Source organism: Neophocaena asiaeorientalis, unplaced genomic scaffold (genome assembly GCF_003031525.2).
Source record: "Neophocaena asiaeorientalis asiaeorientalis breed wild unplaced genomic scaffold, Neophocaena_asiaeorientalis_V1.1 scaffold126, whole genome shotgun sequence".
Lineage (NCBI taxonomy): Eukaryota > Metazoa > Chordata > Mammalia > Artiodactyla > Phocoenidae > Neophocaena > Neophocaena asiaeorientalis.
The window spans coordinates 74,221-146,309 of NW_020174565.1; the positions used below are offsets into that span (position 1 = coordinate 74,221).

Sequence of the window (72,089 nt, forward strand, 5' to 3'; positions counted from 1 at the left end):
ATTTTTTTTTTAACTCATAATGTTTTTCCTTGACTACATTGCTCCTCCAAGAAAGAATCCTGTATCACTGTATTAATTCTGGAACATTCTGCAATTACAACCTTACAATACTTCTTCACCAGTCAAAATCAGCTGATAGTTAGACAGATATATAGACGGACAGTTAGCAGACAGTTAATATTTGTAAAGCTGTACCCCAAATGGTGACCTCCTCCCAAATAGTATAATGATGTTGACAATTTGGTAATGACCCCTTCTCTAAAGTATTTCCCTATAAATACAATGAAACTATTACTAAGGATCTGTTTCCATTCCAGTATTAAGCACAATTTTGCAGCATGACCACCTTGGAATAATTTAATCTCTAAAAATAGCAAAGACAAGAAATCAAGTTAACATTGTTTTATTATATCCCAGATCTGTCAATATTGCGTTACACATTAAATTTTTGCTTATTTTAACCTGCCATGTTTCTCTAAAAGCAAAGTAACTTCTCTGAACAGCAAAATAAAAGCTCTGTTAAAAACGCTGCAAAAATCTCACTGCATTTTAGACAGATAGTTAGCTGCTTCCTTACAAAAATAAGAAAAAAATAATTTGTACATTTACATAAAAATTCAAGAACATTCACTGGAAGAAAAATTAAAGCTTCAAAAAGATATTTTCTTTCACACTAAAATAGCATAATTTTCACCTTACACATGTAAGGAAAGAAGAATACTATATGTTATAAATGTTTACATTAAAAATAAGAAGCCCTTAAAAGGAAAATTACTCTATAAAATGTCTAAGTCTAAAAAGCTAGATTTCAGGAGCAAATTAGAAAACAGAAAATGGAGCATCACATAGAAAATTCAGACACCTGTTTAATTGAAGACCTCTATCTCAGTGACCAGAGGGCCTCATTAGGAATCCAGTATTCCCCATGAATGCCGTGTTTGTCCTGCACAACCAGTTCAGGCCCGTCCTGAAAACGCTTTCAGACTCAGCAAGGAGTCAGCTCTCTTCTTGATTCCACACTCCAAATAAGCTGAGGCAGAGAAAGGGTTGGTGACACTTCACCAAACGCAAATGGCAGCTGCCACTGGCCTGCGAAAAAAGGAAAAGAAAGGGCCTGGCCTAGGACAAATTAAGAAGCAAACAATGTTGCTTCAGTGTGTACCACTCATGTCCCTTTTGTGGCCTCTCTTTTTGCCCTTGAAGGCCTGGGCTTTCATGTTCCTCTCTGACTGTGCAAATACCCCACTTGGGCTTGCCCTCTCCTGGAGTTCTCTGTGTCCCCACCTGACCACGTGATCTTTTTCTTTCATGAATTCAAACTTCTGAGTTCCTCTATTATTTAAAAAATCCTCGTAAGAAAGCAAACCCGGAAAAAGTAATTTATACTGAAGGGTGATTGACAGCCCGGAGTATTTGCCAGCTAAGTGTTATTGACAAGGTTGGGAGAGAGATTAAAAGAAAGGGGGCCTGATGGGAGGGCTGATTTCCTTGAATCACATCTATGTCTCTTTAAAACAGGGCAGTGATTAGGGAAATGACATTTTATAGTTTCCAGGCTTGGATTAGAACACAGTGTAAAGGTGACAGATTTGAGGACTTAGGACAGTCACGCCCCACTTTCGTAAGATTTACCCCACCCCAGCCCCCTTTAGCCTTTAAAATCTGACCCAGAGAACATGGTTGTTTGGCTCTAAATTTTTTTAAATGTCGATTGGTAGGAGAGACAATGAAAATGGTTGTAGAAGATTTATTTTTACCAGAATTAGGTTAAAAGAAGTTTTTAGTGTTATCTCCAAGAAAAACATTTCATCTCTGGAAACCTGTCACTGGAAGTCAAGGAGCCCTAGCTGTGATAGCCAGTCACCAGTTTGCTCCCAGTCTGTAGATGCAGAAGGAGACTGCAAAGCAAATCTACAGTTCCGCGTGATCCCTTCTTTCCTTTCCACTGAAACCAGAAAAGTTTAATTAACTGTATACAATTTTAAACAAATTACATAAATGTATACGAACTATTTCCTAACATGCTTAGTTATCATGCAGCACCTAAGAACCAAACATAAGTTCTCTATTTTTTAAATCCCGGATATTTATTATAGAACACACCACACCCCTGCCTCATTTAAAATTAAATGTTTTTCACTTTGTTTAAAATGTTGTTTTTCACTTTGTTTTAAATGTTGCATTGATTAATGATTTAACCATTAATGACTAGTGGTTATATATTTAACCATTAATGATTAATGGTTATATATTTGACCATTAATCAATAAACATTAATATGTATGCATGTGTATTATATATACATATATCCAGTTCAAACTGTATTCCTATCGAACATTGCTACTTCGTGGGCTAGCTCAACAAATTCTGCCTCCAAAGTAAAATAAAGAATTTTTTTTTGCAGGGTCGGGTATGGGGAGCAGGTCCCAATTCTTCATAGCTGCAAAATCTTAAAATTAATTTAGTCTTAATTATTTTTCTTTCAAACTTTTCTTCACCTAGTGGTACCTATTATTTGTTGTCTATTTTTTAAACTATCATTTGAAGTGAGTACATAATAATGTGCTATTAGGTTTATCATAAGATTAGATGTTAATTATTTTAAGTTTAAACGTCATTGCTTTGGGGAATTTTGCAAGGCCTTCCAGAGGCTGTAGCATGTGAACAAATTTGAGAAGCACAAAATTTAAGCAACACCTTGGAAGATATTAAATTGCACCTAAGGTTTAAGTTTCCCTATGTTCATTTGATTCATTATAGCATTGTGTAATATTTACCTGCTTTAATAAGGAATAATGTATTTCATTTGAAAATGGTAGTGAACAGAAATGAATGTTAATGCTCATTGCTACTGTAACTACGATGGGAGTCTGTTTCTTCAGACTGATTCGATGGCGTAACTACAGTCCATCTAAGGATAAGATATTCTAATTGCAAACGACTACTGTCGAGAGAAAATAAAGAGCCATATGTGCTAAACTTGCAAATGAAAATATGAAAGTATAATTCTCAAGAGAAGAAAAGCAACTTTTTCTCAGCATAATTCTCATTACTGGCAAGTTATCAAAGGTAGTTCTGAATCTCAGGAAAAAGACTTGTGATTACAATCTCAACAGAAGATCTTTACATTGAAATACTGGCAATAACTCTGTATGGTGAATATAGTTTTCTTTCTCGAGATTAAGGCAACTTAGATATATTCCTCATAACAGGACTTTTGTAAACCATAAAACACACTTTCAAAAGTATAAAAGCAACACTTTTTTTTTTTGGTCTACACTTTCCTGGTCTAGTTTTCACATTGTGGCTCTGTGTTTTTGAGACCTTATTAGGGCAATCTAGTATCTAGAACTGCTCTTCATAATCTAATTGCTACCCAGAAGAAAAACAAAATTCTAATAGCCTTCAGAGCAAATGACCAGGTGCTATTGATTTTTTAGAGCTAAAAAATCTGACATAATTTACCATAACGATTAATATTCTACTTTTATCTAAATCTGGAATAAGGATGGAATTTCTAGCCCAGAGAGCTGTTCTACTATAGTCAGTCAAATACAGCTTCTATTGTTGGACTGATATTTAGCCAATGTATTTATTGGAAAAACATATGCAAAGAAGAGGAGGTCCTTTATGGACCTTAATTCCAGTGCTATAGCATGAGATTTGCTGGTTGTCTGTTTACTCAGCAGTAAAAGAGGCAAAATCTGTTTTAACATTTTAAACTTCCTGAAAAGATAAGTAACAAACTGTTTTAAAGTAGAAATTGGTATGTAGCATAATTCAAAAATTTTAGAAAAATTCATATATATTCATATTCATAGATATCTAGATATCTAGATATGAATTAAATTTTACAATATCCCTTTCAGAAACCTCCAGAATGTCTGACAAAGATATGTCTAATTGTAGTACTGTAACGTTATTTCTTTGTGCATGTTTCTGCTAAGGCAGTAAATTTGGTCTCCAAATTATTTAAAAAGTCAAGGCCATCCTCTTCCTGTTCTTCACTGCAGCAACCTACAGAACCAGCTGGAGACCCTCTTCCTTCATAGTTATACGTAAGAACATAATCTTGAGATGGCATGTGGTCTTCATCCTGATTACATAGATGCAGTTTCTGTAAAGTTTAAAAAAAGGGATTGTATTATTGTTTTAAACACACTGAAAGATAAACATAAAATTTATTTTTTATTTACCTTTTATGTTTAATTTTTAACCAGTATGTCCTCTAATGGATTCCTACATACAAAAAATGCACATGGTTGGTCTACATCACAGTCATACTACAAAGTCAGTATATTTTACATTTCTAGTAATCCATACAAATCCAAAATTATGTATACACATTATATTTAAGTACATTTAAATTATTATTAAATTCTTACCCCTAAATTTTATATCTAGAGGTCAGGCTAGTCCACAAAATGGTGGCAATATGCATAGCGGTTAGGAATTTGAGCTTGGATAGTCAAGCAGTCCTGATTTGGAGTCATAGCTTGGCTTTACCAACTAGCTACATGACTTTGAGCAAGTTATAATACTGAACATCTTTAACTCTCAGTTTCCTCATTTCTAAAATAGGAATACAGACAATGCTATCTCACAGGATCATTATTAAATGATGAAATAATAATGCATGAAAAATACCCTTATTATGTCCAGCACATAGTACATGTTCAATAAACGAAAATCGCTATTATCTGCAGATATAATGTCAGTAAGATTACCACATTGTCTTCAGAATCAAGCTTCCGAGAGAGCCAAACCATGACAAAATAAAAAGATGCACCAAAAAGTTTCAGTGAAATTTAAAATAATCAAGATAACTCACACTGCAAAAACCTGGCCAGAATAGAGGCCAAGCATTCAGCCACATTTACCCTCGCTCTTTGTCACTGGCCTGTGTGCCAACTTGTCAAACTCGTGCACCTCTCCCCTTTCTCACCTGTGTACACATCCCCTCTCAAACCCAGCGCTTATTACCTTGGCTTACGTTAGCAAGTGTCTCTCTTCATGACCATTTTAGCCTCACGTCCCATTACCTGACATGCACATTGGAGAACACGCCTAAGAGTGTTTCTTAAGCTTCCCTCCTCCTCAGCCTGATCTTACATGGCTACTGACTGTCTAGAAACAGAAAAGGGATTAACATTTGAATTTGATGAAAAAAATAAATATGCTGTGGACCTATGATAACCTACAGCCATGTCACAGAATGTTGCCCATCTACAGTCCATCAAAGGCTTTAGGGTTTCTGGACCAGTGTTTGTATTACAACAGCACTGGTACTCTCTGATAAAAGAAGTGAAAACTTAGTACCAGAAAGAATACTTAATTCAGTGGTCCTCTACTCCGGCTGCACGTTTGAATCACCTGAGGAGCTTAAAAAAGAAAAAGAAAAAAAAGCTAAACCAATTAGAATCGGAATCTTTCAAGGTGAAGCACAGGCATTAGTATTTTTTAAAAGCTTCCCAGGGAATTTTGATGTGCTGCCAGGAATGAAAATCCCTTATTGAACCCCCCTATCTTTCACATCCTTGCTTTCCTCTGAATTAGAAACAGTTTATATATGCATGACGCCTTTTAAATGAAAAAATAGTTCATATGAACCATATTATTTAATATTCACTCCAGAATTCTGTACAGATGCTTTGTTTTCACAGAGAGATGCAGATTTGATTTGGGGATTTTTGTGATTGTGGAGAATGAGATTTTTTTCCCCCTATTCTTCTATACTAAAAGAGTTCATGAGATAAACACACACCTAAAAATGAAATGCAACTTTAGTGAGGGATAGTAGAATCCTCCAATTTTCATGAGATTTTAGAAATTAAGAGAAATGTGACACATGAAATAAAAACTTTTATATCAAATACTGTAACGAAATCAAAGAGCAGGGGCAAAAATAATCAGAGAGGGAGAGAGAAAGGACACATTGGAGAATCTGAAAAAGAAGTTTCTGAAAATATATATTAATCTCAATTTCCTAATGTCCTCCACTTGGACATTTAAATTGCAGGGTCAAAACACTCAAGAAAACTCACTTCACCAAGGCGGGGCTGAGTGAAATTGTACCACTCCGAGTGGTCCATCTCCACAGTGCCTCCTCTGCAGGAATCCAGGGTGCGATGATGCCCGGCCCCCTGGCACAATTCCAAGGTCTGGTTTCCTCCTTTTACCATTTCAATGGTTTCCTGCCTGCCATTTTTGACTTCTGATCCCATAGTACCACAAAAGCCTTGGCTAGAGTTGTTGACTGTATCGGTCGTAAAGCCATTGGCAGAACACTGAAATAAGATAAGACAGTTCATATAGGGAGTAAATGGGTTCCAAGTAAAGTCGCAAGAAGGCAAAGGAGACAGCTCGTTTACTCAACCTTTTATTCATTCATTCATTCAACAGACATTTATCATTTTCCAATTAGGTGCAAAGATAGAGACAAGGTCCCTCAGTGGCTCCAAGAAGCTCTTACTCCAATGAGGCAGAAAAATAGACAATTACTTTAAGAATGTGATTATGCTGATGTACAGGTGAACACAGAATGCTATAGGGACTCAGAGGAAGAGCATGAAAATTCAAACTCGGAGAGAGTAAGTGGCACAAACTGGGAAAACTCTGAGCTGAGGGATTCCTACTGAGAAATAGGAGGAAGAATGCATTATCTGTAAGAGGGTCTAGAGGCAAAGCCAAATGGGGTTCCTTGGGGGTTCCCAACTTCAGCCTGTCGAGAATGCCTACCACAGAAAGTTCGAAGAGAGAGAGGAAGCTAGAGAGGTTATAAAAGGCCAGAGGACATAAAGATCTATATGCCATGCTAAAATTTTTAGACTATCTTGAAGACTATGGGGACTAAAAGAACGGTTTTAATAACAGGCAAGGGACATATTTTAAAAAAATCATTTTAGGCAATAATGTGAAAGACAAATAAGAAGGAGACAAGTTTAGAGTCATGGATATCAGTCAGTGAAACATTATAGGTGAAAAACGATAAGGATCTAAGCCGAAGTCAAAGCAGCGATGATTAAAAGAAGAGGATGGACTCCATAGAGTGCTTACTGGTGGTTAGATGGATGAGGCAACACAAGGGAAGGGTCAGGAATTATTCCTATGTGTCCTGCTTGTGCAACTAGATAGATGGTACGATTCACTGAAACAGGGAGGAAGGATGCACTTGCGGGTGAGAGGAGGGTGAGCAATTCAATTTTGGACGTGGTAAACGAGAAACCTGTGGATTTCCAAAATGAGTATATGAATATGTGGTCTGGAGCTCAGGTGACAGATCTGAGCTGGAGTATAATTCTGGGAGTCACTTCCATGTCGTGGGGAGTTGAAGCCATGGGAATAAGTTATATCACCCAGAGAAAACTGCAGACCAAAAGAAAAAGAGGCTAAGAATAGAACAACAAGAAACATCATGCTTTAAAGGGTGGATAAAGGAATTAGAGCTGTGACAGAATTGATGTGGAATAGCCACTGAGATAATACAGAACCAAAAAGCCATGACTCTCTAGCCAAGAGAGGATTACGGTAAGGAGATCAATGGTGTAGAAAAAAATCCAAGTAGGGTAAGAACTGGTTCAAATGAAGTAGGCACCCATGAGAGTCAAGTAAAAAAGTGGCCAGTGGTGATCTGTGTCAAAAGAATTTCCACGGAGTGCGGAATGAACAGGAAGTAATGTCATAGAGAAATCGAGTAAAAAATATTTCTCTCAAAAAATTCGGTTTCAAAGAAAAAGAAATATGGAGGGATCTAAGGGAGGACAAAAGAGTCAAGGGAGTATTTTAAAATGGAAAAGACTTGATTAAACATTAACTTAATGCTGGAACTGAACACCAACCCTCCAGGCCACAGGTGAGATGTTCAGTTATAGCAATAACCTCTGCATGTCAGTTTGAATTCTAAACCATCACTTTCATGACAAGACCTCCACTATAATCAGGTGTGATTGTGTCATCTTCTTACCAATTTATTTTTTCTATCTAAAATGCAGAGTCTCTATCAAAACAAAGATTTTCAAGTTCAGATAATTTACTGAATCTGAAATATATCTATAAAAGTCAAACATATTATTTTACTGCCTTTGAAAAAAATACCAGAAAAGAGAACTGAAAAGTAGCCATTTGGTGGCACTGCTACCCTACATTTTTTGCTTAGGTTGCTGCTACAGTAAAATTCTATCACACACACACACAAATCCTGTTTGTCAAATCTCCTTGATGGGTATAATTTTGTCATTATAAATACATTCTGAGATCATATTTCTAAGCTAATAAAGGGAGAATTGAAAATAAACTAAAATCAAAGCTGAATCCACAGTACTGTTTCACATTCTCTAATTTCTGTTCCTTCCTCCAAGTTTATTCTCATAGGGCATCAACAACTCCTTCTCCATGTCAGTGATTTTCAAATTTACTTTTCCAGTCCTGATTTTTCACACAACTCCTAACCCCATGTGAATGCCTTTGACTTAAACTCAGATTCAAAACTAAAGTTACCACCTTTACTCATTGTATTAAAATGAGTTTACACATTCACCGTGAAATTTTGTTGCATTTTGTAAAAATATGCCTAAAATTATATGCTGGTATAAATTAACAATTTCAGGTCCTTTTGAGAAGTGTTCCTAATAGAGAACAGGTAAATAGGAGTATGTTATGGTGAAGTGGCCAATCAATGCCACCGACTCCAGCATCAAATGGCAAAGAAAAAAAATTAAGTACAGCTCAATCATTCCATTCTCAGATATAAAATAAGAGCTTACTATGAGTCAAGGACGATCATGGGGCTAAATCTATTTCCTGAATGGAGAGATAATTACAGGGTTCCACACATAGGCATGTCAAGCATAGAGGAGTCATGATTTTGCCTGATGGTGGGAAGGAAGTGAAAGAAATAGTCGATACGAAAGGCATCGTCACCTTGAGATACAGAAAAGGCCTGATATAAAGTCACTGTCCCGGGCTATAGCTTCTGTCACATTGACTCCACTTTTTATTTTATTACTTAAAAGAAAACAATTTTATTTATACATTTAAAATATTTCTTATCCATCCCTATTTTAATTTTCCAATAACCATTATCCTAGTAGAGTTATCTCATGCTTAAATTATCAAAAGATCCTAATCCTTTATCCTCCCCATTCCTAACGTCTTCCTGTTCTTGTTGGTCACCCTACTGATTCAGTATCACACTGCTCACGTTATGCCACTTTTGTGCAGAAAGCCTTGACTGGCTCTCCCTTACCAAGAGAATAAATCCAAAATCCTTAGTGTGCCACAAAAAAGTTTCATTCCCCCATCCCTCTCTTACTATATCTTCTCCCTCCAGAACCTAAGTGTCAAGCCTCTAGTCCAAAACATCATTTCTTCCATTTCAAATCAATTTATTTACTATTTGGTGAATAATCCCTAAACTTTGTCATCTCCTTTTTTATTCATCAGGCTGTTTTTCTCCATCTCTTCACTTTCAAACCCTTCGTGTTCTTTATGGTACAGAGTAATCTGTACCTCTTCCACCAGGCCTTTCTGGTTGATATCCAGACATCATGAATATACTTATGTATCATCAGTATCTTTGAACTCCACCAGTGTCCTATCATATTGGGGCTAATAGTTTACTGTCACATTCCTATTTATTTTTCAATTTCTCAAGAATGAATGAAATCTTTTCGAGGGAAGAACATGCCTTGTAATAGTTTTTTACATACTTCCCGCAGAACAAGAAGCATAGTGCCAAGCACCTCAGAGGTCCCAAGAAATATGTAAGAAAAGAAAGTGGCAGTATTGTTCCAATATGCCCCCCCAAACACACACTTTTTTGTAAACATATATCTTTTTGATATTTTTAGTTTATCTTGAGAACTTTCAGCAAGTCCTTCCTATTATAAATGGTCAAAGAGTTAGATAAACAAACAATATCTGAAAATATACATTGTAGAGAGCAGTCAAAAAGATTCTTCTTATAATAAATTCACAACATCAAGTGTTTTAAACCATAACACTAGAGAGTAGAAAAAAGATAACTAAAACAATACATCTGGTTTAATAAATGCCCTATAAAAATATTTGAATATTGACAGATCACATATTTATGTCTATAGAATCTGATCAAATGAAAAATAGAAATTAACTCCTAAATTCTGAAATAACTTCATGAGGATGAGTTAAAGAAATTGTGGGAACTACTCAGAGATAAATAGCCGTATAAAAAAAATAATAAAATAAAATTCAAAAATTCAAAAAAAAAATTACTTACCACTTTATCATCTCCAGGTGCTTCTGTGTTTGAGATGATTAAGTTTTGCTGTGCCAAATCTTCAGGAAAACTTTTTTCATTTCTGGCACTAACAAGTCCACATACTACAGTTAGCAATATAGCTGAGTTAAAAACAAAAACAGAAATGTTTAACATGCACACAACAAAATACTCATCTTTTATTTCTTATTACCTAAGGTGCACAGGACGAAAACAAGTCACTGAGCATGGTGTCCCACAAATTACCCTGGCCCTTCTAAATGAACAGGCCATGATTTAGCTTAGATTTTAACATTTAAAGTGATTATATGTATATTTTGATACACATATCTTCAAGAGTTTGGATTCCACCCATCATTTAAGTATTTTGAATCATGAATTTTTAAAAAATCAATGACTTTTTTTTTTTTTTTTTTTTTTGGAGCGGGCCTCTCACCACTGCAGCCTCTCCCGTTGCGGAGCACAGGCTCCGTGGGCCATGGCTCACGGGCCCAGCCGCTCCGCGGCACGTGGGATTCCCGCGGACTGGGGCACGAACCCGTGTCCCCTGCATCGGCAGGCGGACTCTCAAGCACTGCGCCACCAGGGAAGCCCCCATGACATTTTTTAAGACAAAGACTTTAAAGAGATTTACTGATTCCCAAAAGAATGGTTTGCCAATATGAAAAGATAACAAAGCAGACTTTTCTTCCCAGAATAGATTTATCTCCAAGTATCTTAATTAAACTTACTTTGTATTTTGCCTATTCAGAATTTTCATTCTGCCTCATAATTGTGGGAGGTTGAAATACATGATAATAAAGCTAACAGCAACAACAACTCTTTACAATGTTCTACAAGCCCCTATACCAAGGATTGCCAACCTACGGCCCCAAATCCAGCCCACCATGTTTTGTATGACTCATGAGCTGTGGTTTTTATATGTTTAAATGACTGGAAAAAATCAAAAGAATAATAGTTTATTACACGGGAAAATTATAAGAAATTCAAATTTTAGTGTCCATAAATAAAGTTCTAATGGAACACAGCCATGCCTGTGGTTTAAATGTTTTCTATGGCTGCTCTCTCGCTACAAGGGCAGATTTGATTGGTTACAAATGAAACCATATGGCCTGCAAAGTTTAAAATATATACTATCTTGCGGTTCACAGAAAAAGTGTACCAACCCTTACCAACTCTGTGTGGCCCCTTGTTACCTTTCTGGTTCCACTTCCTACATTCCTCTTCCCTCATCCTCTCTCTACTCTCAGGCCACACTGGTCTCCCTGCCTTCCTTGATTTCTCAAGCATTCCCTCACCTTAGGGCCTTTGAACTGACTTTCTCCTCTGACTGAAAGCTCTTCCTTAAGTATTCTTGGCTGCCTCTTTCACCTTTTCCAAAAACCATCAATGATAACCTTCTCAGTTAGGCTGGCCCAACCATCTACTGAAAATTACTATCACTAGCACCCATCGCCCGCACTCACCCACACACACTTTACAGCACCAGAGACCCTAATTATCTGGCTCTATTTTTTTCCTCCACAGCATTTAATTTATTTATTACTTTACTGTCACAAGGCAGACTTTGTTTTGGCTTGTTTGCTTTTGTCTGCTTTGTTCATTGATGAATCCCAAGCACCTAGACAGTTCTGGTATATAGTAGGTGTTCAATATATATTTATTTTTTTGAGTTGATAAAAGATAATAAACACTTATTAGAAATGTACCATGCACTGTTTTAAGCTCTTCACATGCGTTAACTCAATGAATCTCCGGTGCCACCCCATAAAATAACCTACTACAATTATCCCTTTTTACAGGTGAGGAAACTGAAGCACAGTGAAGTAACTTGCCCCAGGTCACATGTCTTACAAATAATAGAGCTAGGGTCCAAACCCAGACAGTCTGGTTCCAGAGTCTTACTCTTAACCACTAGTCCTATCACAGAATAAAGGAACAACAGCTAAAATAAGCTGAAGGATTGAATGGAAATGAAAAGAGAAGAAAAAATACGGCACCACTGGGAACTACATAACTGGTTAGGAGGAGGTTAATAGAATTTAATTAACCTGGTAGGATACACCCAAGAAGAGATATTGCTGTGATTTGAACACCTCCCATAAGTCTGTAGCTGAAATGAAAATGACATGACATGAAAGTGGCTTTTAGTGGACTTGCATATGGCAGAAGTTTTAGATTGTTTGATTTAGCCTTAAAAGGGGTAGTATGAGGACCAAGAAATAAAAGTTATACATTGACAGGTTTGGCAAAATCTAAGGCATTTTCAACAGTTCTGTCCAAGTATGAAATCTTTGATCTCAAAAAGGATTTTGCTTCTTCTCACAGAAAATATTCACTCAGAACTCAGAAAATAATACAAAAAGAATTTGTAAAGGGGACTCACACCTGACAGATAGCTGGACAAGATTTCTTTTTAAAGACCTTTTCCTGCACTCAGATATTTATTTTATATTTCAAAGTCAGGTAAGTAAAAGGACTTACAGAAAAGCAATGCTATACCCAGAAGTATCGCGAGGATCGCCCATTTGCCAAGTATCGCTCCTGCAGTCACGCGACATTGATCTGGATGAGTACAATCACAGAGGTTCACTCTCAAGGTTTTTGTTGCAGATTGACCTTCTCCATCTTTTACGGTAATGGAAATATCATATTCTTGAAATTTGGCATCTTTCCGATATGAAAGACGGGCAGCTGTATCTGAAAGAAAAGAATGATATTTTTAATGAACATTGATTCCTCCTCTAACATCTGTTCCACCACACCTATTTTTAAAGACACTATTCTCAAGGAACCACCTTCCATGTGAAAATGGATAAAAAAAGATGACGATCTTCAACCTTTTCAGGCACTAATATCACCAGATGTATGTTGCCCACTGTAACGTTTTAGAAGAGAGGCTTAAAGAAATAATTTGGCATTGGAGTGATCCAGCAGCCTTTCAGCAATATTTAGTATTCCCTTATTTCCTCCCTTATCTACAGGCTAATGATGCTAGATTGGCTCTTGACATACACTCCAAGCATTTCTCTAAAGTACCAGTTTATGGTACTCATAAAAAATTAACACCAATAGTTACACACAAGAGATGTCTTAAGTTCATATTTTCTTATCCATTTATCTTCTGGTACCTGTCCACCATCTTTATGTATAAGGTAATTTCTCAAAGGGCAACTGACCCTTGGTATTTAACACTTCCCTGTGGAAGTAATCTCAATACCAGAAAACTAATTAACATCACCCAGGCTAGGTATAAGGCTTACAAAAACACAGACATATCTATAGCCTAACAATACAAGTTTTTACGAACAGTGATATTTCCCCAATGAACTTGCTACCTTATTTCAATGACCTTATTATCAACTGACCAAAAGCTCCACACACTTTCAATGGCAATTGCAATCGTTTGGGTTTTTCAATAAGTGAAATGACAAAATACCATAATGCACCTCCTGGAAGTGATCTGTAATTTCTAAGCCTTTCTTAAATGCACTGTTAGAGCTGTTGAGAACTTCAAAGATTTCTGGCTACACCTCAGACACAAAGCTCCCCAGAGGAATGTGAATTACCACTAAGGTTTATTTGGAACTTTTCAGGATTATATTGTGGTTAAAGTAAAATCCTTCAAATCTCTCTCGTCCCTCAAGACCACAGGCTTATTCATTACCTCAAGACCAAGAGCCATATTCATGTCCATTCACTCGTACTAGTGCAGCAGCCGCTGACTTTCCCTGCTACTCAACTCTGCACTCTTCAAACTGCCCTCCTAACTGTTATCAGTGTCACTGTTTTTAAGACATAAACCTGGTACAGCATTGCCTTACTTGTACACTCTCAATGCGTACCTGCTGTCACCAACCATACAAAGGTCAGCCTCCTCAGCTAGTACATAAGGCCCTTCGTCACCACTCCCACCAAATCTCTCGGCATTCCTACTAAAACCTTCTAAACTCTCACAACCCTGATTTACTTATTGCCCTAGTATTTTCCTGATTTCATGCATATTTGTTTATCAATTATTGATTAAACAAACATTTATTAAGCAGTTAGCGTCTACCAAGCACTGGGCTAGGTGCTGGAAATACACAGATGGGTTACAAATGTTCTGAGAAAGTCATGTATTAGAGCAGAAAGGTAAACAAATAAGAATACAACATGTAGATTACATGTAGATACAACAGGTAGATAGTAGGTGCTCCATAAATATTATGAATTAATATCAAGCTAAGAAGTGGGAAGGAGGTAGTCTAGGCAGAAGGAACAGCATATGCAAAAGTTGAATTGCATGAAAGAGCACAACATAGCAACAAAACAGCAGTGAACTATGGCTATAACATAGAAAACTGTACACCTCAGAAACCACTACTGTAGCAGTCTGCACTGCAGGCTTCAATGCCAGGCCTCTGTCCACAGCCCACCATGTTTCCTTCCAGAATGTTATAGAGTGTTTATCCCACATACCCAGATCTCTCATTTCCAGAGTGTGCTTACACTAAAATTTAAGCCTCCCACCTTCTGTTCTTTCCTCATCGCACAGTAGTTACTTCAAAAACACAGCAAGAACAGTTTGTTTTAATGATAAGTTGCTCAATATTTTAACAAGGATTTTTTGTCTTTGTTGTAAATGTAAATTCTGCCTTCATAAAAATTATGATTTTTTTTCATTTTATGTACAATATAAAACACAGGTCCCACACAATGTGTGCAAAAGTTAGTTAGCCTTCTAAAATATGTTCATGAGAATCCATTTTACATTATGCTTCAGGTGAGTAAAGCACTAAATCCATTCTCACTTATTTCAGAGCATATAAATCATTATTTTTGATGAAATACCATTAACTTTGGCAAGGGTCCATAGTCTGTTGATATCTGGAGAAGTTTTTGCCAAGCTGAAGTGAAATGGAGGGCCGTGGATGGGCTCGTCAGGATCAACAGCTGAAATGTCAACATACTCCATCTTTGGTTTGCAAATTACTAGATAATTTTGAAGTATTTCTGGTGGATTATCATTCTTATCTTCAATTTTAACTGCAATGGTTCCAGTACATGATCTACCATCTAGGAAGAAAGGAAAAAAGTTTAGTGTAGTTCATAGACTTTTATAGTTTCTTAAGAAAAATAATCAACCAGATTCTACATATGATGTATGGGTTTTTTTTTTAAATAAACTCTGATCATTAGAGAAAATGGTAAATAAGAAGGTAGATGGATAAATGAAACCTGTAGATCGCCTAAAATGAGTATGCTGTTGAAAGTATCAGATATAACTGGCCATAAAACTTTTACCAGAATTATTACCAGAAAGTAAAACTAAATGTCTGAATTTCAAACTCTCTATTTCCTTGGGTTTCTTTTGGTCCAGATGTTAAGGAACAGTAAAGTGACTACAGAAAAGTTACTCTAATCCTGGTACACATTTAAACCACCTAGGGAGATTTTAAAAAATATACGATGCCCAGGCTCCCCAACCAGGGATTCTGATTCAGTTGGTCTGAGGTAGTGTCTACACCTTGATATTTTTTTAAATGTCCCAAATTATTTTAATACGTAGCCAGGGTTGAGAAACTCTGGGTTACTTTAAGGAACAGAATTCAAGGAAAGAATTATTTTGACTTAATAGTCAGCTGAGCTATTTAACAGCTCAATTTAAAATGATGTAAAGAGATCTAGAAGAGTCTGGTGAGACCATTTCATCTAGTCCTAGACTTAAGTTTCATCTCTGTCCTCTGACATAGAGATCTATAGGCATTTAAGATGCTGCCATGCTAGGGATATAAAGATAAATAAGGCATGGTTTCATGTCACCAAGCAGTTTCACCTTGTTTGATGATTAAGATAAATAGAAACAATCTTTAAAGTAATTTCTAAGAATTCTATATACTTAGCACAAGGATAATTCTGCACAAGAATAAATGAAGTTTATTCTCTAATTCTTTAATAACATACCAGATGAAAGCTGGTGTCTTACCTTTATCTATTGCCAGGACTGTAACATTATACAAGGCACTTATGGGAGTTACAGCCTCCCTGTCTAAGATTTTGGAAGTTTTGAATGAGCCCGAAATTTCATTAATGGTGATCCACCCTTTCGGGTCATGCAATAATTTGTACCTGTTAATAAAAAGTAAAAATAGTTTTTAGCACTATAAAATGTATTAAAATATATTACTGTCTCAATTATTACAAATACATAATTAGTATGTGGTTATACATTTCTTTGTACCTTAAACCACTGCTACTTCTAGTTTCAGGGTCATATGCCTCATATCCATTGATCTTTGAACCCACTGGGGAGTTTTCTTTAATCTGTACATATTGGACTGCAGGTCTGCATTCAGGCCCTTCGTCCTGATCCTTCACATCAACTGTGACCACGGCTCTGTTCATGTTTGCCATTCTGAGTGTCACATCTCCAGTAAATGGAGCTTCATTGCCTACTTCAATTTCCAGGATCACTTGACGGTTTTCTTCATAATTCAGTGGCTTTAAAAAAAGGACAAGTATATGAACATCAGTGTAAAATACATTTGGTATTTCAAATAGCAAGTGATCTTTTGTCGATATGAACAGTGCTACATAAATTCTGTGCTCTCACTTAGCCAATATTGACTTTTATCCTTTGCTAAAGAGAGAGGTGATTCTTCACTAAGCCTTTAGCAAGAGTGGTCAGAAAGTTTCTGCAGGTGGTTTTATGGAGTTGTGGGAAAGCAATTCCTAAAATATTTTTATAGCTCATTCTTACTAAGGAAAATTATTCTGAACCTGAAGATAATGCAAAAACATGACCGTGTTCTTCTGGCCTTATTTAGAAGACCGGCCTAAGGGTCATCTGACTCTCGGAGAAGGTTCAACTTACTATTTACCACTGATGAGGGCCCAGACATTTTACAGCTCTTATAAAACTAGATGTTGACTTAAAGCTGAAATGGTGCAGTGATTTTATTTTCTCTCTGATAGAAATGGTATTTCAAATGCATGTTTTAATTGTCCTCTAAGGCATATAACTAAGCAATCTTTATTTCAGCTTTTCCTTTTATCAAAATCCATACAGCTTCTCATTTCTTCTAGGAAGCTGCTTTGGCTTTTTGCTGAGTCCCTCACTGATGAGTTAAGTAAACTTTTTACCCATGCTAACTATTTTTATGAAAATTTTATTTTTGACAATTTGAGAATTATACTTTGACATTGTTTGTAGTTTATCCAATGAAACTGTCACAGTGAAGAATGCAGAGGGGTAAGAAAAATATAATGTGCTACTGGCACTATTATTATCGTCATCCCCATTTTAGAGAGCAGGAAAGTGAAGAAGAGGAAATAAACTGGGTTTCTCAAAGCCAAAAGAAACCCATTCGAGCTGGAGTTTCAAGCCAGGTAGTCTGGTATGAGTCCATTTTCCTAACCACCACACCATAATCCTTCTGCTTAATTGACTCACCAGCCTCTAAAATCTTCTAAATCAATTCTTTGGTTACAATTGATTTTTATACAGCAAACAAGCCAAATCCATAAAACAGTATTTTACACTGTACTGAAAAGCTAACGCACTTTTTCTTTCATTCTCTTTCTGCTTCTCAAAATAATCACTGGCTGAACATTGAACAAAATCAAAACTGATGAGTAAAATTTTGGGTTTAAGCCTTTCTCCACATCTCCACATCTAGGCATTATCGAGCTGAGATACTGATACCACAAGTCCAATAAGAAGTCAAGAAAAGTTCTGAATCTTAGAATCTACAAAACGTATGTGAAATTCTTTTTGATTCTTTTATTAATATCCCAGAAACTGGAGCGCCAAGAGAGAAAAGGATTAATGTCTGTTTATTTGCCGCTAATGAACACTACCTCACAAATTGCTCGTATTGCTATGATCAGGCTGAGAGTCTGCTAGCAATGAGAAATGGATGGAAATTTAGAAAACAGCTGCTGCCCTAGAAGAGGTGCAGTTATTCAATCTAGAGTTACTTGCTAAAAGCCCTAGAGATTTTTAATGCAATCTTTTAAGGCTTAAACTGGATATTGCTGTAGTAGCTTAAAACTCGGCAAGATTTAGAAATCTGGTGGGATGAAATCAATGATTAATGAAAAAATATGAATTCTCTTCAACCATAGGATACCTTCTTGTTTCATCAACTGAAAAAAAATTGTCCAAAAATATCCCATATCTGCACTAAGATGCTAACAATTCCCTAGAAAATGTATTGTTGTGAAGATGGATGTGAGGGCTTTCCGCGTTGAGAATGACCAAGAACTGTCTTCCTCACTCAAGCTCTGATGCACTGCTGCTGTTGCTGAAATGCAGAGAAAATACTAAGATGGAAAGATTACCCAGGACACCCAGCTAAAGACTGAATTAGCTCATACTCTACAGTTTCAAAAAAGTTATCTATTATGGAAAATGATAACACTATTCCCAAGAACATGATGTGACTTCTAAAAATGTAATACTAATATCCTATAGTTTACCAAGTGCTCTCATTTTCATTATCATATTTGAACAGCTACTAGGAAGGCAGAGAGAAATATTATTTATATTTTACAGATAATACAGAGGCTAATTTTCCAAGATCACAGAGCTATGCAAAGCAATTTAACACAGGGCTTAAGAGCAGATAACCTGGAATCAAAGAAACATAGACTCAAATCCTCTCTCTACTACATCTGAGCTGTGTCACTTTGGGTAGGTTTCTTAATGTCTCTGAGACTAAGTTTTCTCTTCTGTACAATTGTTATAAGAATGACATTTAACATTAGCACACACAGTAAGTGCTGCTTTACACTACAGGACAATTTTCTTTCTTTTTCTGGGTAAGGAATATAAAACCAAGAGTCCTTCCCAAAAGAGCCTTTTCTGCCCTTATAACCTGGACCCTAGAATGTAACAGTACTACCAAAAATACAACATATAGAACAAAGAATACGTTCATTCAGTGCTGTTTGATGTAATACTATATTTCATCCTCAATATTACCTTTAAGAAGTTCAGATACAACCAGTCATATATTCAAGAGAGAGAGACACACAGAGAGAAGAATATGAGCCTCTAAATTATATCATGTAAAGAATAGTTAGAGGAATTGGGAATATTTATCCTAGAGAAGGTAAATCTCAAATAGACATCACAGCCTTTTCAAAGGATTATACCTGTTTTGTATAACATTAGAGATAAAACCTGGTCCAAAGACACGGGTTACAAGGAGAATAATTTAGGCACAGTAAAAGTAAGGCCTTCTGAGAATTAGAGTTCTCCAGATATGGAATAAGCTGCCAATGGATACAGAGATTCTTACGATCGAGACTGTTCAAGCATAAGCTAGATGCCTAATAGCTGGTAACAAATTATAGAAGAAAGGCAGCATTAAAGCAGAACAAGTGAACTAAATAGATTAAGTTCTCTTCCAACTTGTAAAGTCTATGATCTAAAACTACTTAGTTGATTAAACCATTAGTTGATTAAAACTTAACTTGCCAAACTGTCTATTACTCATTATTACTTTACCTTTACAACACAGAGAACACCTTCATTAGTTTCTTTGTCTGTACTGATTTTGAAATGTCCATTTTCATTGCCCTTTAAAATAGTAAAATTGGCTCTCCAACTGGCAGTGTTAATTAAATCCATATCTTCTACAGGCATTCGTAAGATTTCCACATCAAACGTATTTTCCTCTACTGATGCTTCATACTGAAACAGAGAAAGCTCATTAAAGACTTACTTTATAAAGGAAACTTTTACAAAGAAAGTAAAATGTTTCTTCCACTCCAAAAGTACTTGTTCTTACAGCTTTTGCCTAGATTATTTTAAAACATGAATCACAAAAGCACTGTTTTACTAAGGGTTATCTTTTAAATGAATGAAGAACTTTGTTACAAATAAAAGACTAATGCTATGGTCTTTAACAAAAGGGAGAGAATATAAATACTATTATGAATAAATAAAAGATATTTATACGTCAGGTATTTCATTTTATTGATAAAATAAACATGCATACTTCAAAGTATGATAAATATTTTATTAATTCAGATTAAATAAAGATAACAATAGAGATCAATTTTGATATTATCTACTTACAGCATTTTGTCTGAAACTGGGTAGATTGTCATTTGAATCTTTTACTGTTATGATGCAAGTTGCTGTATTCATCAATCCAAAAAATTGACCATTCATGTCTTGCACTTTCATTATCAATGAGTACTTGTCTACAACCTGAAAACAAAGCAAATATTTAATTAGCTTTGAAAACCTTGTTTAGATTTATAAAGGAAACCTCAGTTGTTCACACTTGATTGGTGTGTATCCATGCTTTTATTTGATTTCCCTATTTGTATATACCCAAAGACATGGTAGACAGGAATAAAGCTGAAAAGGTAAGCAGAAATTCAATTACAAGATCCAGAGTAAGAACGTAGACTTCTGCTTAAGCAGCAGGTAATGGGAAAGGTTTTATGGGAGTCATAGTGGGAGCACAAAATAGAAACAGTTGAGTTTGAGAAAGAATATATTTAAAAGAAGGTCGAGCACAATTTGGAGTAAGCTGAGCTGAGATTCAAAGAAACCAGTTAAAGGCTCCTGAAATAGTACAAAGCTGGGGCATTAGCAATGAGGACAAAAGGAAAGAAAGTGAGGAAAGTTATCTGTAAGTCAGAATGGAGTTGGACTTAAGAACAGATGGTATGCACAAGCTACGAGAGAAAGAGGGGGTGGAGGATGCTGCTCAGGTGTACTACCTGGATAACAGGCACACAGAAGTATCACCAACCAATACAGGAAGACAGCGGTTCTCTGAGGAAGTGAACACTGGCAAGGTTGGCAAGGAGAGGCGAAAAAACTGAGTTTCGTCTGGTGGATACTGAATTTTACATTCCTATGGGAAATCTAAGGAGAAAGGTCTAGAAGACAGCTGGATAGATGGCCCTATACTTCAGGGGAGTTCAAGGCCAGAAACACCAATCTGGGAGTCAGCAGTATGTAGATAGTGGTTGAGATTATGGCAAGAATCTGATTTCCTGGGAGAGGTTAAAGGATGAGAAGAGCTGAGGATATAAGGAACAACAGCATTTCAAGCAGGAGGGAAGTAAGAAGACGAAGCAAAGGACAGACACTCAAAACAAAAGATCAGAGAAGCAGGAGGAGAACCAGAAATCCAAGAGAAGAGAGGGTTTTAATAATTGCCAGCACTAGAGAGAGTTTTACTGATTAACCTTTGGATTAGGCAATTAGGTGGTCACTGTTGACTTCTGCGAATGGAGTTTGCAAATGGTGTGTTGATGATGAAATGGAGTCCCTGGTCTGTGACACAATCACCTCTGTTGCCTTTCCTTCTATTTTACTCTTCTTTAGCCACTCCACTCCTTTTGTTCTTCTTCATTTTCTGTTTCCCTCTCTCCCTTCCTTGGTCTTTATTTTACTCATCCTTCTTTCACGGTGGAAACCAACATTCCCACCCCGAAACGCTCCTTCCACAGGCTCCAGCACTCTCTGAGACCCTGCTTTTTCTTCTTCTAAATGCAGTTTCTCTAGCTCCCTTGTTCATTTCTTTACTTCCTGTATTGTCCCCTACAACACACCTCATGGTTGTTCCCCACAAAATCCCATTATATTTTTTTTGATCAAGCAAGCATATCTGGATTTGACCCCAAATCTGTATCTTACAAGCTGTGTAACCTTAACTTATTTAATTTCTCTAAGCCTCATTTGTCAATATTGAAAAATTAGGAAAAATCCTTGTTTTCACTTGATTACCATATCATCTCTAAATATTCCACAGATTCAAAACACATTCATATTGTTCCCTTCAAACTTTCCCATTTATTATGGCCATTATATATTTTATCACATAGCATGTCCTGACCCCACAAAAATAAAAATAATAATAAATAAAACCTTTGTACTCTTTTTTATAGGTTCTCACCACCTCTCCCTTTTGCTCTGACATCAAATCCTGCTGATTTCTTCTTTATAATATCTCTCCCAGTCGTATCGATCCTTCCATTTATGTTACTCTAGTTTTAGTGGGAACCACTGAAGTGTTCTAATAAAGCTACTTTGTACATATGAAATTGATTGATCTGCCTCAGTCAATAATGCAAGACTCTGAGTTAAATAAGGGCTGATGAAATGGACAAGAGCAAGATCAGAAGATTCAGTGCAGTAATCTGACCTGGGCAAGTCAATCAATCCTTCTGTCACCTTTCTCCCCTATAGATTGGATATAACCTCTATCTAATCAAACAAGGAAATTATAAAGATGAGATCAAATTATGCATAAAGAATTTGAACATCAAGTGCTATACATGTAAAAATATGCTATTACTGTCATCCAAATAGTGTTACAGATTTTTAATCATCTATCAACTTTATCTCAACTAATCCTTTCCTGATTAAAAGTACATATCTATAATAACTGGATAGGGATCAGGGTATAATCTATACCCATGGAACAAGCAACACTAATTGTCCTACATGAGAATTGAGCCGGAACCAACTAGCCATACACAAGAAATAAAGTATTATTCAATAATACCAACATTCATAGCAATATCTTTTTTTCTCACCCCTTCTGAACACCAGTTGATCTTTATTTCTATTCCTCATGGTTCTCTTACATAAGGAAATAGAAATAATATAAAAACAGGTAACATAGCCAGGAATTCTTATTGTCTTATGCCTAAATAAAATAAAATGAGAAACTCCTAATCCACAGGATAGCAAATTATAGTAAATTGGGGGTGGTGGGTTCAACCCCAAGTAAAATGATAATCTACGGATTGTGAAAGCTACCTCTCTGTCCAAATGAGAGACTGTTGTGATTACACCTGTGCTGGGATGCACAGAAAAGATCCCAGGTTTTCCTGGCGTCTGCTCCAAAATGCTATACATCAGGCGCGTATGCATCGTGTCTGGTTCATCTCTGTCTGTGGCATAAATCACTCCCACTGTAGTACCTACATGTTTAAAAAAAGAGTCTTTACTTTCCAGAATTGCAAAATATGTTTAGGCATATCTACACTTCTCAAATTCTAACAGTGATGGTGGAAACCTCATTTACGATGTATTTCTTACCAGAGATATTCCATCTTTACATAGTACTGATGAAGATGACTTCAAATTTATAATATGAAACACTCTGATGCTGAGAATCAAGGCATACTCTTACTTTGCCCACAGCTTAAACTGTTTGATAGTAAATTTATTAAAAACTTATTTAAATGGCATCCAAGAATAATTTCAACACATATTCCCACATACTGTAATAACTAACCTAGCTGGAGAGAGAAACCATGTCTCCTAAGCAATCAGATTTTTTTAAATCAAAGTTTTGATTAATAACTAAATCAAGGCTGACTTGGGTTATAACTGGATAGATGATGAAGTTGACCTTTCACATCTCAGTCTCTTTTCTATTCTATTTTTTGCTAGTTCTTGATTTGCCTCCTTCTCTTTCACCAGATTTGTATCCAAACCTCACTGCCCCCAGCCCCACTTAATCTTATTTCATACTATTTACCATTCAGGGAGAATTTAAGTTAACTGTTTCTGCAGTTAGAGCTATTAGTATTTTTCATCAGTATGCAAAGTAAGAATATTGCTCTGATAAAGGACTTCAGGTATCAAAGAGTACATACAGGTGGTATTTTTATAGTCTAAGGATAGTGTTCCAATGCCCATGAAATTATAATACATAGAACCACTTTGCCTATAGCCCTGTATGTGAGGTTGGCCTGAGGAACAATACATAGACACATACAATCATATACATATATATATGTATATATATATATATATATATATATATATATTCATTGAAATTTTATATTTGAGGGAAATAAAAGCCAAGTAAAACTATTAATGCAAGGAAGTATTAGTTTTAAATAATTTTGTCATTATATCCTTAAACTTTATATTTGTGTGTATATGTGTGCTTAAGTATATATATATGTATACATAGATATAGATATAAATTTGTAGAGAATGTCCAAATACATACTTAAAAGTAACAAAAAGATTTCTGCAGTGGATCAATATGAAGACATGAAGTAATAATCTTATTATTATAAGAAAATAAATTATCTTTTCATAGAAAACTGTTTATATAATCTTTATAAGACATTTTCTTCCTGCAATTTCATTGACAGTCAGGAAGACATAAACACTATTTTAATTCTCTGGATACAGAACTCCTTTACTTATTACATAAAACCTTCCTAAGATCTTGACTTGAAAATTCTTTTCCATGAGTGCTATATTTCACTATTCATTGAGCACCCTTTGCCCAAACCCTCTGTGTGTGAGTTAAGGCAAACTCAGAGAACACCTTCAGAGTACCACAGCCTTAACAGGGCTGAACCTACTGGTGTGATATGCTTAAAGTATTCTGGGTTCATCTGGGCATCAAAGTGTTTGCCCTAGATCCTTCTCTGTTACTACCAAAGAGAACAGAATGTTCAACGAAGAGTCTAAAACCAATCATCCCTCTTTGAAAATAGAAAAATGTAAGAGTCATAGACTTGTGAGGTTAAAAACATTATAAGTCATCAAACATAATTAACTCATTTTATAGATCAGAGAACTCAAAGGAACTTCCATTAGTTCCCACAGTGAAATAATAACAGACCCTGAATCAAAAACTAGGTTTCCTAAACTCCAAAGCAACAATAATTTTTTTAATTGCACCATGTGAGTAATAAAGAGGTTAACATCTGTGACATCAAATTATCAAACTAAAATATAAAAGGAAAGAGCAGTTACAACAATCCACTGAAGATCTAAGTAACTCCTAGAAACTTTAATAAGCAAGTTAGCTAATCCTCTATGGTTGAGTTCACTTCCTTTCAACTTTATTGTGAGTGGTTATTCTCCATATTGCAAGTCTCAGAAGACATTAAGAATGCCACATTTAAGGGCCTATTGAAGTGAAACACTTTGGTTTTCCACATGTGAGAGCAAGTGTTTAGGATGGAGAACACACAATGCAAGTTTCTCTAAAGTTATTCCTGTATTCACTGTAAATTGGAAGTAGTAAAGTAGTAGTTTAAAGAGAAGAGACAATATGGATAAGAGCTTAAAAAATTGTATCCTCAGTGGATATCATTCAACACCTTCCTAAATAAAACCTAATAAAACTATCTACATTGATTTTAGTTTTATCGTACATTCTACCCTGCATGTCCTCCCTTGGAGCTAGGAATAATGATAAACCCACATAATAATAAGATGAAATAAAGTATATAAGCCAAATATGGTACAAAGCTTGAATAACTGTTATCTGCCTTTATAATTCATTGGTATCATACCAACAACACTACAAACTCCTATAATACCTTGTAAATTACACATTGATTCGATTTGATAGGATTAAATGTATTCTGGTAAGTAGCTGTTGGTCCAGTGTCATCTCAGGATGATCTGGCTTTGAGTAAAAACTCAACCTCTCAAACAAAGTATATAAACATTTAACATAGCACATTTTACTCCTAAAAGTTGTCTTACCAATTCTACTGCTTTCTGGAACTTCAAAATTATAAATTGCTTCTGTGAAAACAGGGTAGTTGTCGTTTTCATCCTCCACTCTGATGGGCAGTGGAAGAGGTAAGTCTGCTGTATACCCATCTGCAGTTGACGCATGGGCAATCAGCTGTAAAACAGTGAAAAGCAAGTTCAACAGTCCATTATAAAAGATTCCAGCATGCAAGAATACTATGCTTTATCTACTACCTCCTCTGCAAATCTTTTCAATAATAAATCACTTCAAAAATTCCTATTCAATGCTTCTTTAGTTATCAAAACATCAAACACAGAAAGACTTTAACTACAGTTAAAAGTATCCAATGTTTGGTAGAAGTGCCTACACTTCAAATAAAACCTAGGTCAGAGTACAGAGAATCAGAGACTACTCAGGTCATGAGACTAAGGAATTAAATGTGAATATGGAGACGTGGATTACAGTCCTTATTCTCCCCATAATCATAAAATTGTATTGGGAAGAACAGTTAACCTCCCTGCAATGGGGAAAATCCTGACTATATCATCTAAATGAGTCCCAACTTTGTCACTACTGAGCCCCTTTATTGTTTAACCTCATAGACCACATATTTGTAAGAGGTTTTCTAACAAAATACATTTAACAGTTTCCACATTACTAATTAATCAAAAGCAATGAAATGTCAAATAGAACTTATTTCTTTTTTTCATTTTTAAATGATTTTTTAATATAAACAATTTTTCCATAAAGGTGCACTATTTCAATTATAAAAGAAACATCCTTATCATGATAAATTTAAAAATTCTGTAAGGTACAAAAGAAGAAAAGAAAAATCCATGACCTACTACCCAGAGAGAAGTACTGTTCACATTTGATGTATTCCTTCAGTCCCTTCTGTGTATATATTTGTACACAAAAATTGAGATCATACTACTGTAAGCTTATATCCTTTTTTTCCAAAAAGCAAACAAACGACTTTATGCTGTAACCATTTCCCAAAGCCCTTAAACATGCTTTGAAAATGGGATTTATTGGCAGTCTAATAATCTACCACATAGACATATTGTAATTTATTTAACTAGACCCCTATCGGTGGACAAATAGAACGTATTTCTATTGAGCATGTGATTACAACACTGAGTTGAAATTTTTCCAGCCAAGAGCAAAGAAATGTCATGCGGTGAACATCAGTCAAGTTTACTTACCCAGCATCTCTTCCCTCTTCTTTTAGGAAGAGAATCCCTCTTTCCTATGGGGAATCGGTCCCCCTGTACCACATGACCCCAGAGCATTGACCATATTACACTGAAAATTGTCTGAATGATTCCCCATTGATGTAAGTTCATCCACATCAGAATGCTGGCTTATTATGCCTTGTTTGGACTTGGTCTCCCAGTTTTGCTTCCTTATATACTTCTCGGATATCATCAGATAATTAGACAGGTGGAACAAAGACCAAAAAAGGAAAAACAAAAAACACAGAGCAGAAGAGGGACACTGGAAGAGGACCCTTCCAGTCAACTGTGGCCCTGTCTCGGAGAGAGGAGAAAGTACCACGACCAGAGAGAGAAAGAGAATCTCATAAGCAAAACCAACTCCTGCAAATTTGCTGGAATTTTACATCCAAATACAATTAAATTTCTTGGCTTCATTTGAGGCTTACCTAATACAAGTTGAGATAAAGAGCAGACCAAGTATTCCATAATATTACACAATCTATTTCCTTTGTCTTTCAGATGCCCTCTAAGAAGAAGTTCAGAAGACAGGAAAGAGTAGATGCGCTATCAGAAGTTTAGTTTAAACTATGATTATAGTTTAATCATTTAAAGTTATGTGTATCAATAAAAGTCCTACATCAAAAACATCATATTCTTCACGATCCACAGGCCGGGTACAATACAGATTTCCAGTGTCTCTTTCTATGAAAAACAGATTTAAAGGTTCTTGGTCAACTCCACGCCCACTTATTGAGTAGAAGACGGTATAGTTCTGTGCCGCGTCAGACTGAACCTAAGAGGAAAAGCATATGTAAAAAATTTTTCATGAAAATGCTATTTTTAAATACAACTTATATGTTTATATATTTTTTTATTTTAAAGAGATGACTTTAATAATATAATAATCACCTTTGTCACTTCATCAACATGCAAAATGGTAATGAACAATGGTAATTTGGCAAAAGATTTTTTTAAACTGCTCAAATTTAATGAAAACAATGTTCAACATAAATAGTAGCCAAAGACAACCTCATATTAAGGCACAGTTTCCCATCTAGTGATTTGGCAAAGGTAGAAAAAAGCAATAACACCCACTGTGAACAGGGGTGAGGTAAACAGGGATTCTCATATACTGTTGAAAGGAATGCCAGTTGTAATGTTCCTTAGGGAGGGGAATTAACAAAAATTAAAAGAATGAGAATAAATAGGGAAGACTCTTCCTGGCAGAGGAAACAGGAAGTGCAAAACAACCAGACCAGGGTCGTTCCTGGAGTGTTCAAGGAGCAAGGAGGCCACTGTGGTTGGAATAGACAGAACTATGGGAAAAGGAAGTCGGAGCGGAGGACGAATGCAGAAATAGGGCCACGGCATGTAAGAGATTCCAAGGATGCTGACTTCTGCTTGGAGTCAGATGGGGAGCCAATGGAGAATTTAGACAAGAGTAGTATCTGATTTATATTTTAGAAGGAGAATTCTTGGTGTTCTGTTAAGATTAGACTTGGGTGGGCAGGTAAAGGAAGAAGCAGGAAGGCCATTTAGAAAGTTACTGCAAGAATTCAGGGGAGAGAGAACTGTTTGTTAGACCAGCGTGGTAGCAATAGGGGTTGTGAGAAGTGGTTAGATTCTGGATATAATTTGAAGATACAGCCAACAGAATGTGCCAGTTGGTTGGCTGCATGGTGTGAAGACAGAAGTCAGGGATGACACTATGTCAGTGGGTGCAAGTATCCCCTGATGTCTATTCTGCCTATCTTCCTTAGTATTAGAATTTACAGTTGAGCACAAGGTTGCCTGGAAGAAAGACTTTTCTCAGTCTCCCTTGCAATTAGGTATGACCACACAAAAAGGTCAGGTCAATAGGGTGTGTGGGGCTTCCCTGGTGGCACAGTGGTTGAGAGTCCGCCTGCCGATGCAGGGGATGGGGGTTCGTGCCCCGGTCCGGGAAGGTCCCACATGCCGCGGAGCGGCTGGGCCCGTGAACCATGGCCGCTGAGCCTGCGCGTCCGGAGCCTGTGCTCCACAACGGGAGAGGCCACAGCACTGAGAGGCCCGCGTACCGGAAAAAAAAAAAAAATAGGGTGTGTGCAAAAATAATACATGCAGGGGCTTCCCTGGTGGCGCAGTGGTTGAGAGTCCGCGTGCCGATGCAGGGGACACGGGTTCGTGCCCTGGTGCGGGAAGATCCCACATGCCACGGAGCGGCTAGGCCCGTGAGCCATGGCCGCTGAGCCTGCGCGTCCGGAGCCTGTGCTCCGCAACGGGAGAGGCCACAACAGTGAGAAGCCCGCGTACCGCAAAATAATAATAATAATAATAATAATAATACATGCAGGATCCAGACTGTACTCTAGAAAGTGGAGGAGTGTGTTCCCTCAATGGGACACAGTGATGAGCCATCTTCAACCTGGAAGGATGGCCAAGCTTAAAACGGAAAGAATCCTGGGCCCCTGGTGATTTCTCAAATTAGAACCTCTTTACCAGATCACACGTTGACATGAAAGGACTAAATCTCTGTCATGCTTTAGCCACTATGATTTGAGATCTTGGTAAAACGTGGCTATATCCTTATCCTATTATAATACAGGAATTAAAATTTTAACTATAAAGAATGGATGGATATGGTAAATTGGGGCTCAACATCGATTTCACCTCCTTCTACTGTGTCCTCTCATAGTGTAGATATTAGAAAGATTCAGATAAAAACAAACCAAAAACTCTCCCTTTTCCAGAGTCTCTTGAAACAAGGGTTCTGAATTAAAATACAGACAGTCAGGTGTGCTTGCATGAAATTTGGAAGCCATAAGGGAGATAGATGCCTCCTTTTTGCTGCTTCTACTGTTTTTGCTGGCTCTTTGTGGTGCAATTTTTTTTTCTTTTTTCCTGCAGCAGCAGCAGTTCTAATGGTTTTTCACAGACTTCGTGGATGTTGAGAGACAGGATATAGATCAATCTTTTTGTGAACACTGATGGGAGCAATTAAGATTGTTTTGGAGCTGCAATTGGAGGAGCAGCTTCCTGCCTGTGGTGGTTCCTTGCCCAGTGCAGTTTCCTGACCATGGCAGTGGCACTTTGGCTCTAAAATGACTGGCTTCCCCATCATGAAGAGAGCAGTATGTCCCTTGGTTATAGATTCTGTGGGGTAGCTAGGAGATTCATTCCTGAAAATTCAACCTAAAGTTTGTTTCTTGAGCCTTCCCAACAATTCTGTAAACTGTTTAATACACTATCATAAATCCCTCTGTTAATTCCTCAAAGAGAATTGTGCTCTCCGCAACTAAAACCTTACCGAATGGACTCTACTGCCCCAAGAACTGAAAGGATGCAGCTGCCATTAACTGAGAGGGGAGGATATTTTTTATAAGAAAACGCAAACATTTGATTTTTATACGTTAAGTTTGAAATGTCTACTGAAATTCCAAGTGGGAATATTAATTAGGCAACTTGGGCTGGAGATATGAAGTCTTAAGTTTCCAATGTATAAAAAGTACTTAGGGGCTTCCCTGATGGCGCAGTGGTTGAGAGTCCGCCTGCCGATGCAGGGGACACGGGTTCGTGCCCCAGTCCGGGAAGATCCCACATGCTGCGGAGCAGCTGGGCCCGTGGGCCGTGGCCGCTGAGCCTGCGCGTCCGGAGCCTGTGCTCCGCAATGGGAGAGGCCGCAACAGTGAGAGGCCGGCGTACCACAAAAAAAAAAAAAAAAAAGTACTTAAAGCTATGAGGCTGGATGAGATCACCGAGAGAGTGAATATAAATAAACATTACACAAGGTTCATAGTCTGAGCCCTGGAGCTCCCCAAATTTAGAGACTGAGGGGTCAGGGTGGTGAGGGTTGGGAGGATGTGGGAATGAAGAAGAACCAGCGAAACATACTAAGAAGGAGCGGCCAGTGAGAAAAGTGGAAAACTAGGTGACTGTTGTCCTAGAAGCGATGTGAAGGAGGAGGGACAGGTCGGCTAAATCAAATGGACACACGACAAGGAAATGAGGACTAGAAGTGGTGACTGGTTTAACAGTGCAAAGACCAAAATTACCTCTGACCAGTATAAGTTTGGTAAACAGAAGTCATTTCTTAATACACTTTCACCAGTGCTTAAAGTACAATAATCTAAGAGAAGAAACCAGGGTCCAGAACTGGATAGAATTTTCTACAAGTGTGAAAGACACTGGAAGCATAGTTAAAAACATAAACAAGTAGGACACAGGTGGCACCACTGGTATTAAACATCAACCACAGTAATAGAAATGTAAGGGAAAAAGGCAAGCATTATGCCATAGCCTCAACTCAGTCGTTATTTCCATTGTGTATATTCCATTTGGATCTTTATGCAAAGTAAAGCTGACCCTGCTTAAAAACGTCTTGTTTTTAGGAAAAAGTTAAACTATCTAGCAGAGCACACCTGGCCAGTTCTGGGTGGACCCTACCTGCCTCTTCTGCCCCATCTCCCTGCTCCACGCCCATCACACACAGGAAGACTAAGCTCTGTGAGCTCCCGTGAGGAGCCATGCTTGCTTGCACCTCTGTCCCCCTCTCTTCTTCCACAGTGATTTACCTGCATGACACTCTCCCACCCTTCAGGCTTTAGCTCAGATGCCTCCCCCTCTAAGTCTTTTTTCTGTTTTTTACAGCATTTCAGCCCATGAATTCTCAAATCACCCCGACCCAGCCCCATCTCAGCACTCGTCATGCAGTATTGCAATCATTTGCCTACTTCTGTCTTCCTCACTAGACTCATAAAATACATGAGAGCAAAGGCCATGACTAAATGTATTTCTAGCTTCAGTACTTAGAGCAGTGCCTTCCACAGGACAGGGTAGGTGCTCTACAGCCGGCTGCTAAGTGAATGCATAAACTAATAAAGATCATTTAGTGGCTGTAGAGTCTTTCTCATATTATTATTATTAGTTTTTTAGTGATTTTCTAGTTTTTCTCATTATTAGCTTTTTAGTGATTTTCCCATTTTATGTACTTTTATGACTCTCCATGCATATCTTCAATCAAATCTGTTGATTTTTAAATGTTTAAAGAGTTATTAAAACCTGGACAGAACAGACTCTTGGAACTAATTTAGCAATCCCAATCAGAAGGAATGGAAAACCTACCTGTTGAAGGAACAAAGGGAAAGGGCCCAAGGAATTCTCTTGCATTGAGCAGGGGATAGGCGCCCATCTCCTCTTGGAACGCCTGAGAACAGTCTCTTTAGTGTGTCTCTTCCTCAGTACCTGAATTTAGAGAAAGAAAATTAACAATAAACAAAAGCATCACAGCCTACTTCATTGTAAAACAGTGGATGGACCATAAATCTAACACCTCTCTGGAGGCTCAGTATCAGGAATTTCCATGCTGAAACTAAAGACCAGATAATAAGGTCTTCTTTGTGTTAGAAGGATAAGAAAGAATGTATCCAGACTTTAAAGGTTTCATGAACCAAAGAATTTAATTTCACATACCTTTCCAACACTGACCATACTTTCAGGTTAGGAAAATTATCATTGTACTCTCAGTTCTTCCTGTTCCATCCCAAAATGAGATGGAGAACACATCCGCTTTCAGACAATCTATAGACAGCACTTACTTGTTCTTTCTGCTAAAACCTCATGCTCTCAGGTGAACTATAGTGAGGTAATGCATGTTCTTCATTGCCTGAGCACTCTACCTGCACTGTCCGATATGGTAGCCACAAGCCACGTGTGACTATTTAAACTATTTAGAATGAAATAAAATATAAATTCCACCCTTCAGTTGTACCAGCCACATGCTAAGTAGCAGTAGCCATTAATATTGGGTGACCATATCACACAGTGCAGATTACAGAACATTTCCATCACTGTAGAAAGTACTACTGGAGTTTTTAGTGATTTCCACCTAAGCAGTCATTCAAGCATTCGATGACTTCTTCATTAATACACTTCGAATCGATTACTTGTACTCCAGTGAGTACTTTCACAACGGCATTCCTCACGACATGGAATTTAGAACTACAGTCAACAATCACTGAGTGATGGCTAATACCATTCAGACGCATACATACTCCAGGATTTCCATCCTATTTTAACATCAGGATCACTGTGGCACTTGAAATCAACCTCTTATTCACTGGGAACTACTGCACTTAATATTAATTTAACATGTACCTATTGACTATGGGTCTGGTGTAAACGAGGCTATAAACACAAAAGGGATTGATTCATGCCCTTAAACAACGACAGGTAAATTGTTTGTGCTAATAAAAAATGCCCAATGCGACAACAGAGGGATAACCAAACTGACACTGGCACACAAAAGCAAGTAGACTAATTTAGAGGTGGAAGAAACCTTCACAGAGGAGGTGTCATTTAGATTTAACAAAGTAAGATCCAATGTCTAATCAGTGTTGAAAAGGGAAGGAGAAGGAGGGAAGGGAGGAGGAAGGAAGGGAAAGCAAAGAGAAGGAAGAGAAAAGATGAGGAAAATAAATCCTATTTTTTCTTTTGTCTTCTTTGCAACCTTTAATGAGAGTATTTAAATGAGAAGAAAAACATGCCTGAAAATATCAATGTACTTTGAATACCTTCTGATGTTCCAGGAGCACAGGAATCTCTTTCTGTGTCTGTTTCTCTGAGTCAGAAAGCCATATGGTGAAATATCTTTTCTCATCAGACAACACAACAGCATGGGCTGTGTATACTGATCCATCTTCTAGAACTCTGAAATCAGGATCACTGGATTGGATGTGGTCTGCAGATCCGAGGCACTCTTTCAAATTAACTGCAAGTAGGAATTTCCAAGTTGTAACGTAAGAAACACATGCAAAAAGAAAAACAGTGTTAAAATAATTTATACAATCTTCTTCAAAATCCTGAAGTGAAATGAAATGAACCAATCACTCTGCATTTATCAAATATCTTAAGACTCTTTACATGTAATTTTTTAAAGTGATAATACTTTCTCTGTTAAAAAAATGACAATTCTGGATTGTATATTTGTATTAAATAAGGTTTTTTAAACCTTTATATGCTTCTAAGAGGCTTATGAAAATGATCTTCCTATTAAAGACGTCTGTGTGTTGCAATCATGACAAAGCTGAGCTACATGCCCGCCCACACAGCTGGATAAACAAACAGAAACGTTTTCCTTAACAATATAGTCTGAATCTTTTAAGATACACCTGTGTTAAGCCAGAAGTTTCACACAAAGAGTGACAGAGTGTATGAGTTTGGCAAACAGTCAAGTAAGAAAAATCTTTAAATTCTTCCCACTAGCACTTTTCTGTCACATCTCCCCCACCCCCCACCCCGACCCTCACCAACGCCCCAGGGGCCCAGAGTTCTCTTTGTGTTCCTGTTCCTTGCTTTCCCGGGCTCCCCAGTGAAATGCTATGTGGAATCCTCTCCCCCTGGAAATTTTCCCAAGTGAAAAGTCATAAAATATAAGTATCATACAAGTGTTTTGATACTTATATCAAAAGTATCAAATCCGTCCCATTCGTCCACTATCTGCTTTGACAGAAACCAAACTGATACATTAATACACACTTAAGTAATAACCTAATACTCACTTAAGTAATATCATCTCAAAAGATTCATGTTACCCATGTATAGTGTTTTCACTTTAATCCAAATCTGTCACAGATGGAAACGTTAAGTCAAAATGAAGTGAACATCTTTAGAAGTGATGACACATTTCTCTCATGTTCATATTTTTATCAGAGTGATAACCTCTGGCCTATTCCCCTGGAGGAACACCCCCGACTTCTCTTTACATCCTCTCCTTTCTTCCTTCCCAGAAATGGGACACTGTTGAAAATTAATGTGGCGTCTCTGGGACAAGCTATATCTCTGAAAAAAACATGATGCTTTCCTCCAGTATTCCCTGTACCACAGGGAAAGTCCACCTGGACAGAGCTTCCCAGCTGTTGGGAAAGGTTGAGGTTCCCTAACTTGTCAAGTGTGCAAATGGCTGATTAAGCGCAGTTTTGAATGGAATAGTTCACCTTGTTATATTTCTCACTGCAGCTATGGCATTGATAAAAATACTGCTCTGATTCTCTCAGGTCCTTACCTATATCTCTCCAGTGCTTAGAATCCTAGAGTAATGAAAGGGCTACATTCTACATGTAATTCTTTATGTAATTTTTACTGTTAAAACATAAGTGACTACAAAAGCATGGATTAGCACATGTTCATTAGAATCGATGAGAGAATTCTATAGAGTTCTAAAGAACAGAACATATATTTTAAACTTGACTTGTATCTAATTATTGGTTCCGGCTAATTCCAAAAGGCAAAGATTGGATAACATGCTCTTTCCAGCATAAGTAAATTAAATTTCTGTTTTAAAAACACTGTTTTGGGCTTCCCTGGTGGCGCAGTGGTTGAGAGTCCGCCTGCTGATGCAGGAGACACGGGTTTGTGCCCTGGTCCAGGAAGATCCCACATGCCGCGGAGTGGCTGGGCCCGTGAGCCATGGCCGCTGAGCCTGCGCCTCTGGAGCCTGTGCTCCGCAATGGGAGAGGACACAACAGTGAGAGCCCCGTGTACCGCAAAAAAAAAACAAAAACAAAAACAAAAAAACACTGTTTTGAAATTGCTCACCTCTGCCAACCACTTTGTCTGCCTCTAGTTGGGAAGGTATATGAAATATCACCTTTTTGCAAGCTTCACATGCAAAACTGAAGACCTAGGAAAAAATGGTCACATTAATACAGTATAGAATAAAGAACTAAGTTTTAGATATGCAAGATATATAAGTCCTAGAGATCTACAGCTCGCAATACTGTATTGTATACTTAAAATTTTTGCTGAGAGTAAATCTTATGTTAAGTGTTCTTACCAAAAGAAAATAATAATAATATATAAAGAAGGTGAGAGGAAACTTGGAGGTAATGGATATGTTTACGGGATAGATGGTGATGATGTTCTCACGGGTACATACTTATCTCCAAGCTCATCAATTGGTGTACATTGAATATGCACAGCTTTTTGTGTGTCCATTTCACCTCAATAACATAGTTTTTAAAAAGAATAAAGAACAAAGCCATATGATCTCAATAGATGCAAGCAATTGACATAATCCAACACCGACTTACAATTAAAAACTTTCAACAAACTAGGAATTCAAGAGATTTTGCTCAATGTGATAAAGGGCATCTATGAAAAACATCCTACTTAACAGAGAAAGACTGAATGCTTTCCTCTGACATAAAGAACAAGACAATGATGCCTACTCTCACCACCTCTATTCAACATTGTACTGGAGGTTCTAGCCAGGGCAATTACACACACACACAAATAAAATTAAAGGCATCCAGATTGGGAAAGAAGAAATAAAATAGTCTCTGTTTTCAAATGATATGATCTTGTACATAGAAAATCCTAAGGAATCCACTAAAAACTATCAAAAAAATAATAAGTGGTTTCAGCTAGGTTGCAGGATACAAGATCAACATACAAAAACCGATTGTTTTCCTATATACTAGCAATAAAAAAATCTGAAAACAAAATTAAGCAAACAATTCTATTCACAATAGATATCCCACCTTCATAGATTAAAAGACGTATTCCCAAAATTCATCTAACAAATTCAATGCACTCCCTATTGAAATCCCAAATAACTTTTTTTGCAGAAATTAAAAATCAATCCTTGAGGAAATGCAAGGGACCCAAAGACCCAAATAAACTTGAAAAAGAACAAAGTTGAAAGATTTCCCAATTTCAAAACTTACTACAAAAATACAATAATCAAGGCAGAGTGGTACTAGTGTCAGGACAAACATATAGATGAATGGAGTGGAACTGAAATTCCATAAATAGGCCCTGACATATTTAAAAATACATTATTGGTTTTGTTTGCTGCCACTTATTTTAGTATTTCAAATATATGTCCACAAGTAAGATCAGGCTGCTACTTTTCAACTTCATACCATCCTCATAAAATGAGTTAGGGAGAGTTCCACTTTTTTCTGTTCTTTGAAACAATGTATATAAGGTAGAGATTATCTGTTCCATATAATTATGGAAAAATTCACCTATCTCAGGTCTGGGCTTGATGGATATGACAGTGTGTGTATGTGGAGACATCTGGCTTCCAATTCAGTGTCTTTATAAGTCTATTTACAGTTTGTATACCTCCTCGAGTCAACGTTGGTAATTTGTATCTTGTAGAAAATTGCCTATTTTGTCTCTTTTCAAATGAACTAGAATAATATATTAATATTATTATCTACTTTTTAAAACATCTGTCCTCTACATAACTGTGCCTCTTTTTATTCCTAAAATCGTCTTATCTGTGCCTTCTCTATTTTTCACTTTTTCAGTCATAGCAGGTTGGTCTATACTTTCAAACGATAGCATTTGGTTTTGCTAATCCTCTATATTGCTTGTTTCTTTTTCCTTTTTTAACTGTTCTTCATAAGATATACTCTAAGTACACGTGTATTTTAAGAAATAATAAAAGAAACACTAGGGCACTTACCTTCAAAGTTAAGAAATAAAACATTACTATTATTTTCAAAGTCCCTATATAACTCTCCCTAACTGCATTTTCTTCTTGACGTCAACCTCTCCAGATATCAATAATGAATGATTTTTTTTGTAAATCATTTACTTCCCCATTTCTGCTTAATTTTATCCCATGAGTATGTGTCCCTAAAGAAAACTGGTTTGTTTCGCCAACTTTAGGCTTTAAATATATGTAGTCATATGCCAATTATATGCAACTTGATTTCTTTCCTCAAATTATGTTTGTGAAATAGATCCATGCTGAATATATAGCAGCAGCCCATTCATCTTTGTCACTGTATAGTACATCACTGGAAAGCAGGTACAATTAATTCATTAATATAAGGGATCGATATTGGAAAGGATGATATTCATATATAGATTTCAGTTATGCGATGTTTCCTGAATTATAAAGAAATTTGATACTATGTTTGTGGGGACTGGATATATTACTGAAAATAAAGTAAAAACATAAAATAAAACCACCATTAATTAGCAATGATGAGCTAATGACTTTTACAGGTATTTTAAAAGTAACTTTTGTACAGATGAGTGCCCAACAACAAAAAAATACAACATATAAAAAAAATTTTAAAGATTAATGAATTATGGATTGACTATTTGAGTTATAAAAGAATTTATTTTAATGAAGAACCCTCCAGGACAACTTTAAATATCTGACATAAAACTTAGAGTTGCGAGCAACTTTAAATTAAAATGTAACAAATTAAGTTTTAAAAAATGATAATATAAAGTATTATCTACTCTAGTCTGGGAAAAATGAATTGCTTTGTTTCACTTTACAGTACTGTCCAAATTGTATTAATTGTATCATAGAAAGCTTATCATACAAATCATTGAATCCTGATAGAACTATCTAATGCCAAAGGGAGAGTGAAAACACAGGCATACGTGTCAGTGTTTCATTTTTGTGCTGTTGTTCAATTTTAGAGTGAATAGGCAAGGTAGGCTTTCTAAAATAACACCTTTTTCAATAGAGGAAAAAGAAGCCAAAGAACAGAAATTTAATAGAGTATCTGAAACATAAAGGAGATCTTGACTGAGCATATCGGTTACAGAATTTTCAATTCGTCGTTTCTCCTGTGGACACTTGCCATCTTAGAGACGGAAATCTTACCTTTCAAGTTCTTACCACCCTGAATTGTGGGATTTACCTTTCTGTATTCTCAGTGCTTTGATGATTCTACTAAATTTCTTTCTAACCAAACTCTGTATGATGGGATTCTAGTTAAATGGAAAGTATGATTAGCTGCAGGTCAATGCCATATATGGGATGGCAACTGCCACAAGGATTACAACAGGGCCAAAAAATGTGCACAGCTTACATGTATTTAGTGACTCAGAGAGTGCTGCACCATTTAGCTGTATCTCAATATGAGCACCAATAATCTCCATTAAAGAAGGTAGGTGATAATGAACTGATATAAATATATACTACAACTCTGACTTCCTTAAGATCGTGGTTTTGAAATAAACTAGTTCGCATTTACTTATTTTATTTGTCCTAAGCTTTTTTCCCCACTAATGCAAAAGATAATAGAAAGTATTATACTCACTTTTATTTTAAAAATTGAATATGTCAAATGTTATCAAGAACAATAGTAACAAAAAAGTCTGTTAAAGGAGTCACATTATTCTCAAATGCTATAAAGTCTGAAAAGATAGAATGCCCGTTTGTCAACATAGGTTGCAGGCAGAATTTCACATACTCCAAGGGGAAAAGCATGTTATGTTATAAAGAAAAATACTATTTTAATTCCTTTTGAAGAGCCCTTTTAGCAAGTGATAGATTAACCATGTCCAAGTACATACCATTTATAATATATAATAGTAAATATAATTCCCAAAGTGGATTTGATATGGCAAACAATATTCAACACACATATAAAAGGATCTCATTATTTATAACAGGGCAGAAGACATCTGAGCAACTGAGCTAATGTGAATTAGTTTTCACCATTCCTAACAATTTTGCTACTTTAAAAGGAGAAACATTTTAAGAGATACTCAGTGCTTTCAACAATAATGGGATGATCTGACACGTTTCTTTTCTAGTTTCCCCCTCTCCTTTCTTCCTTTTCTTTGTATATGTGTATGGAAGGATGATTAGGAATTGTAGTTAATTGTAGCAGTTTGGAGTATACTGAGGATAGAAAGGTGGGAAAGGGATGCAGATTCAGAAGAAAAGTGCAGAAGGGAAGATTCCACAACCTATGGGGCAGCTCAGTGGGAAAGCTAACAACACCTTAAAAGTCTCAGTTTTCTGTTGAAGAGCTCACTTTCAAACAAGGAATTGTCTTTGAGAAATCCATTAAGAGGTCCATAAAATGAAAACTGCGTTTCTAAAATGTCATGCCCTTAATATTATACCAAAGAGTCCTAGGAGTCAAAAGGAAATACAGATATAGGATGGTCAACAGAAGTCTTATCCGTCTCGTCTGGACAGAAATTGAAGTTGTCTGTAAACTGGGGATTGCAGGTGAAAGAAATTATTCTATATACACTCTCTAGTATACAAGTCTCCAGACAGACCATTTAATCTAAACTTTAGGAAATTCTTTTAAAAAATAATCCTAAAGGAAGTCATACACTAAAGCTGATGCTATCCCTGTTTAGATGTACAGGCACCTTCCTGCCTTGCCGCGCCCCAGTACTCCCACCACCACACCCCGCCACCCGGACAGATACTCGCATTCCACGCCCTCCCCTCCAGCGAATACACGAGAAATCTTGAGAACACAGCACCTCCGCTGTTTTCTTCTCCCCATTCCGGGATTCCTTTCGCAGGGAAAACACAAAACACTAAATTCATGCTTTTAAACATATTAGCTGGAAACACTTTCAAAGATATCACAAGAGAGCGCACTTTGAGAGCAGTTCCCACTTGTAAAGAGTCATTTCATCAGCTCATTTTGTTGGAACAGCTGCCTGACAGGTCGACGCCCTCATCTGTACAATTTCTTGTCCATAAATATATCTTAGATCATAACTACTAAACCATTATTCATAACTCGATGATTCAAAGAGAAGTCAAAGCTGGCACCCACACGCCCTGCTTGGGGGCTGAGAGCAGCAAGAATCCAAGTAGGCAGAGTCGACCTGCTCCCGAGCCAGGCTGGTCCTCTCGCCACCGGACCAAGCGCGGGGCAGTCGGGAGTTCGCAGCTTCTTTCCAGAGCATGTCTTGAGCGCAGCCGTGGTCTCGGCCGCAGCTCCGCGTAATCGCACAGAGTTCCCGATTTTTCGTTTTGTGTATCGCGAGTTCTCCGAGACTTGTCCGTACCTTCCTCTCGGGGTGGATCTGATCTTGGGTCTCAGGTTTCCTGGTCACAGAAGACCCCCAGGCTGGGCTCTGGGCTTGCGCAGTCCTGCAGGAGCCGGACAAAGAACCACCCAGTCCCACGCCTCTCCCAACACTCCTCTCAGCCTGATTCTATCCCCTCAGCCCCACCCAACTCCCCCATCACACCGCCGACCCAACCCCCATCCCTAATGGAGCCGCGCACGCCCTCGCGCCCCAGGTACACTCCGGGTGGCCAGCGCGGGTGGACCGCTCAGGTGAGCTGCTTCAACGGAGGCAAACCTGGAAGCCATTTTTCAGAGGTAACTCAACGCCGGGACTCAGGGGCACCGCTCCAACCCCTCCTCTCACCAGCGTCCCCAACCCAGGGGACCCTGGGGTAGGGGGTCAGCCCCTGTAACTCACTCAGGGATCCTCCAAAACCTAACCCAACACTCTTCTTCGCTCTCTACCCAAACCCACCCCAACCATCATCACCAGCCCTAGGAGCCAGGAAAGGAGCGCGAACCCCAAGCCAGCCCACTCGCCACGGCGCACGAGAGAGCTCAGCGAAGCGGGAGCCCATCCAGTAATTCAAACAATCGAACAAGTCCGAAACAAAACCCTCAGTCCGGAACTGACTGAGGACTGGTTTCCCATCCTCATCCCTCAGACCCCGAATCTGGCTCCTCTGTGCCCCTCCCGCCCCCACCCCCAAGATGGAGCTAAGCCGCGGATGTCACCTTTCGGTCGGCTTCGCCCCCACCGCTCCCCCTGCAGGACCAGTGCCCATTCGACCCCCTGCCGCATCCCGGCTCCGGGTAGGTGGTCGCGCCCCACCCCGCCCGGGCTCCACTCACCACAAGGGTTAGCAGCTGCCTGCAGAGAGCTCCGCGCAGGGAGTTCTGGGGCCCGGCGGCAGCCATCGGGGTGCGGGGCCGGAGAGGAGGACGCAGGCACCGGGCGGGACGTAAGAGACCAGAGCCCGCTGAGGTGCGGCGGAGCGGAGGTGCACTTCTTTCAGCTGCTCGTTACGCCGCCCGGGACTTTTTCAGGTTTGCGTGCTGGAGGGCGTTTTCACTCCTGAGACGGGATTGGACTCGGGAGACGCCGAGCCGCCCCTCCTCGTTTTTTCTCAAGTTTTATCACCGCGAGAACCTCTGGGGAGCTGCCCAAGACTGCCCTTAGGCTTCTCGGAGGCCGCGCCGGGTGCTCGCTCGCTGGAAAGCTGTCCAGGCCACCCACTCTCTGCCAGCTCTCCCACGCCCCTCCCCCGCCTCCGGCTGCCACGCCTTTCGCCCAAAGCTCAGTGGGGTCTTCCTCGCAGACAATGCTTGGCGCGTTCCTACTGCGGAAGCCAAAACCGCCTGCAGGGATCCCTGCCCCAACACGGGCGCTCCTGGGTGCCAGCAACACCCTTGTCATTGGACCAGCGGATACTCCCTTCAACATCTGATCAAATGCTGGGCAAAGTCTCCTGGTTAATGCAAAATATATGTATTCTACCCAAATTTGCTTCACACGATAAGATAAAGGACGGGAGGGGAAATTATCCCAAGAGGCATGAATAAGCTGACACTTGTTATACCAGAAATTAAAAGCAAATAAAGGGAATTCTGATATCTTACCATTTTCACGCACCCAAAATATGAGGGATTACACTCAAAGCTTTCATTTCCTGCCAATCTCGTGGCCTCATCTGAGTCTTCTAAGAATTTGTTCTTCTTACATGAAATTATCGATTTGAGTAATTACCTGGTAATTACACTAAAACGCAATTTTTTGGTTTGTGGTAAAAGAAAAATCTACCGCACAAAAGCTTCTAGTCTAAAATGAGGCTTACAGATTCAATATCATTCGACAAATGTTTATCACTGCCCAGAATTGCACAGGCACTGGGGCTGGAGGAAAGAAAATGCACAAAACCCAGTTCCTGCCCAAAGCAATTCAAAGTCTATGAGGGAATAAAGGCATTCATCATAGCCCAGTATGCTAAACCTCTTAATAGAAAGGAAGCTTACAACACTAGGGCACATTCCTTTGTTTCTCTCTAGACTGAGTTTTGTGTCCTCTAAGGCCCCACCTAGTAGACTCAGGATGAACTCCCTCTTACATATGTGCTGTTGCTTCTTAAAGTCCGTGCACAAGTTCCAAGGTCAGGACCCTCAGACACTGCAGATTAATCAGAGAAGGCACTAAGGCCTTCATTCATCCCACCCTGGTCACCCCAATAGGCTGCTTGTCTAAGCCACGTGTTTCCCTAAAACTCACAGGCCTAAGCTCTCAGGTCTCAAACCCTAAGCTGAGCTTCCCAGTCCCACCTCTGAGGCATGCAAGGCTCCTATGCACCCATCAGAGATCCTGTTTCACCTCTGGAGGCCTCGTATGCAAGAGCTCTTCCAACCTCAGAGAATGCTCTCCATACTTCACTCCAACCATTTTCACCTCCCATCCTCCAGACCCTCACCTTGACCCATGACCTCAAGACCGAGCCTCTCAAAGTGTCCTCTGGCCCCAGGCCGACTTTAGAAACAAGCCAGGATGATAGCTCTCATCAGAAGGCAAATTGGCTAGCACTTGATTTTGGACTCTCAGCCTCCAGAACTAAATAATGTTTGAGATAAGAACCAAGCAGAAGGGTGGGAACATGTTTTGGGCAAAGACCATAGTAATAGCCCTAGCGGAGCTCTCAGGAGTCTTGTAAGGGTTTCCCACATCAAGGAAATAGGAAGGAGTTTCTTCAAGACCTGTGCTGAGAATCAGGTTAGAAAGGTAGTCTTCTAACAAACCAGGCTGAGGAGTTGAATTTCATCCTAGAGGAGATGGAGAATCATCCACTCAATCTGTAAGAAAGATGATCACTTTGGGTGAGTTAATGGGCTCATTAACTTCATTAATGAACCTGTTTCTGCCATGATATAGCTTTTCCTTAATATTTAGGAAATAAAAGATTTGAAATGTTTTTCTTTATGCTCAGTAGCCCTAGTTTTCAGTGATTTCAACTTTGTCTAATAGAGTCTGACCTGATTACTACTGTCTTGCATGTGACTAAAACCATAAGATAGCTATCATTTGCTGTATAATTAAGGTGATTGTTAAACCTACTGACTATATATGACAGTTACTCTGAGCTTCTGTGTTTAGCTTCTACAAAATAAAAATTATAGGAATCTATTCCAGAAATAGTGTAAGAAAGCATATTGGTGATATTTTCTATTTGTATTGTAAAATTCTAGGTGCAATATGAATACTGAATAATAACAATATGGAGTATAACTATCTTGGAATTTCCTGTTTTGCTAAGAGATGTATTTGTCCACCATGAGTATATTAAAGTCCTAATAAAAAGCAATGTGCTTTTATAATTTAGAAAAGAATCTTCATAGGCAGTTATCATTATAAATATGACTTGAAGACAAATTTAAAAATTGCTTTTATTTCTGCTGTGGAGATTATAATTTTAAGTGAAATTGTTGAAAATTTATTTAAAACCTGAGCTTTAGTTTGAATATAGTTAGAACTGGATGCCTTCTATAATAAAATTAATTTTAAATCATCATGAGACATCATAAAGAGTTATTCTGAAATGTCTTTATTTTAATACCCTGTACCCCAAACTGGAAGTCAGTTGGAAGTCACGACTAAAAGAATAATGTACAAAAATGGGAAAGAAATATGATTTTTCCTTGTTATCTTCTTAGTTTGAGGGTAAGAGCAGCAATAAATAAAAGATCAAAAATGGAAGATGATCTTAAGCTAACGTCTAAAACTTCAGGGATCCAGGTGAATTGTCAAATTTTCAGTAGAAAGCAAACTTAAGGTCATCAGGAAGAGTTCTCTGTAGCTAGGAGGGATCTCTGGCCACAGAAAGGGTAAAGACCCTAGGAGCTGGGAGCCGACTCCTAGCCCACTGAGAAGGCTGCCTTGCACAACACCCACAGGTGCTGGTCTCACACACCCACTCACCTCAGTGGTTTATATGGGCGGTGACACCGCAAATGTGGGTCCCCTCACACACGCCTATAAAACACAACCAGTACAACTGCATGATGTTTGGAACAAATTTGCTGGTAAGGGAAGAGATATTTATGAAAAGCTTAAATTAAAACCAAGTAAAAGTTTCATGTCGAATAGTCCTACTAGTGACACAGAATGAGTTCTGCCCTGAGACGTTAGCTCCGAAGCATTTGTAGAATATTATTTAGGGTAAATAGTCACGGTAATGAACAGTACTCAAACAAATTGCTTGCTGGAGCAAGAGTGGGAAATACTGTACAAACATGTACTCAAATGCCAGGAGCGTTCTCAGACTTAATTTTTAGAAATTAGCTCCCCTTAGTGTATCCACTTGCTCTTTTAGAGAAGGCTCTTCTCTGGTGCTTGGCAACTGGGCGGTCGGATTCTCTCATCTCCACTACTGTTTTCCTCTAAGAGTACTAAATTCTGCTACTGCCCTTCCAGCCTCCAGGAGAGGATGCTGCTTTTCCTGTAGCACCTTTCCCAATGTGTGGCGGTAGGTCCTCCACAAATTTCCCACAGCGCCGCTAAGAACGGCCTTGATTTTTTTTTTTTTTTTTTTGTCATTTAAAAAGACTGCTGGAGACGACGTCAAGAGTAACCTATAATATTGCATTGATGCTCAGGACGAGAGCCATCCACCATCTCCATCAACCTCACGGCAAGCACCCCTCCCAGCTCTATTTCCACCCCCATGGAAATGCCCCGGGAAACAAACAGAACCTCGAGCCTAGACCAGAATGAACCCTGGCCTCCCAGGGAACAGAAGTTTACCTTTCCTCCTTTTCTGTGCTGTGTCCTTACTCCTGAGGATTAATTTCTACCCAGAGTGATTGACAGTAGGATTACCCATTTCTTTCCAGAGAAAACACTCCCAGCCACAGAGGTGTGACCTTTCACTCTAACCTTGCAACATTCAAAAATTGAACATTTGTACATCTCTCAAACTCAGAAATATCCAGTTTAAGTAACACCATGATAATAGTCCAATCCAGATAGGGTGTGCCAGGCTCAGAAAGGCTCCCTTTCAGTCTCTCCTTATTAATAAATGATTCAAGAACTATTACAATAGTTTTACTCTTTCTCCACGGAAATCTTCAGACGCCCTGACAAATAGCCTCTCTTCTGCAAACAGGCCTTTCAAGGAGAGAGGAATGGTCTCCTGGTGACTTCTCACCAGGCTGGAAGGAAGACGGATTTCCACACAGACAACAACTCCATTGTGTGAGTGATAACTTCTTACATTAACTACACAAACCCAGGGTAACAAAGCCCTGCTACAGGGTCAATTTAGTCCCTCTTATCTTGGAATCATCCCATAATCCTTCGCTTCGTGTCAGCGTGAAAATTTCTTCCCACCAGGTGAGGCTTTAGTTTCTCCTATATGTTCTCATGTCGCCAGGAGAGCGCATTGTGTGCATCTGTTGTTCAAAGAGGATTACTCACGGATGAAGGCTACAGGTGTGAATGGGCCAACTTCCAGATGGCATGTGTCATTCATCTGATTCATTGGCCCGTCAGCCTTCTTTTTTCCCAGAAGTTTAGGAGGACCATCCCTCAAAATCAGCTTGAGGAAGTGACAGACCCCCAGCTCAGATGCCTATCAGCTAGCTCAGGAGTGGAGAAACAGATTTTCCCACCAGTTCTCTATGGGCAGTAAATTATTTAATTCAGCAGTTATTATTTATTGTTCTTAATTGTTGATTTTATTTTTAATTATCTACTCATTAATTTTATCTACTTAAGATTTATTCAACTTGATTTGTCTTTTTCTTTTCAGCCTGCCCAGTTTCCCAAGCCCTTCTGTCACTGGATAAGGAGTAGCTTTCTACCAATTAGCTACTTAGTGTTCACTGAACAAGCCAAACACCAAGGTTCTTTCCTTGCACTGCTTTCAAGCAGCATACTTGTGTTTGCCTTTCAACATTATGATAAGCTGCACTTTTCCCTAATTGATAAGTTCTAGTCTTAACTTGCACACATCTATGTAACGTTATACCAGATCCCTATTCCTCTAAACAACCCTAATGCAGGGATCTTACCTGAATGTTAAAAGAAAAAGAGAGAGAGAAGCTAGAAATATTCCTATTAGGCATGTAGGCATGTCCCAGAAAGCCTATTTTGTTGTCCCTTTCTCCTAAGGTTGCAGTGTTCTTGACATGTGCAATGAAATTGGCTGCTTCTCCCAGATTCCAAGTTCTGTTTGGATGGTGGTCCGAGAAAGACTTGATCTTAACTATAATATTTCACTTTAAAAATGAGAATCTCTGAACAAAATCACCCTTTCAGGCCCGCAAAGTAATAAATAGTACTTTTAGACATCTCAAAATAAATTATTCCAAACTCACAGAAACATCCTTAAGAACTTTATTTCCTACTCAAAACAATGTTAAGTAGAGCCCTGAACCAAGATGGTGGAGTAGAAGGATATGCTCTCACTTCCTCTTGCGAGAACACCAGAATCACAGCTAGCTGCTGGACAATCATCGACAGGAGAACACTGGAACTCACCAAAAAAGATACCCCACATCCAAAGACAAAGGAGAAGCCACAATGAGACTGTAGGAGTGGCGCAATCACAGTAAAATCAAATCCCATAACTGCTGGCTGAGTGACTCACAGACTGGAGAACACTTATACCACAGAAGTCCACCCACTGGAATGAAGGTTCTGAGCCCCACGTCGGCTTCCCAAGCTGGGGGTCCAGCAACGGGAGGAGAAACCCTAGAGAATCAGACTTTGAAGGCTAGTGGGATTTGATTGCAGGACTTCAACAGGACTGGGGGAAACATAGACTCCACTCTTGGAAGGCACTCACAAAGTAGAGTGTGCATCGGGACCCAGGGGAAGGAGCAGTGACCCCAGGGGAGACTGAACCAGATCTACCTGCTAGTGTTGGAGGGTCTCCTGCAGAGGTGGGGGGTGGCGTTAACACTGGTAGCAGAACTTCCAGGAAGTAGTCCTTGGCGTGAGCCCTCCCAGAGTCCACCATTAACCCCACCAAAGAGCCCAGGTAGGCTCCAGTGTTGGGTTGCCTCAGGCCAAACAACCAACAGGGAAGGAACCCAGCCCCACCCATCAGCACTCAAGTGGATTAAAGTTTTACTGAGCTCTGCCCACCAGAGGAACAGTCAGCTCTACCCACCACCAGTCCCTCCCATCAGGAAACTTGCCCAAGCTTCTTTGATCGCCGCATTCACCAGAGGGCAGACAGCAGAAGCAAGAAGAACTACAGTCCTGCATCCTGTGGAACAAAAACCATATTCACAGAAAGATAGACAAGATGAAAAAGCAGAGGGCTATGAACCAGATGAAGGAACAAGATAAAATCCCAGAAAAACAACTAAATAAAGTGGAGATAGGCAACCTTACAGAAAAAGAATTCAGAATATTGAGAGTGAATATGATCCAGGACCTCAGAAAAAGAATGAAGGCAAAGGTTGAGAAGATGGAAGAAATGTTTAACAAAGACCTAGAAGAATTAAAGAACAAACAAACAGAGATGGAAAATACAATAACTGAATAGGCGCACCTCAATACATAGGGCATCTGCTAACAGCTATAAAACAGGAAATCTTCTTTAACACCTCACACCAATGGACAGATCATCCAAAATGAAAATAAATAAGGATGCAGAAGCTTTAAATGACACAATAGACGAGATAGATTTAACTGATATTTATAGGACATTCCATCCAGAAACAGCAGATTACACTTTCTTCTCAAGTGCGCACGGAATATTCCCTGGGATAGATCACATCGTGGGTCACAAATCAAGCCTCAGTAAATTTAAGAAAATTGGAATCACATCAAGCTTCTTTTCTGACCACAATGCTATGAGATTAGAAATCAATTACAGGGGGAAAAACCGTAAAAAACACAAAGACATGGAGGCTAAACAATACGTTACTAAATAACCAAGAGATCAATCACTGAAGAAATCAAAGAGGAAATCAAAACATACCTAGAGACAAATGACAATAAAAACACGACGATCCAAAACCTATGGGATGCAGCAAAAGCAGTTCTAAGAGGGAAGTTTATAGCTATACAACCCTACCTCAAGACACAAGAAAAATCTCAAATAAACAATCGAACCTTACACCTAAAAGAACTAGAGAAAGAAGAACAAACAAAACCCAGAGTTAGCAGAAGGAAAGAAATAATGAAGATCAGGGCAGAAATAAATGAAATAGAAACAAAACAATAGCAAAGATCAATAAAACTAAAAGCTGGTTCTTTGAGAAGATAAAAACCAGTTAGGATGGGCATCATCAGAAAATCTACAAGCAACAAATGCTGGAGAGGGTGTGGAGAAAAGGGAACCCTCTTGCACTGTTGGTGGGAATGTTACTTGTAATAGCCACTATGGAGAACAGTATGGAGGTTCCTTAAAAAACTAAAAATAAAATTACCATATGATCCTGAAATCCCACTACTGGGCATATACCCAGAGAAAACCATAACTCCAAAAGACACATGCTCCCCAATGTTCATTGCAGCACTATTTTCAATAGCCAGGTCTTGGAAGCAATCTAAATGCCCATCGACAGATGAATGGATAAAGAAGATGTGGTACATATATAGAATGGAATATTACTCAGCCATAAAAAGGAACGCAATTGGGCCATTGGTTGAGACGTGGAGGGATCTACAGACTGTCATGCAGAGTGAAGTAAGTCAGAAAGAGAAAAACAAATATCGTATATTAACGCACATATGTGGAACCTAGAAAAAAAGTACAGATGAACTGGTTTGCAGGGCAGAAATTGAGACACACATGTAGAGAACAAACGTATGGACACCAAGGGGGGAAAGCGGTGGGAGAGTGGGGTGGTGGTGTGATGAATTGAGTGATTGGGATTGACATGTATACACTGATGTGTATAAAATTGATGACTAATAAGAACCTGCTGTATAAAAAATAATTTAAAGAAAAGGAAAGAAAAAAACACAAAACAATGTTAAGTAGTGATCAGATATTATCTGGAACAGCTTCTCAACCATCTAATGATGAGTTATCTGATCTCAACTGCCGTACTGTTCCAAAGGTCCAAGCAAAGACTGGAGCCCACTGCCTCTCCCCATTTGTCTTATCCTAGGAAGGGTGGACAAAACGAAATTGGAATGGACAAGCGCTGTGGATGTAACTATGACATCTTTCCCCTTATGGTGACCTGCCTTTCTGTAATAGTCCCAAGATAATTGACACCAATGTCATCCACTGTCAACTTTTCCTTTCTCATTTGGCACACCGAGAATAAGGTTTCCTCTCTTCAGAGAGATACTGAAAAGTGATAAGGACACACATGTTCTCATGACATAATGTAACATAAAGGCATCTTATTTTCTGCCACATTCATTTATCATAGTATACAAAGTATTCCCTGAGAATAGGTGGCCTGAGCCTTGCTCTATTGGGCTCTCTCAGCAATAGTTTTCCAGACTCATCTGTTCAAAGGAGAAGGACATACTCTATCATGGCATTTGGCAAGGAATATGCCAGGTTTTTTTATTTTTCCCAAGTTTGTCCAAGGCCCTCTAGCTTTTTCCTCCCCTTCCCCTCCAAATGTAACAGGGATCCAAGTCAGCCTGACCTGGGTACTCTAACCCCATCTGTCTAGAGATTCTAACTGAATTTTTAAACTGCCTGTTAACTTGTTTGACATAATTGCCCTGGGGTAGGTAATTTTTAAATCTCTGGCCTCTCCATCTTGTAAAAATGTAAAATTTTAGAAAAGATTTTTCCTTTTACATCTGGATTACATAGAGTAAATTTCATAGACCTTAAGCATACTCTTCAATAAGCTTTTTTTTCCTTCAATAAGTTTTGACAAATATATACATAAATATATATATGGTTGGCCAAAACGTTCGTTAGGGCTTTTCATCTTATGAAAAACCCGAACGAACGTTTTGGCCAACCCAATTATTTATCTATATATATACATAGTGTTACCTTCATTCAAATCAAGATAGAGAACATTTCCTTCACCCTAGTCAATACCCCCACCCTGAGGCAACCACTGTTCTGCTTTCTGACACTAAGGAGTAGTTTTGGCTTCCTTAGAATTTCACATAAATGGAATTGCACACTAACTTAGTTATCTATTACTGCATCACTTTTTATCTATTGGACATCACTTTTGCATTATTCCACAGCTTAGTGGGTTAAAACAGCTAGGACTTGTTATCTCACAGTTTCTGTGGAATCCAGGCTTAGCTGGCTGTCTCTAGCTCAGGTTGCAGTCAAGATGTGTAGCTGAGGCTACAGTCATATCAAGGTTCCACTGGATCTGTGTTTAAGTTCCTGTACATGACTTTCGGCAGGCTTTCCTTGATAAATGTTGGCTGAGACATCAGTTCCTTGCCACATGGGCCTCTCTAGGGCAGCCCACACCATGGGTACCTGGCTTCCCTCAGAACAAACCAGAAAGATAAGGTGCCCAGAATGGAAGCCACAGTCTTCTTGTAACACAACATCAGAAGTGAGATTCTGTCACCTCTGCCTAATTCTGTTGGCTAGAAGTAAGTCACTAGAAGCACTCCAAAGTCAAGGGATGGCGATTACACAAGGGCACAAACACCAAAAGACCAAGATCATTGGACACCATCTTAGAGGCTGACAGCCACCCAGAATGTATGCTTTTGTGTCCGATGTCTTTCATTCAACATTGTTGTTGAGTGTATCAGTACCTTGTCCCTTTTATTACTGAGTACTATTGCATTGTCTGTACACCACTGTGTGTTTAATTCTTCTCTTTTGTGTTGTTTCCACATTTTAGCTGTTATGAATAAAGCTGCTACGAACATGTGCAAGTCTTCTTGTGCGCATAGAGTTTCATTTCTCCCCCATATATCCCTAGTAGTAGAATAACTAGGACATAGGGCATAGGATAAGACTATACTTCTCTTTCATTCAAACTGCCTGACCAATTCCCCACCAGCATATATCAATATATATGAGTTCCAGTTGTTCTACATCCTTGCCAACACATTTTTTGTTTGTTTGTTTGTTTGCGGTACACGAGCCTCTCACTGTTGTGGCCTCTTCCGCTGCGGAGCACAGGCTCCGGACGCGCAGGCTCAGCGCCCATGGCTCACGGGCCCAGCCGCTCCGCGGCATGTGGGATCCTCCCGGACCGGGGCACGAACCCGTGTCCCCTGCGTTGGCAGGCTGACTCTCAACCACCGCGCCACCAGGGAATCCCCCTTGCCAATACATTTTTGTCAGTCTTATAATTTTACCACTATGGGTGTCTCATTGTGGTTTTCATTTGCATTTCACTGATGAAGTGATATCTTATGTTTTGAATTTGCTTTCCCCTGATGACTAATGATGTTGAGCAACTTTGCAAGTGCTCATTGGCCATGTTAAGTACAATTGCATCGTCTGTCTCCTCATTACTGTTTTGTGGCAATATTTACTACATATTTTTAAAATTAAATTATTTATGTGTAATAAATATACAAATTATTTAAATATAAATTCAAATTTTGTACACTTTAAATAGAATTTTGTTTGTTGAAAACGTAATTCAAGTCCTCCTCCTTCCTCTTCCTCCTCTTCCTTTTCATCTTTATATTGGCTAATGTTCATTACAAAAGTGGTTCCAGAGTCACAGGAGCTGTTAAAATCTTGTGTTTCACAGGTTGGATTTACAAGTAGGAAGTTGGAGGCAAGGGTATCTTCTAGAAAATGTTATTATCTAAGCTTTTGGACCACAAAACATTTTTTAAATTTCTCTTTGGATACCAAGATAAAATTTATAGTTATGGAGGAGAATGTCCCAGTTCTGTAATTGACTCAAAAGTTTGGGAAGGGTGCTTCCCTGGTGGCTCAGTGGTTGAGAGTCCGCCTGCCGATGCAGGGGACACGGGTTCGTGCCCCGGTCCGGGAAGATCCCACATGCCGCGGAGCGGCTGGGCCCATGAGCCATGGCCACTGGGCCTTGAGCATCAGGAGCCTGTGCTCTGCAACGGGAGAGGCCACACAGCGAGAGGCCCGCGTACCGCAACAAAACAAAACAAACAAAAAAAAAGTTTGGGAAGGCTGCAGTGGGTCCAGGACTGACTGCAAATTTAGGAATATCACCACCAGGAGCAGTAGTTCGTAACTCACTGCGTATTGATATCTCCTGGGGAGCTTTTAATAAACACCAACGTTCAGGCCCCCCCTCAGATCAATTACATCGGATTCTCCGAAGGAGGGGCTCTCTTAAGTGTTTTATTTAAAAGCTTCCCAGAGTATTCTACTGTACAGATCAGAAATGAGATTCTTGCTCTAGATGAGCAGTTCTCAAAATGTGGTTGTTTAACCAGTAGCACAAGCACCACTAGGAATGTGGGAGTTCTTTACTCACTCTGAAATATGACAGATACAAAACCCAGGAAATGATGAAATTGACGTTGGAAGAATTCAGGCCTTTGGGTTTTTCTAAGATGCAGATTCTTAAATTTTTTTTTAATGTTTCATTTTGATTTAGATGTAAATCTCCTTTTCCCATTTTTTAGCCCTCTTTGTAGCATTTATATAATCTATTTAATCAATACTTTACAAGAAAGGCTTAGGTCTGCTTTTGTGTACTTCATCAAGTCCTTTCATGGTGGGCATGATGAAATGTACTGTGGTTTCCAGTTCGTTTATTACCTGGACTGTTGTTACCTGTATTCGTTTATTCTTACTTTCAAAGTCTTTCCCTAGATTTCAGTAAATTACAGGAGAAATATATATCAAGGAAGTATTTCTTCCACACACCCATTTAGGTCTAGATGTTTCCTATCCTTGGTGAAATATTAATGGCTAGAAAGATTCTAATTGTTCCACTTTCCTATCTCAAGTGCAAGAATATTTATTGTAACTCTTGGGCCTGGGTCTTTTAAATGGTTTCCAGATAAACTGTCTATATTATTAAGACTTCCCTCTGCTTACAATTGACACAATTCTCACTATTTACTTTGATGTCCACAGCTGTTGGCAAAAAGGAAAAAAAATCAGGTATTGTTTTGGTGTTCTTTCCACTTAGATAACCAAAGCTATCATGTAAGACTTTTAGCATCATGACACAGTAAACACAGGACAGAGATTGGTGTTTCCATTGCCTTCATACTAAGTACTGAAACACAATATCTTATTACTCAGGGACTAATGCCAGTCTTGGAACAAAATCATGCTTCCCTTTGAGATACCTTTGTTCATCTCTACCTAGATGTTATGGGTCTTGTTTTTCATTTTGGTTTTTAAAAATCTCTTCCTTTAGCTCATGCTTTACCTACTTTTTCATCTTTCCATTCCACACTCTCAACTGGGACAATAAAAATGTTCTCAAGACACATATAATTGACAGTGGTGAAGGCATACTTCCTGAAACCACAAGTTTTCTGCCACACCTCTTTTAGGAAGACCAAACAGTCCTGACACCCAAGCTAGTTTAAATATCCTGAGAAATGGGTATTTTATAGGGGTCATCTGGAAAGATGTACTGAGGTGTGAACTTGGAGATCTGAATGATAGAGGAGACAAATTATCTGGAGGGAAAGCATCCCAGCCTGAGAGAATACCAAGTATAAAAGCCCTGGAAATCAAGAACAAGCTTGTCTGTTCAGAGAACAGAGAGAAGCCAACAAGTGTTGGAGTGGAGTGAAGGCTACTAGCATATAAAGCAATAAAAAGAAGCAACAGAGATTTAAAAAAACTCATCGGCCCCGTTAATGAGTTTAGGTTTTATTTTAATTTCATCTGTTCATAAAAAGGCATAGAAAGGCTTTTGGGTGGTGGTGGGGGAGGAAGGCGTGATCTGATGTATATATTTTGTTAATCACTTATGGCTGCTGCAAGAAAAGAGATTATAGAGGACAACACTGGCAGATGTAGCAGTTCAGGCCGAAGGTGATGATGGTTTGACCTATGAAAGGCAGTGACGCAACTAGTGATGGAGTTTGGATTTGTGGTATAACTTGAAGTTAAACCTCATAGGACTGGTTGATAGATTGGAGATGGGATGTGAGAGAAAGAGAAGATTCAGGGGTGCCTACCAAGGGCTTTGTACTAAGCAGCAGTGTGAACACAATGACTGAATGAAGGAAGGAAATTGGGAGAGGAACTGGTTTGGCTTAAGACATGAAGGGTTTTATTTGGACATGTAAAGTTTGAGATATCTATTACATACCCAAGCTAAGATGTATTATTTAAAACTTTGAGAGTGAAAGAAAATCTAGGGAATGAGTGAAGATAGATCCCTTAGTTACTCCAAGAGTCAGGAAGGAAAAAGGAAACAGCTTCTCCTAGACTAAGGAGGAGTGGCCAGAGACTAAGGAGGAATGGAATGATCTGTGAACATGGTGTTCCATAAGCCAAGGGAAGACAGTTTGTCACCAAGAAGGAAGTAATTAACTGTGACATAAGCTTTTGAAAAGTCAGGTAAGATTAAGGCTAAAAACAAGTCATTGGATTGGACATGACTAAGCCATTGGTGATGACAGGAAAGTGAGTTTCCTTGGAGTAGAGGTGACGAAGGTACGATTGCAGAGGCGCACATGGACTAGGCGAGGTGATGAGGAAATAGAGACAAAAGCGACTCTCAGATCTTCGCTTCCTTGCACCTGTCACACTTTGGTCCACCTGAAAACAAAGCCTGAAACACAGATGTGAGAGAAGACAGTCTACTGGGAGATAATCCTGGAGGCAGAATCAGAGACTGGGAAAATATAAAAGTCACTAAAAGTTGTGTTATTGACTTGATTAATGCTGTGGGCTCAGTCCCATTTGTCACACTCTGAGAAATGAGGTCTACTGCACTTCAGAGTTGTATTCTGGAAAGAGAGTACGTGACCAGACAATTCTAAGCTACCACAAACTTAGAGGCTTAAAACAACACACATGTATTATCCATAGTTTCTGTGTGTCAAATATTTGGACATGGCTTAGCTGGGTGCTCTGCTTTAGTCTCACCAGGCTGCAACCGAGGTGTCGGCTGGGCTGCATTTTCATCCAGAGGCTCAGGTGGGGAAGGATCCACTTTCAAGTTCATGCTGATTCTTGGCAGGTTTCCTTATGGCTGTGTAACAAATGGCCTGATTTTGTGGCTGTTGGATGGATGGTGGGCAGCATTAAGTCCTACAAGCCACCAGCAGTTTCTAGAGGTCACGCCAGTTCTTTGTCACATAGGCTTGCTTAATACGGCTGCTTATTGCAAGTCAGCAAGAAGAAGCTCTTTCCCCGGTCCACTAAAATGGGATGTTATATAGCATAATCATACGCTATGTGGGTGAAGTCTCATCCCATTACCTTTGCCATGTTCTGTTGACTAGAAGCAAGCCTAGTCAATAGACTTGCTTCTAGTCAATAGAAGCCCTGCCCTGCCTTCTAGTCAATGAGGCCCAGCCCTCATTCCAGAGGAGGAGATCACTCAAAATCATGGACACCAAAAGGCAAGGAACCGTTGGAGGGTCACCTTAACAAACAGGAATCTGGAGCACATGTCCACTGACTTCTCTTCCCTTTACGGTGAGGGTGGGCCCTGAGGAGCAGTCACTCCTCTGACTTTCTGGGCTCCATCTACACACAAGACTGAGAGATGATGAAGCAGGTGCTCCAGGGGGACACTGGCAGGTGTGTGGAGCTGTCAGCCTCAGCTATGCTAAAATTGGGTGTTGAAGGGTTGTCCTATGGGACTCAAAGCCTTCTGCAACAGCATCATTTGGGTCTCTGTTACGTAGGTTTTTCTATGAAAAGGGACGGAGAAAATGAGGCAAACGCTGAAGGACAACTTGAGGTAAACAAGTTTTATGCACATGACAGAAGCAAATTGCAGGGTGGCTAAAGGCGTAGAGTCTGGAGTCAGATTGCCTAGTCAAATACTGATTCTATCATATCCTAGTACCACTACCCTGAGCTAGTCATTTAACATTTCTGTGTCTCAGTTTTCTCATCTATAAAGTGGGAATAATAATAGTTCTTAACTTGAATGAGCATAAAAAGAATTAACATATGTAAAGTTTTTACAATATGGCACAAGAAAACTACTATATCCATGTTAACTATTATTTCTACTAAGCATTTCTGTTTATTATTGGAGATGATCCAGGCAAGAGCAGATTATGGACGATGTAGGAGAGGTTAATTTCATGAACAAAGATCTTGAGGAAGGAAAAGGTCATGGGAACCAGTGTATTAATGGAGAGGTTGCCTTAAATAGGAGCAGAGCAAGTCATCCATTATAAAGGATGGAGGTCAAAGTACATGGTATAGCTGTTGGTAGTCTGGTAGAGTTGGTGGTGGAAAGATGAGAGAGTTCTGTTTCTATTTTGTCATTAAAATCAGTTGCAAAGTTATGTTAAGCAAGGAAGGTAGTCTAGAGACTTAAGCAGAGAGTAGGTGTAAAACAGGAAATTGACTAGACCAGTCTTTTGAATTGTTAACTCTAATTCATAGTAAGAAATATGCTGTGAACTGGTACATAGCTCATACATGTAATCTGGAACTTAAATTTCATGAATAACACTTACTGTTCCCATGTGTAACACACACTGACCATTTCTGTTCATTGCCTTCTAATTTATTAATAATGCAGGTGGCCATCCCTCGAATTAATTGGCTGTGTTTCAACCAATTGGCTGTATCTCACTGTTTGAAAAACCCTGAACTTAGGTAACAGGGCAGAATTGTGGGTCAGCACCGACAACATGGTTAAATGTTTTTTCTTGAGCCATGTTCCAGGGTTCATGTAAAATTCATGAAAAAGCTGGCAAATCCAGTGATAGGGTTTTGCTGAGTAATTACAAAGAAGAGAAGGGAAAAGAAGTTAAAGTTATAGTGGAATAGATTAAAGCAATGAATAAATTGAAGTTGAGAAAGGAAGGAAATGATGAGATCAATGAAACAATGAAAAAGTGGTAGGGTTTTACAAGAGACCGAAAATTGCCAAAGATGTTATTGGAAGATTTCCTAAAGAAACTCAGCCAAAAAAAAGAAAAAGGGAACTTCCCTAAGTAATTGAGTTTCAGGCACATATCCAGACAAACTATATAAATCAAAGCATCAGAAGAGTTCTGGGATAGACGTGTGCATTTATCTGTTAAAGACATTTTATCGGGGCTGCTTACCAGCTTCATGTCGGCATGGAGCTAACATCAAACTAATCCAACTACCCTTGCCCTGTCCTTGACATACATCCCCACACACCACAGACATTGCAATACAATCTCTTTGACTTGGAGGACGTTTGGAAATCAATGATATACTAAGACTGAATTACCACTTCACTTATATTTGATTAACATGGAATCATAGAAAATTATAACAAAGTGACTAGATATTTAACCTGGTTTAACTCCTCATTTTATTGAAAAAACATACACCCAAAGAAGGAGTTATGTGATTTTCCTAAAGATGCAGATGAGTTTTTAGAATGTTGAGATAAAAATTCGGAATTTTGGACCCATATACCCTCTCTTAAAAAATCTTTATGGAGATAAATTAATCTGTTAAAACCAAAAATGGTTGAAACCCATAATGTTGTTTTTTTCTTTCCTGCTTAAACTTAAGATGTATTGGCAGGTTTTAAATTATTATTATTGTTGGAAGAAACAGCACCCAATTACAACCATAAAAAACAAAACTGTGTCTGCAAGTTAAATCCTGTTCTAGGAAACTATCCAAATTCTTTTACTGTGAACAATCAATGAACCATATAAAGAGTTTTAGAAATAATTTTATTAATTAGAAGTTTTTAAATGATATTTATTCTCTAAGATTTCTATATGCATTATGCAAAAAGGAAGAATTTAAATTACTGATGTTTATATGAAAATTTTGCATAAAGGAGACATTAAAATAATTAGAAAATGACTCCTATTTTTCAATTAAAAAAAGAAAGTACAGATTCCAGGGACTTCCCTGGTGGCTTAGTGGTTAAGAATCTGCCTGCCAATGCAGGGAACACGGGTTCAATCCCTGGTCGTGGAAGATCCCACATGCCCTGGAGCAACTAAGCCAGTGCACCACAGCTACTGAGCCTGCACTCTGGAACCCGCGAGCCACAACTACTGAGCCCACGCGCCACAACAACTGAAGCCCGCGTGCTCTAGGGCCCACGTGCTGCACCTACTGAGCCCGCGTGCTGCAACTACCGAAGCCCATGCGCCTAGAGCCCGTGCTCCCCAACACACCTCCGGAGCCTGCACTCGGGACCCCGGGAGCCACAACTACTGAGCCCACGCGCCACAACAACTGAAACCTGCGTGCTTAGAGCCCGTGCTCCGCAAGGAGAGAAGCCACAGCAATGAGAAACCCACACACTGCAACAAAGAGTAGCCCCCGTTGGCTGCAACCAGAGAAAAGCCCGCTCCCAGCAACGAAGACCCAACGCAGCCAGAAATAAATTTATATATATATAAAAAGTACAGACTCCAGACTAGACCACAATGTTACAATGTTTAAAATGTAATGAAGACTCAGCAGTCTTTTTAAATTTTATTTTATTTATTTATTTTTGGCTGTGTTGGGTCTTCGCTGCTGCGCGTGGATTTTCTCTAGTTGTGGCGAGCGGGGGCTACTCTTTGTTGCGGAACACAGACTTCTCCTTGTGATGGCTTCTTTTGTTGCAAAGCTTGGGTTCTAGGCACGCGGGCTTCAGTAGCTGTGGCTCGTGGACTCTAGAGCGCAGGCTCAGTAGTTGTGGCACACTGGCTTAGATGCTCCACAGCATGTGGAATCTTCGTGGACCAGGGCTCGAACCGGCGTCTCCTGCATTGGCAGGCAGATTCTTAACCACTGTGCCACCAGGGAAGTCCTCACCGTAGGTCTTCTTTGTGCAGAGATTAACTTTGTGTCTATGGCAGGAGGAAGAGGGAAAGCTAGGCTTGCTACAAAATGAACAATTTATTTGGTTCACCCTTGCACTCATGCAAATACTGTTTGAAATATTTCATTTGGTACGTCTAGTAAATTGATTACTTTTTCTTGGTCTAGCCAGCACATGAAAATTTACTGATGATAAAATTTGTGTGCTAATGCAAAATTTTTAGACGAAAAACACGAGTGCACTCAATTCTTATGAGATGATAAAATATTGTTTTTGCTTCAATTCAGTCATTTACTGTGAATGTAACATGTTCCTTGTAGCCTTGATGTTGTAAGGCTAAGATTTAAAGGTTTTTTTCTCACAGGTCTATAAATCTCCAAAAATCTAAAACCTATGAACTTTTCTTGTTATTTCATTTATTATTTTCCCCCGATTTTATAATAAATGCTCATTGTAAAATGGAAACACAAAAACACAATAAAGAAATATTTTCATCTGCAGATTACCACTCAGTATTTTAGTATATTACATAGAATCTTACATTTATATGAATTTGGAATTATACTAGAGAATTGTCCTACTTTTTCATTAATACTGTATTTTGTCTTAATTAAATAGCCTTCCAAATAAAATAATTGCATGATATTCCATTATCATCATAACAATAGTAGCAATAGTTAACTTTATTAATTCATTGATGAGTCAAGCACTAAGATAGGATCCTTGGGACGTCCCTCGTGGTCCAGTGGTAAAGAATCCGCCTTCCAACGCAAGGGACACGGGTTCGAGCCCTGGTCCGGGAACTAAGATTCCACATGCCGTGGGGCAACTAAGCCCGCATGCCACAACTAGAGAGAAGCCCACGTGCCACAACGAAGAGTCCACACAGCAATGAAAAGATCCCGCATGCCTCAATGAAGACCCCGCGTGCTGCAACTAAGACCTGAGGCAACCAAAAACAAATAAATAAATTTTTTAAAAAGATAGGATCTTTACATGTATTACGTCATTTATTCCTATTTTGTCCCCATTTTATATGTAACAAATCTGATGCTCCCATGACTTACCAAGGTTCCTCAGTTAGTGATAACAAAGTTGCAATTTGGATTCATGTCTTTCAGACTTTTACAAAGTCAGTGCCCATGGTCACTACATCCGTTATCCTCATTTACGGTAACTTGTATCACAGTAATGTATTATAAATCATTTACTTTCCTATCATGGGACGTTTAGCTTATTTCCAATTATCCACATATTTCATACTACTGAGATAAACATCCTTGCATGTGTGTGGAATCTTTGCACCATTATCCTACCTTTTCAGGATAAATTCCTTTTACCTGATTTACTGGTAATTTTGCATCAGAATTCTGTAGGTTGACCCCGCCCCTCTCCTTTCAACGATGGCTTTCAGAACATCTCATTCCCTGTAGGTTCACCTCATGTCCTTGGTTCTTAGAAAATTTCCAATTGGCCCACTTCCCATGGGAACACTCCTTAAGCTGCAAGTCTTGACTCTTCCACCACGTCCCTTCCCTGTTTCATAAAACCCTCTGAAGCTCCTAGCCATGGTTACCCAGTGAGCACTGCCTGTCACCCTGCCTGACACGGCTTCCACATGACAGCATAGCACTGCCAAGTATCTGCCACTTCATGGACAGTCACCTCTTGCACCTGGTGCTGACCCTCCTTGCCCCATTTGTCTCTGGAGGTTTGACAACCTGGCTTGTTTTGGGAAGAGATGCAACATAATTTGCATGCATGTTATTGGTTAGCAGCATTTATGTGGCAAAATGAGCTCATTTTTTTTAGTGTTTACTGATTGTCTTCATCCCACGATTCTACCTTAAGACCATGCCTCCACTTCCCTTCCATGTGGTTGGCAGGAATCACGGAGCAGAGTTCATTCTGAAATGGTTAATCAACTGAAATTGTGGAATTTTACAAACTAGTGTGTTTCAACTCTTTGGTACATTTCTAGCATTTTGTGTAATGTATCTGATATGAAGAAGCAAACTTTAGATACTTCAGTTTCATAAACTTCCAAATAATCACCTAAATCCAGATACTAATCCCTATTCATGGTTATCAAACTTTAAAGGGTGTAAAAGTGACCTAGCAAACTTATTAAAAAGTGTGGCCTTCCATACTTCTTCCCAATAACCTGTCATCCCTGTGATTCTGATTCAAGGGATTTTTTTTTGGCCACTTTGCCTGTGGGATCTTATTTCCCTGACCAGGGATCAAACCTGCACCCCCTGCAGTGGGAGCACGAAGCCTTAACCTCTGGACCACCAGAGAAGTCCCAAAGGGATCTTTATTTTAACAAACACAATGGGTGATTCTGAGGTAGATGATCGGTGAACCACACTCTAAAAAAGAATGCAAGCAAATATTTCAGCAAGGTCACCCTACTATTTGTCTACTGTGAAAGAACCAGCATTTTGCTCCATCCTCCTTCCTGTATCCTAACATAAATAAAAGCAAACAGGCAACTAGCAGAAATTCCACAGTTCTAACCTCTTAGATCTGCGCAGGTTTCCTGTAGGGATGTAAGGGACAACTACACCATGCCTTGTCCTGTGCAAGAGTCGCTGATTCAGCTTGTTCCTTCTCATATGAGCACAAACAGTCTGTATTAGGAAGGCCTTACATGGCTGTAAATGGGAGCGCATTAAATGACTGTACGCAAAAAAATGAATGAATGAAATTGTGCTTAAAATTCTCAGAAAATTTGGCAATTTGGGGCAACGAATAGGATGTGCTATGCAGACAAGAAAGAGAAGCTAAGGCTTCTCAGCTTCAAGCCTAAGTAATAAGAAGGAGGACACTATTTATACAGGAAACTCAGGAAGGCCTGATTGGATGGGGCAACATGCTGTTTGTCTTTATGCATAATGAGTTAAAAGTACTAGCCTAACAGAGGTCTTGACCTGAAAGTAAATAATAGGATAATAGAGGTCTTAAAGAAGAACTGGATAAGAGCTGTAGCTCTACACAGATATCATGTAACCTCTTACAGCTTCATTATTCAAGGAGGTAAAAAAAAGGATGGTTCTAGGTACATAGAAGGAAAAGCATTTTGTCCTCAGGACGTTACTGCCTAAGGGGTCGACCAGGGCAAAATCTGGGGTCGAGATTTCAATCTTGAGCCCAGGAAAAGGCTGGAGGTAGAGACTAAAGGGAAAGCTTGTGGTCAAAGTCAGATTTTGCACTTAAAAAAAAGAAAAAGAAAGAAAAGGAACGAAGATAAAGCCCTGTCTTAAAACAGGGAATCCAATAAAGCAGAAAATAATTATACAGAGATCGCAAAAGCAGATTGCACTGAACTAACAGCAGATCCCTGTTGGCTTCCTCTGTTGAAGCAACGTTTTGTAGGGGAAACCTCTAAGATTTTTGCCTCCTTTTTGCTTCCTGAGGCAATGTATGGCTTATTAGGAATTTTATCTGCTTTTCATTTAAGTCTTAAGACTGATCACACACTGATTTGTGGGCTATGGATATGATGTAGCTTCCTGACTACCAAGAATCAGAGACCTGGAAACTATTATTAGCCATGAAGTTCCCAAAGACCATCACAGGTAAAAAAACACTGATCGAGCTTCTGGGGAAAATGAACGGGAACATGATGGCAAGTTGTCAGCTGTAGAGAAGTGGATACAGGAGCTATGATTATTCCCAGCTATGGCATCCTCTGCCCCTATGATAATAGCAGCAGCTGACACATATATTGAGGGCTTAACCCAGTACCAAGTCTTTTCATGAATTAACTCATTTAACTGACAACAAAACTATGAAGTAGACTCCTCCAACCCCCTCAATAGGTGTCATACAAGTGAGGAAACTAGACTCAAAGCCTGAGTGACTTCTCAAAACCCACAGCTAATAAGGGTAGCGCTGGGAGTTTGCACCAAGGTAGTCTCTCTGGAGTTTTTGAGTTTTTGCATTTAGATTACCATGGTGACTGCCAAGAGTCTTAAACTCCCAGGCAAGCAACTGCTTGCCTCGGAGGCAAACCATTCTTTAGCAGAACAAGCTAGCAGAGCAGCTAAGGATGGGCTTGACAGGAGGAATCTTAGCACAAGTAATTTTCAAAGAGCTTTAGAATTAGTGCCCTTTTTAAGAAGCGGATGTTCCTCTTTCCAGCCAATTTGAATAGAGTAGTTTCACAGTATTTCAAACAAAGCAATCCTTTGCAGATACTTCAGCAATCTTTGCAATGTACGTTCTGAACCACTGGAAATATAAGACCCAGTCATCAGATGATCATTATGGAGAAACATATGCTCAATTGACAAACATTCAAAAATGAAAAACAAAAACAACCCCCCCCAAAACCCAACCTTTTCATTATCCTGTTTTCTTAATTGATTTCTGTTAATATGAAATGGGTTGTATATGTGACTTATTTAAAATTATTTGGTTTTATTAGGAGTGCCTTTTAGGTGGACCACTCTGACTTTCATGTTTAAAAACCATTTTTTATTCAAACGTCTTACAGCCACCCTAATAGAACCCTAGGAAAGGAGTTCTATTATTATTCCCCATTTTAGATGAAGAAAACCAGACACAGAGAAATTGTGAAACTTAACCAACATCCCATAGCATCACAGTCTTTAGAATAGTAAAATTAGATAAATGTAACAACGGACCAATTTCCTCTCCAAATCAAACTCTAAAATTCTAAAAAATGTAGAACAGGATTCTAAAAAAGAGACTCACTTCTCTAAGTAAGAAAAATACAATCCCATAAGCTCATATCAGACACATGATTAACAAACACCCTGATTTTTAAAAACTACTTGATTTACTTTATCATAACTAGTAATATACAAGAATTTTATATATAATTTATTAAAAATAACTTTGAGAAATAGTATTTTTGACTGAATAGTGATGAAACTATTGAAAAGATAAAATGATTATTGAATAAATTACCCAGTGTTAATTTTTAAAAATAATTGTTATAAGCCAATCCTGTGAATTCAAAATAGGCATATTATTAACAATCCTAAATAACAGAAATACTTTAAAAATGTCCATATGGTTAGTACGGATAGAAAATTCATTGACTGAAATCAGCTGTGAAATGTAGCCTGGAATTTGGTTGGCTATTAAGTTTAATTTTGTCTTATTATTTCAAAATTTAAATAGTTTGAACCAGTTCGACATTTGTTAAAAAACTGTAATCTCAAAATATTAAAAAAAAAAAACTTTACAAACACATAGCTATAACTAGCCACCTCATCTACAAAGCTATAAAAGTTATTCCTAGAGATTTCACAATCCCTGTATTGCAAAGCTTATTTCAAAAAACATCACTATTATGCATTTATAAACTGTATCCTTGCAATAATGAACTGTAAATATACTATTTTATACTAAACTAATTTTAATTACACTATTCCTTTTGTTAACATAGAGTGTTGCATCAAATAAAAGCATGACATACTTCTACAGTTGAATGGCAAAAGTAAAGGGTCTTTGTTGAGGAGATAATGAAGCAATCACCAAAATAGTTGAAACAAAAAAATCGACATTACATTGATTTTAAGAAAAGCCAAGAATACAGGTGCTTACATAAAACAGAAACACAGAATAAGTCACTTTATAAGCGAGGAAAAAAGAGGCGGCTTTTAAACATACTTAGATTCTCCAACCCAAATCGGAATTTTAAGAACAAAAAAGAAGAGAAAGAGAGAGATAGAGGGAAAAAGAGAGGGAGAGGGGGAAAGAGGGAAGAGAGAGGGTGAGAGGCAGACAGAAGGGGTGGTGGGGAGTGGCGGGGACCAAAGACCAAAACCTTGCAGGAGTAAAAAATACAGTCTTCAGCATTTTTTTAATTTAAATTTTGCGGAGAAGGTGGGTAACAGAGGAAATGTAGATTCAGTGCCGGATTTCACAGAGAATACAGCACAAAAACTAAAGTCCACCGAAGTGGAATTATAATAACAGTCAACGCTTAGTTGGGAATCTCCCTTTGCATTATGAAGCAAGGTCATGTTACAAGACTAAAACAATAGCAAGAATGCAGTGTATACACTTTAGAATGTTTAGGAGAACAGCAGTCTTCAAGCACCACACAAACAATTAATTTAGGTAACTGAAGATAATGTTAGAGCAAGACCTCTTCAATTTTCCATTCGGTTATACTCCAAGTAGTCTATGATATAGACTTGAGTTAATTACATATTATTGCACTATAAATTGGCTGCTGTCACTATACCCAAATGTAAACAATAATGCAGACTGTCTCAACTTGTCTATCTGCAGGTGTCCTTAGGTGGAAGACAAGTATTTAAAAACTATGGAAATATCAGGAAATTTGTCTAGTTGTTCACAGCATCCCTCTGTAAAAGCACATTTGGCTAAAGAGATCTCAACAAAATAAAGGGGAAAAGCCCCCAAAACAGCATCTTCTATTTTTAAAAAAATCCTGGCTTGTAATAATAATTTAAAAGAGACAACTAAAGCCACTGGCTTTTGTAGACTAAATAGAACACACTCATCTCTTCATGCATGCTTCTGCTAGTGTCCTAAATTTGGGTTCCAAATGATCCAAAAATTCAAGCCCATCTTCTTCTTGTCGTTCACTGCAACAACCCACAGAACCAGCCGCCGATCCTTTTCCTTCATAGTTATACGTCCGGACGTAGTCTTGTGCATGCGTATGACTGTTATCCTGATTACACAGCTGGACCTTCTGCCAAGAGGAAAAACACAGCATATTTTATTACTATTTTAAACACCGAAACTTACTAGCATAAAAGTAATTGCTTTGATTTACCTTTCATTGTTTAATTTTTAATCAGTGTGTCCTCTAATGGATTCCTACATATAAAAAACACCCATGATTGGTCTATATCATCAATCATACCATCAATTCACTACATAGCATGTTTCTAAAAGTCACACATGTGGCAGCAAGTATACAAGTGTTCGTTTTAAGTAATCACTGCTTTCTCTTTCAAGATTATGGCTAATGTGAAATGCATCCCTTACACTGAACCTGAATGCATGTGGGCTCAGAGCTTTCCAGATAGGCATAGTGGCTGTGCAGGCTGGAATTGCCTTGGACCCCACTTTTGGCCTTTAAGACATGACTTGTCTGATGACAATGGCATCAGAGAAATGGCAACACAAAGTCATGAGAAAAAGAATTTGAATATCCTATGATTTCAGAAGCAATTAAAAAGCAAACAAAATATGAGGAAAAGTCAATATCCACTTAACATCTGATCATAACTAAATCAAAATTAAGAAAAATCAAATTTCTTATTAGTAGGTTAATCATTAATTGAAAATAAAGATCAGGCCACTAAACTGTAATCATTTCGAAAGTTGAAAAGGAAGCAAAATAGATTTCTAGGTCACTTAGGGAAACCCACTTCACCAAGGCGGGGCTGAGTGTAGGTGTACCAATCGGAGTACGCGTATCTGCAGTTGTCTGCCTCTACTTTTCCTCCTCTGCAGGAATCCAGGGTGTGCTGTCCACCTCCCTTACACGATCCCAGGGTGTGATGATGCCCGGCCTCCTGGCAGGACTCAACGGTCTGCCCCCCTTTCACCATTTCAATGGTCTCCTGCCCTCCGTTTTTCACTCCGGATCCCAGGGTGCTGCAAATTCCCTGAGTGGAGCCTCCCATAGTATAGGTTGTGAAGCCGTTGGTGGAATACTGAAACAAAACAGTTGGCATTGGGGAAATACGGAGGAGAACAAAAAATGAGAAAAAGAGCAAATCATGCAGATAATGCTGTGACTTTTCATGCTATAAGTCCTGCCCTCCAGGACTTTTCATCCTGGAGGGCAGGAACCTCATCTGTCCTGGCAATCCCAAGTACCTAACTACCGTAACCCCAGTACTTCACGTAGCGTCCAATACAAGAAGCAAACTATAGATGCCAAGCGGTCTGAGCCTTGAGACAAGTCAGAAAGCTTGATGTATACTCCTTCTTCAAAAACTTCTTAGACTACTGTACAACTTCATTTGTGAAATCCTTCCAGCATCTCACATCTCAAGATCAGGATTGTACACTATTGTCTCACATGGATTGACCCTTGATTCCCTTCACCTGACTAGAACAGAAACAGAAATAATAATCAGTATTTTTATTTAGTGTCTAACTGAGTTCCCTTCAACTGAAACAAAATCAGTAGAAATAAAAGTTGCTGTAAAAATCTTAGCAGCAATACTAAATCCGTGTGATCTAATTCAATACAAATAAATCAGCAGAGAAAATAAGAACACCAAAGCTCTGGCCACTAATTTTCCATGTTACGTTTCTGTAGGAAACTCTAAGTTTTATTTTTTCAAATACCTTCCTAGATGTCAACATCCTTTTGTTTTCTAAATCCTTCCTGCTCTAATCACCAATTATGCTTTTTGTAGGGAATTTACTTGTTCCTCAACCACATATTAGGCTGGAAAACAAAGCGGAAGCAGTGTAATCACCTGTTAGCATTACTGCTTCATATATTTGACTTCAGGCTCCGTTCTAACCTATCAGAGCCCGAAAGCCTCCATTAAAGTTCTTCCCACGATGATCAAAGCCTGTAGTCATTTTATTGCTGTTGCCAGAAAATAAATTAAAACTACATGCTGATGATCTGTGAATAACTAAATGAAACATGTTTACACACAACCAGCAGCTTCAACATATAAAAAAGACTGGGTCTAAAGTTGAAGCCATGACACCCTTGAAATAGAGAATAATAATGACATGCCGAAGGATTTTTACTATTAAGTGACACTATATGGCCGAATTGAAATGCCATATATCACCATAGGATCAATGTCATTTTATCTGTCCCCTGGGACTGATGACATTTTATATATTGTAAGGTACCTGATTTGAAAAGAACTTTGCCCAGAAAAGGTCATTATTGTTGGTTAGGCCAATTTATCGTCTGTATGTATTTTGAAAGGACAAACAATTTACCACTTTGTCATCGCCGGGAGCTTCAGTGTTTGATACAATGAGGTTCTGCTGGGCTAAATCATCGGGAAATACTTTTGGCTTTTTGGCTGCCCCAGTAGCCCCACAGACTAAGGTAAATAGGACACCTGGAGGATGAGAGAGATGTTCAGTTTATCGTAAAACAATGTTACGAATTTATGATGACAAATATGAAAACAACTTTCCAGAAAACATAAACAGTATTGCTTGTGTCAAAGTAGCATCCAGTAGAAAAGTCTGCCCTAACCAGATATGCCGCAAACAATGCTGAGTGCTGTATTTGTGTTGAATTTTATGTCTATGCTAATTAGGATAGCACTAAAATGATACCTAAATGCACTTTCAATAAATAAATTAAATATGTGTGTGTTAAATAGAAATGTAGCTATATACAAATGAGCAGCCATAGATAACAGTGCTGATCCTAAGAATGTGTCCTGAAAGTTATTTTAAAAGCTATCATTTGAATTCATGAAAGGACTTACAAAAAAGCAATGCTATGCCCAGCAACATTGCAAGGATGGCCCACTTTCCAAGTATCGGTCTTCCGCCAATCAGAGGTGAGCGAATGTTGCAGTCACTTTGGGTAACACAGTCACATAATATCACCTTTAACTGAGTGACAAGTGATTGGCCAAGCCTATCTGCAACTCTGACAGGTACTATATATTCTCCAAACTGGGGGTCATTCAGATAGGAAAGACGTGCTGCTGTATCTGAAAGGATATAAAACCAAGCATTATAGAATGTCATGAGCATAAATAAGTAACTAGTGACAGAATATTCATATTTCCCTACAACTGGATATTCCTGATGGGAATGGCACAAGTGCTACACGATTGTAAGCGTGAATGGACGAAGTCTTTCTAATCATATAAAAGTTTGTCTACACTGCCTCTTTTTAGAAAGGTCTTTCATTTGGCTTTTGTAATAAGATATTTTATCTGTGGATAAACAAATCCTTCCTATCACAAATAACAGACTTGTTTAGAGTCTGATTTTTATCACATCTTTAAAATTTTTAAATTTTTAAAATACCAGTCAGTGTATATTTTCTTTTATGCATGATTCATCAGAGAATTTCATAGACTAAAATTCTGGATGTTTCCCCTTATTTTGTTTTCTATACATTGTGCCAAACCTTGAACATATTTTCAAGGCATAAGTCATGCTGCTGGAACTTCTTCTCATGGTCCTACAAGACACTGGGACCAACTGTATTTTTTTTGGTTTCGATGTATGTTTTCTTAGGTCAACAGTAGAAAATATCCAGGTCAAAATCCTAGTCTTGGGAACGCCAAAAATATACTACCCTACATGTAGATGACACATGCCCATGGCCAAGAATAATCCTCCCCACTTAACTGGCTCAGTGTGACATTTTCATTATTTCATAATTTGAAGCTCTAAATATAAACTTGGATATTTGGGTAAAAAAAAAAAATCACTGAATCAAGTCAATTTTAAGAGAAATTATGGTTAACCCAGTGAGTCTATGTATGTGTAAGAAATCATAATAAGACTAACAAAACCACAATTTATGATTCAAAACATGCCATGGTCTATTGCATTGACTATCTTGTTTACTTCCCCCAATAATCCCATTTTACACACGAGTAAATTGATGCCCAAGAAGAATAGATAGCATGTCGAGACCTAAAGCCTCTTTAGGATACGTTCTTCTTAACTTGGCACTTCCCAGGCTTTTGGGCTCTTTCACAGCCCAGTAAAACTTTAAACCAACAAAGTTTTGACCAACATAATCCTGACGACGTTTCATTGTACTAAGTAGGAATATTTTTTAAAATTACCACCTCCTTTAACATTATGTAAAAAGAAATATTATGGCACCAAATAAGTAGAAAGGACATCTAAATATAAGGTTAGTTCTCAAGCACGCACACGTTAGAATGCTGTTACAACCACTGAAAATGTCAGTTCACAGGGCAACTTGTCATAATAGGAAGTCAAGGAATACTCATTGAAAGCATGGGAATGAAAACCTTTCAAGGGCACCCCCCCACTCAGCTTACAGTGGATCTTGAGTCGTGAAAGCTGGAGTGACATGACATCGTGATGCACAGGTACTGTAGTGCGGTCAGGAGACGCAGAATGTGCTGGAAAGTTAAGAGCTGACGTAGAGAATGAGGCAATGGTGGGACAAAGGGAGGTTCCCTTTGTCTTTGCCATTCTTGTCACCATAGATTCTAACATGGGTAAAGTCAGAAGTACAGACTGGTACCAAGTGGGGGAAGAATCCCACATAGAAAACAGTAGACAAGAAATGGTCAGAAGTCAATGCAGTGCAGAAAGAAGGGATCCTATGGTGGACACTGTGATGCATACCCAGATCCCCTGTAATCAGGGATGTATTGTCCCAGCTGCTTGGGAGGCTATCAGCACCATCAGTGACTGTGTCTTCCTGCCAAAGGTCACATCCCTGCGGGCAGCCCAACCCACTGATGAAGCAATGTAAAAGCACAGAACAGAATGGCCATTCTGAAGGGCCATTTAGTTCAGACTCCCCGTGAGTCAGCCGAGGCTGTCCTTTGGCCTGAGCTACAGCTTGATTTCTCTTTTTGCTAAATCCTGCTTCCCTTCCTTTCACACATATTAATGCCAAGGAAACTCCTTGATAAACATTCAGCCTGGAAAGACTGTCTCAGAGTCTGCTTCCTGGGTAGCATACCTGCAAGGGATGGGGATTCCCTTATGACTTAGGAGACCACTGTCATATGAAGACTCTGTGTAGGTGGGAGGTACACAAGTCAGGAAGTGGTTACATCAGACCTAGTCTCGGGTGGGGGGTGGAGTGCGAATGAGAATTCACCCAACACCAAAGGGAAACCCGGCACAGGACTGATCAGAGACCGGCACTTCCCACCACATCAACACTGAGAAACTCATGTTCTTTTGTTGGCGGTTACCATTCAGTGAATTATTCTTCTACTCCAACAAGAAAAAAAATATTTTAGATATCCTGATGCTGAGAAGGACAAAGTAATGTTTAAAAACACATACCATTAATTTTTGTCAGTCTCCACATTCTAAGTACTCCTGAATCAGAAACACCTTCCAAACTGAAGTCAAAGGGTGGGCCGTGTATGGGTTCATCGGGATCTACGGCCACAATCTCCGCCGATGACATGACAGTTTTACAGATTATCACTGTCTTTTGAGGTATGAATGGGCCGTTATCATTCACGTCTTTAAGTATAATCCCTAGTGTCCCAGTACATGTTCTCTTACCTAGAAAATTGGATATGAAAATACAATTTTTTAATGTTTTGAGTTTTCACTGGGACATTACACATGGCAAAAAATTTATTACTTATTAGGCACTTGTACCATATAAATGAGTGACAAGCACAGTCCCAGGCTATGTCCTTAAGGTAAGTTAAGAGAAAGACATTATCAATTTCAAATGGGTTGTACAGAAAATAACTGCTGTTTAGATTTGTCATTCATTCACTAAAGAGCTGCAACAGACATGGGAACTTTTATGGAGGTGAGCTTTGACAGATTTTTAAAAAGAGGAAGGAAGAGGGGACCAACAAGGATATTTCTGGTATATTTAAAAGCA

The 72,089-nt window shown here is 38.7% G+C and overlaps 2 protein-coding genes across 4 annotated transcripts in view; both read right to left on the minus strand.

Moving 5' to 3' along the window:
- Positions 1–3,919: 3,919 nt before the first annotated feature.
- LOC112408351 (desmocollin-3-like) lies at positions 3,920–41,653 on the minus strand. 3 transcript variants are annotated; one of them, XM_024757952.1, is made up of 16 exons: positions 41,588–41,653; positions 35,523–35,607; positions 33,500–33,696; positions 32,052–32,171; positions 27,589–27,744; positions 25,743–25,887; positions 23,034–23,197; positions 20,325–20,459; positions 19,752–19,937; positions 16,479–16,738; positions 16,224–16,366; positions 15,089–15,313; positions 12,740–12,955; positions 10,256–10,377; positions 6,045–6,287; positions 3,920–4,117 (listed from the first exon to the last, which is right to left on the minus strand). In XM_024757952.1, the coding sequence occupies exons 1-16, from the start codon at positions 41,651–41,653 to the stop codon at positions 3,920–3,922; spliced, it is 2,661 nt and encodes an 886-aa protein (XP_024613720.1). The 3 variants fall into 3 exon arrangements, with proteins under 3 accessions (XP_024613720.1, XP_024613721.1, XP_024613722.1); XM_024757953.1 differs by having other exon boundaries at positions 33,491–33,696; XM_024757954.1 differs by lacking the exon at positions 3,920–4,117 and adding an exon at positions 4,197–4,239 and having other exon boundaries at positions 33,491–33,696.
- A 22,381-nt stretch (positions 41,654–64,034) lies between these two features.
- LOC112408361 (desmocollin-2-like) overlaps positions 64,035–72,089 on the minus strand; it is a 32,528-nt gene continuing 24,473 nt past the window's right edge. Inside the window, exons 12-16 of the mRNA XM_024757962.1 lie at positions 71,528–71,755; positions 68,992–69,222; positions 68,489–68,613; positions 66,937–67,224; positions 64,035–66,251 (exon numbers count right to left, since the gene is read on the minus strand). Coding sequence (XP_024613730.1) covers positions 66,054–66,251; positions 66,937–67,224; positions 68,489–68,613; positions 68,992–69,222; positions 71,528–71,755 — 1,070 coding nt within the window. The 3' untranslated portion in view covers positions 64,035–66,053. The remainder of the gene's footprint in view (positions 66,252–66,936; positions 67,225–68,488; positions 68,614–68,991; positions 69,223–71,527; positions 71,756–72,089) is intronic.

Bases quoted from the DNA above. Each gene is read 5' to 3' on its own strand.
- LOC112408351 (XM_024757953.1), bottom strand. From the start codon at position 41,653: ATGGCTGCCGCCGGGCCCCAGAACTCCCTGCGCGGAGCTCTCTGCAGG. The intron at 27,745-32,051 runs GTAGGTTTTCCA...TTTTCCTCTTAG, and splicing joins TCCCTTTGTTCCTTCAACAG to GTTCAGTCTGACGCGGCACA. The intron at 10,378-12,739 runs GTAAGTCCTTTT...TTTTTAACTCAG, and splicing joins GGGTATAGCATTGCTTTTCT to CTATATTGCTAACTGTAGTA.